Below are 70,635 nucleotides of genomic sequence, written 5' to 3'. Positions count from 1 at the left end.
GAGGCCGAGACTTCACGTCCACTGAGGGAGAAAAGAGGAGAGTGAGACCCCCCGCGGAGAAGAACAGGTGTGTTCAGGTACAGGTCCATCAGTCAGAAAACCTCCACTTGTTTATTCAGTTTACCGCCAATGTTTCTTTGTTCTGAATGAAAAATTCTATTAAAATTTGAATTACAAAAAGAAAAGAATGGACTAAACAAAGAAACGTTGATACAGGTGAACAATCCTCCTCCACGCCACACATCGAGCGGCGACGGGACTTCCTGTCGAGGGGGGATTAGTCCAGGAGGGAATGTGAGGCACACAGAGGCCGGCTGTGTTCACTGTAAGGAGCTCAAAACGCTTCTCAGAAAGAGAGAATAATGCACTCCTGCAGAGCAAATTACTGCATCTGAAGAAGGGGGGGGGGGCTAGTCTGGGGGCCACTTACACCGTGAGAGGCAGGGACACGTCACTAGGGCCTATAGAGGAACTTCAATTAAAGAAAACACAGGAAAACTATCAAGAACATTTCTGAGAAAATAAGAAAAACACAAAAAATAGGTTGAAAATACAAAAAAGATTCATTAAAAATACGACTTAATATTTCAAAGAAACATCCGTTATAGAGAGGAAGACGGATAAAAAACAGAAGGAAATTCAAGAATACTGTACAAATATTTAGAGGAAAACTAAATTCAATAAATATAAAAAGAAAAAAATATATATAAAAAAAATACGTTAAAAAACCCCATTATTTTTAGATTATTCGTGTATTTTTGTTTGTCTGCTTTGGTGCATAACTTAAATATATCAAGGGCAAATAACATAAATCAAGATGCATGAATATAGATACAATAAAGACAGAAAGACATGAAGGAAAATACTGTACAAAAAAGTGAAAAATAAATACAAAAATCCTATAAAATACTAAAATAAATACTTAAAAAAAAGCCCAGAGGTTCCATTAATATAGAATATGTATTAAATGATTTAAAAAATATTCTTGTATGTTTGCATTTTTTTTTAAACCCAGATCTGTGTGTGAAAATGTGTGGGTTTTAACTCCAGAATCCGGTAAATTAAAGCACCACGGACTCACCGGAGCTGTTTGGGTTTTTATGAGCGACTTCTGGAGCCGCGATCCGGCCGTCGCAGACCGAAGGAAGCAGAAAGAGGAGCAGCCACAGCATCCTACACACACACACACACACACACACACACACACACACACACACACACACACACACACACACACACACACACACACACACACACACACACACACACACACACACACACACACACACACACACACACACACACACACACACACACACACACACACACACACACACACACACACACACACACACACACACACACACACACACACACACACACACACACACACACACACACACACACACACACACACACACACACACACACACACACACACACACACACACACACACACACACACACACACACACACACACACACACGTCAGGTGACACATGTAGACAGACTGTATCTTGCAGAGGAAACATTGCAAACACTTCTACAAATCCATTCTCAAGGGACTAATATGATCACATGACAAAATAACAAGACGTCGCCACGTGAGAGCAGCTCTGTGCAGAAAAGGCTTTAAATATCAACACGATTTAGGTGTTTTTATAATAATAATAATACATTGGATTTTCCTGGTGCTCAAAGACGCTTTACATAAAATCAGTAACAGAAAACAGAAACAGTCGTTCTAATCCAAGTGCGAGTAAAGAGTGCTTCACTTTTGAGACTATTTATTTGACGGCCATGTGATCGCCCTGCAGCAGCGACGCTTCCTGCTGTCATGAGACACGTCACACCTTCATCATCATCACCATCAAATCCCTCCTCTGCTGCACCAACAACGAGCCTTTTCACCCAAAGAGAGCATGCATTCCTTCAATTACACCCCCCCCCCCCCCCCCCCCCCCCCCCGTTATCATCAAAGCAGTGGAGAGTTATTAAAGGTCTCATGCCTGTTGATTTGTGAGCAGCAGCAGCAGCAGTGAAAAAGTCCCTAAAATCTGCAGTTCTGAAAAGGCAATATGAACGCCAATTATAACATTTAAATCACATCCAATTCTGGAACACGAGGCGTGATTAAATACATATTAATATGAAAGCATTTAAACACAGGCATGTTAGATCCACGGTGAGGAAGAGGATGGGGCTAAAGCTGATTACTATAATGAGATTAGAGCAGTCAGACGGACTGAGCATGTGAGGTATGTGAGGGCGGGAGGTCAAGGAAAACTGGGAATACACACTGATTACAGGTTTAAAAAATATTGTAAAGACGTCACTGTAAGGCTTTCTTTAAAAAGGCGTCGTGAAGACACAACACACACACACACACACACACACACACACACACACACACACACACACACACACACACACACACACACACACACACACACACACACACACACACACACACACACACACACACACACACACACACACACACACACACACACACACACACACACACACACACACACACACACACACACACACACACACACACACACACACACAGCACTCAGTAGCAATGTGGGACATGTTCAGTTTGTTTTGTGTGTGTGTGTGTGTGTGTGTGTGTGTGTGTGAGGGGGAGAGAATGTGTGTGTGAGAGTGAGTGTGTGTGTGTGTGTGTGTGTGTGTGATAGCTTCCAAGTGGTGCTGCTCTGCATGAATGAGGTGTGAATGACTCGTATATGTAAAGAGCTTTGAGGGGTCCAAAACACCTGATAAAGAGATTTATAAGTACAGACCGTTCCCTCTCAAAGAATAAAGACATACTTTAAGATGTAAGCGATATTAAAGCGGGTCATGACTTGTCAAATCAAGCACCTTGTGCAACACACATATGGTTTTGGTTTTATGACTGCCTTTAAACCATTTCATCAGCTAGAAGGACCTCGCGGAGGAACCCAACGACCCTCGCTCTTTCTTGGTTTTCTGCAGAGCTTTTAATTTCCTGTCTGCTCTGAGATCCAGCATCTAAATGTCCATCTGGCATCTGGAGGAGTCTGCAGGGCGGGGCGGGGGGCATCTGGAGGAGTCTGCAGGGCGGGGCGGGGGGCATCTGGAGGAGTCTGCAGGGCGGGGCTTTGTGAGGAAGAACAGTCATATTTCCTGAGGACACGTCCACAGAAGGAGAAGCTTTCTGTAAATCTGCTCCATGGTATTATTCAGGGGGGAAGGAAGTCAATTAAAGGGGCTCTATTCTGCTCATTGTGTGATTGGGAAGCTGCTTAGAGATGTCCCGCCCCTTAGCCTATCATGTACGATGACTTCTTCCTGATAATAAAGTACATAAAGCATAAAATACTGTTGCATAAACGTCTTTGAAGCAACACGTGTCCCTCTCCTCGTCCACATGAAACAATAAAGCGCCCTGCTTAGCTTCTGTTATAGTCATGAAGTCATACAGGAGCTTAGAGTATTTAAAGTCTGCTCCTAAGAGGGGAAGCACGTCACAAACGACAGCAGACCCTCATCAACAATAATAACAATCCCTGAATGGATCCTACAGCAGATTAGAGACCAGGCTTTTATCAGCTGACCTCTCCACTTCATGACATCTGCAAACAAAGTACGAGAAAACCTTCTGATCCTCCCGTTCTGCAGGAGTAGAGAGTATATTCCTGTTAGAATCTGCAGAATGGTCAATACACTGCAGGATGTTTCTGGATCACACCCTGAAGGAGAAGCAGCATCACATGCTTCTGTTTACGTGGTATTTTAGAAACTACGACTAATGCTTCTCAATTCAATTCCTGCTTCTCTACTTCTTGTCAGGTGCTCTGTGTGTCTTCAGGGCGTTCTTCAAAGACACAAAGGGTTTATTGAAAACTCCAAACCAACGTGAGAGCTCCACAAAGACACACAACAACAAATACATTTAAGCTACATCCATATGAGCATTACTTTATAGAATACCGTTAAACAAGTGAACTGCAAATAGTTAGTTATAATACAGTATATAAACGGGTTAAGACACAAAGCACATGTTCACAGTTAACACTAACCTTGAGCCTCTTGCTAACACTTTAATGTAAACGTTATCTTTTGATATCGCCGTATTTAAATGTTGATATCTCCGTTAATATCTGTACTTTATCTCCGTCAAGTTGTTGCTTTGGGAACAGTAGCTTCCTGCTAACAGCGCAAAGCATGTCTATATAAAACAGGAAGTTAAGACGTGTATACGGTCACAATGAAAGTAACAAAAACATCTCCTTTTCAGGTTCAAAGAACACACATTGGGTTATTTACATAAACTATTCATATTACAAATACATGTTTTAACCAGGAAGGGAAGACGGACATGGATATGACTCATGGGATTTGCAATATCGCAATATATCGTATCGCAATACTATCGTATTGTGGCTTAAGTATGGCGATAGTATCGTATCATGGCTTAAGTATGGCGATAGTATGGTATCGTGGCTTAAGTATCGCGATAGTATGGTATTGTGGCTTAAGTAGCGTGATAGTATGGTATCGTGGCTTAAGTATCGCGATAGTATGGTATCGTGGCTTAAGTATGGCGATAGTATGGTATCGTGGCTTAAGTATGGCGATAGTATCGTATCGTGGCTTAAGTATCGCGATAGTATGGTATCGTGGCTTAAGTATCGCGATAGTATGGTATTGTGGCTTAAGTATCGTGATAGTATGGTATCGTGGCTTAAGTATCGCGATAGTATGGTATCGTGGCTTAAGTATGGCGATAGTATGGTATCGTGGCTTAAGTATGGCGATAGTATGGTATCGTGGCTTAAGTATCGCGATAGTATGGTATCGTGGCTTAAGTATCGCGATAGTATGGTATCGTGGCTTAAGTATGGCGATAGTATGGTATCGTGGCTTAAGTATGGCGATAGTATCGTATTGTGGCTTAAGTATCGTGATAGTATCGTATTGTGGCTTAAGTATTGCGATAGTATGGTATCGTGGCTTAAGTATGGCGATAGTATGGTATCGTGGGGAGCCTGGTGTTTCCCAGCCCTACTAGCTGCCATATAAGAAGAGGATATTGCAGGAATAATGTAAACAAACACAGCTGTAAAAACCCCAGCGTGACACAGTTCACGAGGAGCAGCTTCCACGACACCCAGCTGGTTCAGTGCTGACGCTGTGATTCCTGACTGTGTTTTATTGGACGCTCGCTCAGAGACACAGAGAGAGAAAGTCCATTTTGATTCCAGGTTAAAGTCGTGGGAGCATCATCACGTCTCAAAGTCCCCGAGCTGCAGCACGATGAATCACAGCTGGGAGAGATAAGGGACCTTGAGGGGAGTTTTATTTTATTTATATAATCATGTTATTATCTTTTTATAGCGTTTATTTTATTGGAGCAACTATTTCCCCCTGGCGTAACAAAAGCCAAATCGTAATCTTTCACTAATCCTAACAGAGTACTTTTACTGCTTTTTGTTCCTATGGTTGCAAATCACATCATATTTTAAAAACAGTCCAGTAATCCTTATTTTTGGGGGAGGGAACAGGGATTTCAGCCTCTGCAGACCATTGACATGCACTAAATAAACACACACTACAGGAGAGGAGAGCCTCTTTCATTATTACGTCTATGTAAAGTTGTTTTTTAAGTGAACAAAATACACCTTAAGATATTTATTCTTGCATTTCTTCTAAAGGTTATTGAGGTTTTATGAAATCATGACAGTAAAAAAAGGGATTTTCTAGCAGAGTTTCCAGAATCAATTAAATAACTTGATCCACTTATGGTTTCTGAATGTGATCATTGATCATGCAGGATTAGATGAACTGCGTACTTTCCCAAAAAACCATGTCTATTACATTAAATAATTTCCTAAAAACAGATTCAAACCGTGGATATTTTTGGATTTGATCACATGTACTACTTTATTTCCTCTGATCTGTTCTAATTTCTCAACAGGGCGGAGGTTATTTTAAGTTCTGATCCAGTTCTATGTTTCCGTCTACAGTTATTTAATTAGTTTAATTGCATTAAATGAAGCGGATTAAAACGATTACTTTAAGCTTTACACTTCGAGGAAAACTGGTGAAGGAAATGTACCTCCAGCCTTTTAAAACGTGGAGATCTGTTTCTTTTGATCAATTGTAGCTTAGTTTGTTGTCAAATCAAATCACAAATAGTGTTTATTCGTTAACGTTTTCTTTGCTTGTTTACCATGAAGCTGATTTACTGCACATATCAATAGACAAACAGCTCTTTGTGGAGCCAATAATGCAACGTTCAGGGTCGGACGCAGCTCCTCCCTGCAGCGATATACTGTATATAAATACATATATAAATACATATACATATACCTAACATGCTCAAGGCTAATGTGAAAGCATTCAAAGCCCCCTTAGCTTCAGAAACTGTGGAGGAGGGTCTTCTGGAGATATTTAATGTGTTAATGCTTTCCTCACGTAGACAGTCATTCATTTCAAATACCTGCACTTTATTCTCCATTACAGAAGCAGCATCCCTCTCCATCTGATCCCCACAGCAACAACACAGGGTTTCACCTGTTGCCGTGACGACTGGCTCTGTCTTCGTTACAGCCCGATCAATTATTCCCATGTATGACCCCCCCACCCCCCCTGCTGTTCTCCTGACAGGTAGATCTATAGATCTCAGCAGGAGGTCTCTGCACCAATCAGCTGTGAGATACCCTCACTTCAATATCGATACTTTCATAAAAACACTTTATTATATTCCAGTAGAGAGAATAAAGTAGAAGTACTCAGGTCTTGTACTTGAGTAAAAGTAGAAGTACTCAGATCTTGTACTTGAGTAAAAGTAGAAGTACTCAGATCTTGTACTTGAGTTAAAGTAGAAGTACTCAGATCTTGTACTTGAGTAAAAGTAGAAGTACTCAGATCTTGTACTTGAGTTAAAGTAGAAGTACTCAGATCTTGTACTTGAGTTAAAGTAGAAGTACTCAGGTCTTGTACTTGAGTTAAAGTAGAAGTACTCAGATCTTGTACTTGAGTAAAAGTAGAAGTACTCAGATCTTGTTCTTGAGTAAAAGTAGAAGTACTCAGATCTTGTACTTGAGTAAAAGTAGAAGTACTCAGATCTTGTACTTGAGTTAAAGTAGAAGTACTCAGATCTTGTACTTGAGTAAAAGTAGAAGTACTCAGATCTTGTACTTGAGTAAAAGTAGAAGTACTCAGATCTTGTACTTGAGTTAAAGTAGAAGTACTCAGATCTTGTACTTGAGTAAAAGTAGAAGTACTCAGATCTTGTTCTTGAGTAAAAGTAGAAGTACTCAGGTCTTGTACTTGAGTAAAAGTAGAAGTACTCAGATCTTGTACTTGAGTAAAAGTAGAAGTACTCAGATCTTGTACTTGAGTTAAAGTAGAAGTACTCAGATCTTGTACTTGAGTAAAAGTAGAAGTACTCAGATCTTGTTCTTGAGTAAAAGTAGAAGTACTCAGGTCTTGTACTTGAGTAAAAGTAGAAGTACCAGAGTGTAGGAATACTCTGTTACAGTAAAAGTCTAAAAGTAGTCATCGTGCGTACAGTATGGTCCATTTCAGAATAACAAACACATCATGTATGATGTGTTTAATAATGATTGATGTATTTAGTTACTTTACACCTCTGGTTGGTTTGTTGTTGGGAGAACAAGTATCAGAGAGACGGTAAATGATTACTAAAATTATGAAACCTTCACCTTCTGACCTTAAACCCTCGATAGGGACAAGCTCTTGTTTATAAGATACTGTAGTGACCACTAATGAACTGGGTTACATAATTCACTCATGGAACTACAGGTTGGGGATATTGTTTCCGCACGGACATTTGTGTTGCTAACTGTATATATTGTGTACCCTCCTTGCTTCTTCCTCTTCTCTTCCCGGGCTGCAAGCCAGCAACGTGTGCTTTGCACCTTCGATGCACCGCCTCCGACTCCCTTCTCTCGGCTCTACAATATAGACATTATCTTTAGAACATGACGCTCGTATACAAGATGGACGTCAACAACAACGTGACGTCGGAGCTCCGTAAAAACAAAGCTGTCTCTGCCGTCTGACGCTCTGTATGATTCTCAGATTTCTGGAGGAATTATACAGTTTTTGACGAACAGAAATATTGTTTTCTGGCATCACTTTAACATTTTACAGGGAAAATCTGCATTTGGTTAGAGGGCGGAGTGAACCCTGGGAGTTATATTTAAAGAGGCTCCACCAACACACTGATAACCACAGGAACACAGAGGCTTCTAGAAACATCCGACAGAATACAGAGTACTACAAGGCCACCAAATGTATCGTCAAAGTTCTGTTTCCATCTAATTACTGTTGATGACAGAAATGTCCTTAAATGAGCTAACGATGCTAAGATGCTTCCTGAACGTCAGACCTGATTATATTTATATATATGTATTTCTGTCCAAGACGTCTCCCTCACACACACTTCTGGACTTTGTGGCTCGAACGGTCATGTGCAGATGCAGCAGTGATAAGTGTTATCTGCAGGATGTTCCCCAGCATCAACACACACACACACACACACACACACACGAAACACTGATCTGAACAGACAGCAGATGTCCATCCACCGGGAGTCACATGCACTCAATCTCAATCTCTCACACACACACACACACACACACACACACACACACACACACACACACACACACACACACACACACACACACACACACACACACACACACACACACACACACACACACACACACACACACACACACACACCACACACACACACACACACACACACACACACACACACACACACACACACACACACACACACACACACACACACACACACACACACACACACACCACACACACACACACACACACACACACACACACACACACACACACACACACACACACAAGCCTTATATAACCTGGTGTGTTACTAATTAACAACAGCTTTCATATCATGTTCCTGATCCGCTTCCAGAATTCATATGCTTGCACATTTTTTACATGTTCTTCCTCTGCTCATACCACACCCTCACACCAAGTTTCATTAAAATCAAGTAAGCAGTTCTTCCGTAATCCTGCTCACAAATAATGTTTTTAAAGCGATTTAAAAGCCGCTGAAAGATAAACGCTTGCCCTTTAAACACTGAATGATCTCTGCAGTAAAACAAGTCGTCGGATAATGAACATATGATGAAAGGTCATATGTCACATGATGAGCCGTGCAGAACTAAATGCATGTGTTAAAAAGGATTTCACGCTCCAGTGTTGAGCAGACAGGAAGTATACGTAACGCTGATAGTGTTAACAGAGCAGTACTGTGCAGAGAGAAAGCCCCCGACGGCTGATTTCATACTTTAATAAACTGGATTCAGAAGTCATGAGAGTGACGTCAGGAAAGACCCTCAGATCATTCTGCAGCGGCATGACGCCTCTCTCCGTTAACCAGGAACTAAAACAGTGAAAATGTACGGTTTAGTTCGTGAAAGATTAGGATGATTGTCTTGTTTTGTCACTTTGATATGATAGAAAATAGAGAAAAGCAGCACATCTCCAGAGGCTGAGAACAGCTTTCATGACGTTTCTCCATTAAAAGTGACCTTTTCTTTGCAGATTATTTAAATTGAATTTTGAAGCCATGAATCTGTCCGCAGATACGTTGCCAGCCAATCCAAACCTTCATAGATGGAGAGTTTCAGGGCAGAAAGTAGAGCACATCTTCTCCTAAGATCTAGGCAAAATAGCCGGTTTAAAAGATTCAATAAAAAGGGAAACGTTTGGAAAGTCTCTCGTCAATAACGTCACAGAAAGATAGTCAGCGTTTAAAACAGAACACAACTTAAAGTAAAAACAGCCTGCCGCACACGGATCATTATTAAAGAAGCACAAGGTGTTCTCTCTCCTGTAGTGTGTTCTTTAGGTTTTAGTGCACGTAAATGGTCTCCAGAGGCTAAAATCCCTGTTCCCTCCCTAATAGAGCCGGCCAGCTGACCAATCAGAGCAGACTGGGCTTCAGAAAAGAGGTGCTGCAGCACAGAAAGTATGAGAAAAATAAAGAGCTTTTTGAACATTAAAGCATGGAGACATGTCCCAGTAGAGGACTCTTTAAAGTAGAGACACTACATACTGATATACACCTGAACATCAGCAGGAGAGGACTCTTTAAAGTAGAGACACTACATACTGATATACACCTGAACATCAGCAGGAGAGTACTCTTTAAAGTAGAGACACTACATACTGATATACACCTGAACATCAGCAGGAGAGGACTCTTTAAAGTAGAGACACTACATACTGATATACACCTGAACATCAGCAGGAGAGGACTCTTTAAAGTAGAGACACTACATACTGATATACACCTGAACATCAGCAGGAGAGGACTCTTTAAAGTAGAGACACTACATACTGATATACACCTGAACATCAGCAGGAGAGGACTCTTTAAAGTAGAGACACTACATACTGATATGAACCTGAAAGTGAGCAGGAGAGGACTCTTTAAAGTAGAGACACTACATACTGATATGAACCTGAAAGTGAGCAGGAGAGGACTCTTTAAAGTAGAGACACTACATACTGATATGAACCTGAAAGTGAGCAGGAGAGGACTCTTTAAAGTAGAGACACTACATACTGATATGAACCTAAAAGTGAGCAGGAGAGGACTCTTTAAAGTAGAGACACTACATACTGATATACACCTGAACATCATCAGGAGAGGACTCTTTAAAGTAGAGACACTACATACTGATATACACCTGAACATCAGCAGGAGAGGACTCTTAAAGTAAAGACACTACATACTGATATACACCTGAACATCAGCAGGAGAGGACTCTTTAAAGTAGAGACACTACATACTGATATACACCTGAACATCAGCAGGAGAGGACTCTTTAAAGTAGAGACACTACATACTGATATACACCTGAACATCAGCAGGAGAGGACTCTTTAAAGTAGAGACACTACATACTGATATACACCTGAACATCAGCAGGAGAGGACTCTTTAAAGTAGAGACACTACATACTGATATACACCTGAACATCAGCAGGAGAGGACTCTTTAAAGTAGAGACACTACATACTGATATACACCTGAACATCAGCAGGAGAGGACTCTTTAAAGTAGAGACACTACATACTGATATACACCTGAACATCAGCAGGAGAGGACTCTTTAAAGTAGAGACACTACATACTGATATACACCTGAACATCAGCAGGAAGAGACTCTTTAAAGTAGAGACACTACATACTGATATACACCTGAACATCAGCAGGAGAGGACTCTTTAAAGTAGAGACACTACATACTGATATACACCTGAACATCAGCAGGAGAGGACTCCTTATATAAGATTTCATGCTTTTTGAGCGCTGGAATTCTAATGTAATTACTGTAGCTTCTGCTAAACCTGCAGGATAACAGGAAACTGCCCACTGGATTATAATTATTCTGCACGGCCTGACTTCAAACGACCAACTGAGCTTTGAAAATTAGACCTGGTGCTGCATTAAATCTACAAAGTCCAGCTAGATGTGCACAACATGTACGTTTCTAGCTGAGCCTGTTCCTCTGATAGCTTCAGATCCAGATATCCGGTTAAACTATAGAGATAAGAAGCAATGTGATAGAAAGTCCGTTTATAACAGCTTCTGGCACACAACATATGCTCAAAGGAGATATGACGCCGTTACAGGAGACGAGATGATGGTGACAATCGTGAATATTATCTGAGATTCAAAGGGTACATGTGTATGAAAGCGATGCAGTATCTAGACGAAAAGACCCCACTCAATGCAGAACAACCCTCTTTATCTTCATCTACAGTTACAGATGTGAAGGAGGCACAGAAAGCGTGTTATCATGTTCGAGGCGAGGTCTGTTGTCCCAGCGCTCTTATCTGGTTTAACACATGTTAAACGAGGACGAAGGGGGTTCAAAAAATGAAGAATAATCAAACAGATATCACTCAATTATTTATTGTGATAATTGTGATTAAGTTTGGTATAATTTTTTTATGAGAACGTCAAGAAAAGTTCATTATTAAGATTCAACTTAGCTCTTTAATTTGTCAAATTTCAAAGTAAAAAGGGAGAAATGTGTAAGCTATATTTATTTATGACATTAGAAATATTTAAACCACCACCAAAACTGATTACAGTTTGATTTGATACATTTTTCTTAATTTTTTATAGTACTTTTACTGTTTAATACGAATATTTTAATCAGCATTAATCAACTACAGTTCCCAGAATGCTTTTCTGACAAACACTGGTTGTGGATATACATTAAAGCTAATATATGGAGTTTTTAAATGGTCAGTACGGAAGTATTTATGGTGGTTAAACTTTATTATGGCACTTAAGAGATAATGCTTTACAGTTGACAGAACAGCTGATTATCAGATCAGATAACAAATACAGTTTAACATATCTTTATGACGTCACTAAGTTCAACTATACCTTATTTTTCCATTTGTTTTTCTGTTTACATTTGTCAATATGCTTCAGCAATAATTGAGTCTTCTTACAGTCAAGAAAAGCAGTTTAACTTGTCCTTATTTTTCCCCTTTAAAACACCCTTTGTTCACAAACGCACTTAGTGAGTGCACTTAGTTAGTTGTGTGAATAAAAACCTCATCTAGTTAAAGTTCCCAAAGTGAGGATATGCTACCTGTAATCCTTTAAGAGACTAACATTATATATTGTTTTACTTTAAAAACACCTGAGGCTTGTTTTCGATTTTTAAAACCACTTAATTAACCCTTTAAAAAACAGTTATAATCTGTATAGTCCAAAGCCGAGTCTGCATATTACATCTCCTCTTGGTTTTAATGAAGAGTTGTTTATAGCATATACATTGGATTGTTATAGGTCACCCTGGACTAGATGGACATTTCTCACCATTGAACCTGTCCGCAGACACAGTGACAGCCAATCAAAACCTTCATGGAGAGAGATTTAGGGCAGAAAGTAGAGCGCATCTTCTCCTAAAATCTAGGCAAAATAGCCGGTTTGAAAGATTCAATAAAAGGGAAAAGTTTGGAAAGTATCTCGTCAATAACGCAACAGAAAGATAGTCAGCGTTTAGACAGAATACAACTTCATGTCGTTTTGTTAATTGAACTGAACTCATAAAAACACACACCTGTGCACGAGGGGTTACCGTCAGACTGAAATCCTTCTTACCTCGCGAGTCGCGTGCAGCTTCTTCAGAGTATCGTGCAGCAGAGAGATCCGGGACAAACACCGGGACAAACACCGGGAGATGATGCCGGTATTCCGGGTCGCTGCCTGAGATCAGCCGCTGTTCGTGGTGCGTTCAATGTCCTCTGTGTTTTTCTACCACCGCACCCTCCTCCTCTGCAGATTTTCCTCCACCTGGTCCCGAGTTTAACACCAGCTGGAGCTCAGGACCCCCCCCCCCCCCCCCCCCTGAAGACCCGCCTCCTGACGGCTCCCCTACTGGAGGAAGACCAGTACTGTCATTACATAAACACACACACACACACACACACACACACACACACACACACACACACACACACACACACACACACACACACCTCAGTATCAGAATCAGGTTTATTACCAGGTAGGTTGACACGCACGAGGAATTTGACTTGATGTCATGGTGCGCATAAAAGTAACACACACACACACACACACACACACACACACACACACACACACACACACACACACACACACACACACACACACACACACACACACACACACACACACACACACACACACACACAATACAGTGTTTATATATTATAAAAAATATATATAAAAAGGAATTATACTGTGTCTTTAAGAGAAAATGTAAGAAATAAACACAACATTAAATAAAGATAAAATATAACCACCTTTACATCAAGCAATGTGTGATAATAGAAATATATTTATATTTCATAAAAGTGTGTTTTGGGGAGTTCCAGCCTCCACATTGCTTGAAACCGGCTGAAAAAACCCCCCAAAGATATTTGATCATCATTTCATGCTGGTTAATGTTTTTAATTTATATAATCTGTATAATAACCCCGGGCCTGCAGCAGATCTGTCAGCATGTGTGAAAAGCGCTCCTAAAATAATCAGATGATGATCAGCAGCTCGGTGCCTGCAGCGTGTTGCCGTCTCCTCGCTAATGTTTAACCGACGAGAGCAGCATGACTCGAATTAGCTGCAGAGCATCGTCCTCTGCATGATTCATCCAGAGGTGACCAGGCTGCTAAAGTGTGTGTGTGTGTGTGTGTGTGTGTGTGTGTGTGTGTGTGTGTGTGTGTGTGTGTGTGAAAACACTACGGTTAACCTTTGCACACAACTGCCCGACACACTACGAAACGCACAAGTTAAAGTGCCTTTTTTTCCCACTAAAGCTGTCCAATAATGTAGCCCTAAAGTATAAAATATTTAAAGACACTACATGTCTACACGTTCTCTGTCACTATATCTCTGTGCACGACAAACTCTTCCTTATACAGCGAGTCTTTGCACATTTCTGCAAAAATGACCTCTGTAAAACTGCACTTTTTAAAATACATTTATCAGATTTTTCTTGTATTTTCAATTTTTCTGTATTTGTGTTTCATGCACACATTGTTCTTTATAGTACACTACATTTAAATCTCTCATACTGTGTTTACATTTGCACACAAAACCAAATAGTTATTATATAAAGTTGGAAAGATTCCCCTAAAATGTCACAAAAATAAAACACATACTTAAATATAATAACTTCTATGCACGGTCCTTGTTCAATAAAGACAACATATAATGAAATGAATATGAATTCTTATTATTACAATTTTAAAAAGCATGCTTGATCATAATTACTACTAAAAGTCAACAAATAGGCCCATCTCCCAGCTACCTTTTTTATCAAAAGCCCTGGAGCGAGTAGTCTACGCCCAGCTGCAGTCTTTTTAAACCATGCATGGAATCCATGAAAAGTTTCAGTCTGGCTTCAAACCCATGCACAGCACTGAAACAGCCCTTTGAAGAGTTTTTAATGATCTGCTCCTAGCCGCCGACTCAGGTAGCCCAGCTGTCTTGGTGCTGTTAGACCTAACAGCTGCCTTCGACACTGTGGACCATAGCATCCTGCTGTCACGGCTTGAACAGTCCGCTGGCATCACAGGCTCTGCCCTTGCATGGTTCAGGTCCTACCTGACAGACCGTAGCTTCTCGGTACAGCTAGGTGCCTTCTCCTCTGCCAAAGCCCCTCTTACCTGTGGGGTTCCCCAAGGCTCGATTCTGGGCCCCATCGTTTTTCTACTGTACATACTGCCCCTAGGTTCAATTCTCACAAAACATAATATTCCCTTCCACTGCTACGCCGACGATGTACAGATCTATCTGCCACTCAATTCAAATGTAAACTCATTACAGCTATTGATGGACTGCTTAGCAGAGATCAAATCCTGGCTGAGCCAACATTTCCTCAACCTCAATGACAGCAAGACTGAGGTTATCTTTTTTGGACCCCAACCTCCAGCCTCCCAGGTTGATATTCTGGGCTCCCTCAAAAATAATATCCTCCCCTCTGTCACGAACCTTGGAGTGACCTTCAATAGCGCTTTTAAATTCGATAAGCAGGTCAGCAGCGTAGTCAAAACCTGCTTTTTTTAAATACGACTATTGGCCAAGACCAAGTCGTTTTTATCGTTTGAGGACCTGGAAAGGGTTATTAACGCCTTTGTTACCTCGAGGTTGGATTACTGCAACGCTCTGTATGTGGGTATGGACCAGGCGTCAATTAAACGCCTGCAGCTAGTCCAGAACGCAGCTGCACGTCTACTCACTGGCCACAAAAAGCGTGACCACATCACCCCAATTCTGCCTCACTACACTGGCTTCCAATTCGGTTCAGAATTGATTTTAAAATCCTTTTATTTGTTTTTAAAGCCCTAAATGGGCTGGCTCCGGCCTATATAGCTGAACTCCTCCAGCGCTACACCCCAGCCAGAGCTTTAAGGTCTGCTGACCAGCTGCTGCTGGTAGTGCCCAAGACCAGGCTCAAAACCCGAGGGCACCGAGCCTTCGCAGCAGCTGGCCCTAGGCTCTGGAACACTCTGCCCCTCCATGTGAGGTCGGCCCTGACCCTAGGGGTTTTTAAATCTACTCTTAAGACACACTTCTTCTCCCTGGCCTTCTAGTCAGAGCGGAGCACGACTCCTGACTTTTCCCTGTGTTTTCTTTTTAAATATCTGTTGTAATTTATTGTCTTTTATTGTGCTTATAGAAATGTGTTTTTATGTGATTGTAGTTATTACATGTACAGCACTTTGGCCCGACCAAAAATCGCTTTTAAATGTGCTCTATAAATAAACCTTGATTTGATTTGATTTGAAATAATTTAAAAAACATGTACGTTTTTTGGGGTGAAAATGCCATAAAATGTGTACTTTTAGTGGCATTAGGGAGGATCCCTCGTGGGGAACATGACTCCAGAGCACCAAAAGGTCCAGATTGATGCACCTTTGCACTATTTCACGTCTGTTTTATCTCTCGTATGTTGCATGTTGAAGACGCCTGGAACACGCTGTGAGGTGTGTGTGAGGTGTGTGAGGTGTGTGTGAGGGGTGTGAGGTGTGTGAGGTGTGAGGTGTGTGAGGTGTGTGAGGTGTGTGAGGTGTGTGAGGTGTGTGTGAGGTGTGTGTGGTGTGTGAGGTGTGTGTGAGGTGTGTGAGGTGTGTGAGGTGTGTGAGGTGTGTGTGAGGTGTGTGAGGTGTGTGTGAGGTGTGTGTGAGGTGTGTGTGAGGTGTGTGTGAGGTGTGTGTGAGGTGTGTGTGAGGTGTGTGTGAGGTGTGTGTGAGGTGTGTGTGAGGTGTGTGAGGTGTGTGTGAGGTGTGTGTGAGGTGTGTGTGAGGTGTCCCCAGCGGCTCAGACACACACACACACACACACAGTCACACACACAGTAGAAAGCAGCACTTTGTTGTTATGAAATGTGCAGGAGGCGCTGTCACAGTGACCATGCAACAGCTTTAATCTAATCCCCTTCCTCAAGATTAGGAGAGAAAATCTCCATTCAGCCTTTCGTGTAAATTACAAAGCACGTGAGACTAACCCTTTGCACGCAGCACTCGTTTCATGGCTCACCAGAGAGGTTACCTTTCCTCTGTGTGATCACTGATGCGGCTTTCACACCAGCGCTTTTCCCTTTCTAGCTCCGAGCGAGAGCTTTTCTGGTTCAGCTCCGGTTTCCCTTTTCAGCTCCCGCTCTGTTCACACCGCCCAGAGCTGCCGCTGCTGCGTCATGACGTCACAGTTTACGTCGCTGATTTTCTCTCACAACAACAACGGGCCGGGGACTGCATCGGGTCGATGATCGTGTTGCTTTTAATCATACGAAGCCAGATTAAATTAAATAACGACTTCTCCAACCTTATACTTTTCTCCAGAGTGCCGTGGTTCATTGTTTATTAATGTGTTTCATTTACCGACCGCTGCAGTGCTGGCTGCTCTTCCACGGGAGTTTATTCTCCCGTTAGCTCCGGGTTAGCTCACACAGCTCTAAAGTATTCACTGTCTGACTGTCACACAAGCAGCTGATACATATCCCCAGTTCCCCTTAAGTGAATGTGTGTCAGTCTGAATTGACGCTGTTTGGCATCACAACGCTGTTATGAAAGTTTCTCTGGTATAACATGGGTGATGTTAGCATAGCAACCGAAGCTAAACTGACTACTTGCTAAGCCGTTTTCTACAGGCACATTTTACAGACGTATTTTTCATTATGATTCTACTTGTGATAGTCGGACATGATAACCTGTACAGCCCATGTATTAATTCCATCCGATAGCTGCTATAATAACAAACAAAACGTCTGCCTGCTGTCCACAATGATCAATAACAGCGAACGGATGGTCAAAGTAAGGTTTCCTGCACGCCTCGACGTAAGAGACGCCGCGTCATAGCTCCGAAGCTCTTGCCTCTGGACCGACAATTTTTTGGAGCTGGAAGTGAACCGCATTCTGGAGCTATGACGCGGCGCCGCTGCGGTGTGAACAGGAAAAACCGGTGCTTTTCAGGCTCTAGCTCCCAGCAGGAGCTGGAAAAGCGCCGGTGTGAAAGGGGCATGTGTGAGGATATTACCAGGAGCTCATCAGAGAGGTTACCTTCCTCTGTGTGATCACTGTGAGGATATTACCAGGAGCTCATCAGAGAGGTTACCTTTCCTCTGTGAGGATATTACCAGGAGCTCACCAGAGAGGTTACCTTTCCTCTGTGTGATCACTGTGACATTACCAGGAGCTCACCAGAGAGGTTACCTTTCCTCTGTGTGATCACTGTGAGGATATTACCAGGAGCTCATCAGAGAGGTTACTTTCCTCTGTGTGATCACTGTGAGGATATTACCAGGAGCTCATCAGAGAGGTTACTTTCCTCTGTGTGATCACTGTGAGGATATTACCAGGAGCTCACCAGAGAGGTTACCTTCCTCTGTGTGATCACTGTGAGGATATTACCAGGAGCTCACCAGAGAGGTTACCTTTCCTCTGTGTGATCACTGTGAGGATATTACCAGGAGCTCACCAGAGAGGTTACCTTTCCTCTGTGTGATCACTGTGAGGATATTACCAGGAGCTCATCCTGGGAAAGAGGAATGAAGCAGAGACTCTTAAGAGCTCCTTCAATCCTCCCCGACTGCTTAGTGACGCAAATCTGCACTAACTGGGTGTGAACATACTGCTGCAGGAATCCATACTGATCATCCTCACTTTCTGCACACGTCACTAAACGCTGCTCAGAAAAATATTAATAATATCACTCAATATGAAGTTTTGAAGTACTGGCAATTATAGTAAAAAAAACTGCATTTTATTTTAAGATTACACATAATTTAAGGGTTGTTAACCAAAAGCAACTGATTCAAACTGCACATACATTGTGTGTGTGTGTGTGTGTGTGTGTGCGTGTGTGTGTGTGTGTGTGTGTGTGTGTGTGTGTGTGTGTTCACAGTATTGGACTCATTCTGTCACATCTCGTGTGTGTCACTCTGCCATTAAACTTCAACCCTGTGTGTGTAGACTGAATAATGTATTTTCCCCAATCACACACGCACGCACACACACACACACACACACACACACACACGCACACACGCACACACCCACACACACACACACACACACACACACACACACACACACACACACACACACACACACACACACACACTCACCACAGTGTTAACATCCAATATTAATTGAATTTTTCTTGGAAAGCATCGTTAATTGGATCTTTGCAGACACGTTGTTTCTCTTGTTCAGGACTACTGTGACATTAAATAATAATAATCAGACCAAAGAGTCTCAACCGGGAAATAGATCAGAGGCCTTGAGATAAACTCCATGCATGCATCGAGTTCAGAGGAGCTGCTAGGTGGCAGTAACACACCGCGTCTCTCACGTGCAGAGCAACAACTCAGAGCCTCTATTGGCAGAAAGGCAAATATTCAGTATTCATGTCATGGTTTTAATGTGTAGTTTAGATAGTACTGTTAAATAAGTGCTTTTTACTCGTGTTTAAAGCAACCTGTAACTATAGTTGTCAAATGAAGTCACTAAGAAGTAGGAAAAGGTGGATTCAAATGGATTGATCCGGGTAAAGCACTGGAGTAGATGTTCTTATTTGTGTTATGTGACGTGTTGCCTGAGCAGATATGAATGATCTTGTCGTGATTTGACTTCTAAACGTATGAGTCCTGCAGTCAGAGACTTCCAGAAGAGCTCCAGGTAAACAATGCTCTGATGTAACGCAGCGTGAAACCTGCAGTGATCTGATGGACTTTAATCCAGAGTGAAAGTTGGATCATGTAATCGTGCTGAAAGCATAAGAGCCGCGGTGCAGCGGACATATTCTCATCATTTGCTCAACAGCCGCTTTTAAAAAAAAGTCAAATTAATCCCTGGAGATTTCTCTGGAGCAGCGATATGATCAAAACCCAAAGCAGAAACAAATGAATTTCTCTGATTAATCCTCCTAAATCTCCTGGAGGTTGGTCAAGGTTTTCTGACCCTTTCTAAGAACGGCTGGATTACTGGAAAGGAACAACTGGGCACAGACCCCAAGCTCAGGGCACAGACCCCAAGCTCAGGGCTCAGACCACAAGAAACAACTAAACAACTAAACAATCATTCATGATGCAAGAGAGACACAAAAGGACGAACAGTAGACGCAAAGACAACCAGAAAAATATAAGAAATGACCAAAATGTAGATGCAAAACAGAAAATAACCGTAGAAAGGTGGAAATAGGTTCAATTAGAGTCAAAATAACCATTGTAGTATGCAAAGCAATAACAGATGCTAAAAGATGCAAAATGATGATAAATAGATGCTTGGCAAACATAGAGATGCAAAAGACTATATACACGACACAAAATGACTACTACTTGAAATAAAACCTACAGAAATGAAAGTGAAACGAGTGCAAAGAGAAGCAAAGGGAACACAACGATATACATATATCTCAAAAGATGCAAAGACACTGATAAAAAATGACAATCAGACAGATCACATTGAATGATTCTGTTCTGAATGGATACAGTGTGTGTGTGTGTGTGTGTGTGTGCGTGTGTGTGTGTGTGTGTGTGTGTGTGTGCGCGTGTGTGTGTGTGTGTGTGTGTGTGTGTGTGTGTGTGCAGGTGTGTCCCTTTGTGTTCATCTTGAAATGGGAAGTGTGTAGAAATACATGTTCTGTCTTACTTCACATGTACAAATACGCCGCTTCCTCCTAAACGGCCACCTGGTTACACACACACACACACACACACACACACACACACACACACACACACACACACACACACACACACACACACACACACACACACACACACACACACACACACACACACACACACACACACACACACACACACACACACACACACACACACACACACACACACACACACACACACACACACACACCCTTTACTGTATAAATGACTAATCTGCCTAGATACAGTAAAGGTGGAGGAAGCAATTTAATTTTAGCAAGGTTCCTTATTGTTCTTTATTTACCTGCCTCTGATTAAGTTCTTCAGACTTTAGATATGAGCCTCTTAGCGTTATGAATAATTAGGGTTTGGAGGCACTTCCTTGTCTCACTTTATAAAAGCACTCTCTCTCTCCCATCTCACTCACTCCTGCTTCCCCTTTCTGAACTCAGTCGATCGCCCATCATGGGGAACTTCGCTGCCAATGAGGGACTCTCCATTTTTGTTATTGTGAGTAAATCTGTTTTTTATATATCATTTTTTCCCCCGGCATTATCTGCATTTATATCCTGTTAAATCAGTTTGTTCAAAGCATTGCTGTTTTTATATTCATGTGTTTATTAAAAACAACCATTTGTTGAATCGGATTTATATATAATCAGGTTTAAAGCTTATTCTTGGGGGCTTTTTATATGACTTTACTAATGTAGGGAATGACATTTAAATACATTATAAATAAATAAATATTACTATGAAATAACTCTTCAACTACCATTAATGAGGCAATAGAATAACTATTAAAATAAATGTTTATAAATAGATTAGGGTATTTCATATTAAGAAAAAGGTGTTTTGTTATTTTAGGTAATATTTATTTCATGGAAAATACTGTTTAATTAATTGAATTGAACTATATTGACTCATTTAGACATTTATTAATATTTAATATATTTATTTAGAATTTATTTTATTTTCTGTAAAATCTTCAAAATGTATTAAATGTATTATTTTAAATGAAAACGTGTTTCCTGTGTTTCCAGCTGGTGTGGCTGGGGATCAACGCCTTCCTGTTTGTGCATTTCTACATGGCCTTCCTGCTGGAGCGCTGGTTCTACACCCGAGTCCTGCTGGGGGTCAGTCCATCTTTTAGAGGGGTTTCTTTTCAAAAGTGCCATGAAGTCAAGTTCATTTAGGGAGCAGACGTCCATGTGATGCATTTACAGTCTGATATAAGGTGTACTTACAATCCAACTGTGATACAATAGGCAGAAACAATACACAGGTGTTTCCCAGGTGTATTTTAAGTTTCCTTACCGTTTACACCACAGTGTTTGCATGCTGTGTGTGTTTGACTATTGATTTTTATCAGGTGATTCATCTCTAAAACACGTCCACAGTAACTTCTCTTCCTCTCTTTCCACACCTGACCAGAGCCACAGCTGCCTGAGAGCAGAAGTGAAACAGCACATTCTTAAATGCCTTTCTATAAATATCAATGCATCTCTGCAGGAAGACAACGAGCATGTGTTCTTGTTACGGATCAGAGAGTGCTGTAAAGTAATCTGATTACCAGAGATGGGAAGTAGTGGAGTACAAATTCTTCGTTACTGTACTTAAGTATCTGGTATCAGTACTTTACTCCACTACTTATTTTTCTGATGACTTTTTACTTTGACTTCTTACATGTTGAACACAAATACCTGTACTTTCTACTTCTTACATGTTGAACACAAATACCTGTACTTTCTACTTCTTACATGTTGAACACAAATACCTGTACTTTCTACTTCTCACATGTTGAACACAAATACCTGTACTTTCTACTTCTCACATGTTGAACACAAATACCTGTACTTTCTACTTCTTACATGTTGAACACAAATACCTGTACTTTCTACTTCTTACATGTTGAACACAAATACCTGTACTTTCTACTTCTTACATTTTGAACTCAAATACCTGTACTTTCTACTTCTTACATTTTGAACACAAATACCTGTACTTTCTACTTCTTACATGTTGAACACAAATACCTGTACTTTCTACTTCTTACATGTTGAACACAAATACCTGTACTTTCTACTTCTTACATTTTGAACTCAAATACCTGTACTTTCTACTTCTTACATGTTGAACACAAATACCTGTACTTTCTACTTCTTACATGTTGAACACAAATACCTGTACTTTCTACTTCTTACATGTTGAACCCAAATACCTGTACTTTCTACTTCTTACATTTTGAACACAAATACCTGTACTTTCTACTTCTTACATGTTGAACACAAATACCTGTACTTTCTACTTCTTACATTTTGAACACAAATACCTGTACTTTCTACTTCTTACATGTTGAACACAAATACCTGTACTTTCTACTTCTTACATGTTGAACCCAAATACCTGTACTTTCTACTTCTTACATGTTGAACCCAAATACCTGTACTTTCTACTTCTCACATGTTGAACACAAATACCTGTACTTTCTACTTCTCTCATTTCCCAAACAGGCTGGTTCCTTTAGTTTGAATGTGTGTTTGGTGGCGTGATCATTATTATTTAGAGTCATTGCGTGCCTATTGATTTGAACACGATCCGTGTATCCATCATTTCCTGGTCTTCTCTAAAGAAGAGGGACCAATGAAAACGTTGTCATGTTGCCGTTGTTCAGCATGGAAACATTCATTAGCTAACAATGACATTATTGTTCTATTAATATAAAGGGAGGTCAGGTACTCTTTAAAACAGCTGCTAGTTATGGGTACTTTTTACTGAAGTACATTTCAAAGTTCTTTACTTTTACTTGAGTAAAGAAGTTTAGTCAGTACTTCTACTTTTACCAGAGTATTTTTAAACACGAGTATCTGTACTTCTACTTGAGTAAAGGATGTGTGTACTTTGCCCTCTCTGTGTAAAGTAATCTGATTACATGTTTCCCCTCAGCATGCTCTCTCGTGGGCTCGTGCTCCAGCTGCCTGTCTGAACTTTAACTGCATGCTCATCCTGCTGCCGGTGTGCAGGAACCTGCTGTCCTTCCTGAGAGGAACCATCCAGGTAAACAAGCATCTAGATAAATAAATCCAATGTGCAGCACGTGTTGTTATTATTTTAATATTGTTTCTCATTGTGGTTCTGTGTGTTTGTTCTCAGTGCTGCAGCCGCACCGCAGCTCGACAGCTGGATCGAAACATCACCTTCCACAAACTGGTGGCTTACATGATCGCCTTCCACACGGGTAATATATCAGTACTGGGAATCAGAAACACACACACTAGAGTTGGGGAGTCACATAGAGACGGCAAACAGCCCCAAAGAGTCACAAAACAGACCTAAAACTACCAAAGAGACCTAAAACTACCAAAGAGACACACACTGAGACCTAAAACTACCAAAGAGACCTAAAACGACCAAAGAGACACACACTGAGACCTAAAACGACCAAAGAGACACACACTGAGACCTAAAACTACTAAAGAGACACACACTGAGACCTAAAACTACTAAAGAGACACACACTGAGACCTAAAACTACTAAAGAGACACACACTGAGACCTAAAACTACCAAAGAGACCTAAAACTACTAAAGAGACACACACTGAGACCTAAAACTACTAAAGAGACCTAAAACTACCAAAGAGACCTAAAACTACCAAAGAGACACACACTGAGACCTAAAACTACCAAAGAGACCTAAAACTACTAAAGAGACACACACTGAGACCTAAAACTACCAAAGAGACCTAAAACTACCAAAGAGACCTAAAACTACCAAAGAGACACACACTGAGACCTAAAACTACTAAAGAGACACACACTGAGACCTAAAACTACCAAAGAGACCTAAAACGACCAAAGAGACACACACTGAGACCTAAAACTACTAAAGAGACACACACTGAGACCTAAAACGACCAAAGAGACACACACTGAGACCTAAAACTACCAAAGAGACACACACTGAGACCTAAAACTACTAAAGAGACACACACTGAGACCTAAAACTACCAAAGAGACCTAAAACTACCAAAGAGACACACACTGAGACCTAAAACTACTAAAGAGACACACACTGAGACCTAAAAGTACCAAAGAGACGCCAAATCACCAAATAGACATATCTGAAAAGCCAGCATCTAGAAAGACGTCTCTTAGGATCTGTGGCTCTTGTTCAGGGGGGAAAGGGCCCTTTGAACCCTTTAACTCTAAAACACACCCCCAGCAGCTCCTCAGCCCCATGACACCTGGATCACTGAACCTGGGGTACATTCAGACTAAAGTCTCTCTCCTCCTGCAGCCGTGCACATCATCGCCCACCTGTTCAACTTTGAGTACTTCATGGACGCTCAGCTGAACAGGAACAGCAGCTTCCTGCCCTTCGTCCTATCAGAGATCGGCTCAGGAGACAACGCCTCCTTCCTGAACCCCATCAGGACCAACGACACGGTGAGAAGACACACAGGAAGAAGTCTTTTTGCTTCCTCCTCTCCTCCCTTGTTCCCTATCGGTTTGCTCCTTAGTTTCTCCCCTTGCTTCCTCACTAATGGATGCACTTGTGTGTGTATTATCAGGTGTCAGGGTTCATCGAAGGACAGCCCTAATGAGATAATAATCACTATAATAAAAGACAGTTAGGTCTCTGCAGACTCAGATCTCTCCGATGGGATTCCTCCTCTGGTTTTCCGACCTCTTGTCTTTTATTTCTGAAAACCAGCAGCCCAAACCCAGTCACCTGATGCTTCGACTATTATTACCCATCGTTTGTCTCCGAGCCAGAATCAAAAGTCCTCTGTTGCTCAAATCTGTGAAACCCCTGCTGCTCTATCACCACAACAAATAGTATGACTTCATCCAACACACTTCCTCTGTGTCCTCAGATCTGTGGTCAGCCACTTCCTCTTTGCAAGTACTCTATTCATCTCCCATGCAGTTGAAAAGCACAAAGAAGGAGGCGTTGGGTCTTCTGTGTCACCAAAACATTAAATATGAAGCTGGCCGTCTCAATATTATTGTTTAAAATCAGTATGTAGTGTCTCTACTTTAAAGAGTCCTCTCCTGCTGATGTTCAGGTGTATATCAGTATGTAGTGTCTCTACTTTAAAGAGTCCTCTCCTGCTGATGTTCAGGTGTATATCAGTATGTAGTGTCTCTACTTTAAAGAGTCCTCTCCTGCTGATGTTCAGGTGTATATCAGTATGTAGTGTCTCTACTTTAAAGAGTCCTCTCCTGCTGATGTTCAGGTGTATATCAGTATGTAGTGTCTCTACTTTAAAGAGTCCTCTCCTGCTGATGTTCAGGTGTATATCAGTATGTAGTGTCTCTACTTTAAAGAGTCCTCTCCTGCTGATGTTCAGGTGTATATCAGTATGTAGTGTCTCTACTTTAAAGAGTCCTCTCCTACTGATGTTCAGGTGTATATCAGTATGTAGTGTCTCTACTTTAAAGAGTCCTCTCCTGCTGATGTTCAGGTGTATATCAGTATGTAGTGTCTCTACTTTAAAGAGTTCTCTCCTGCTGATGTTCAGGTGTATATCAGTATGTAGTGTCTCTACTTTAAAGAGTCCTCTCCTGCTGATGTTCAGGTGTATATCAGTATGTAGTGTCTCTACTTTAAAACAGCTGCTAGTTATGGGTACTTTTTACTTAAGTACATTTCAAAGCCCTCTTTACTTTTACTTGAGTAAAGAAGTTTAGTCAGTACTTCTACTTTTACCAGAGTATTTTTAAACATGAGTATGTGTACTTCTACTTGAGTACAGGATGTGTGTACTTCTACTTGAGTAAAGGATGTGTGTACTTCTACCTGAGTAAAGGATGTGTGTACTTCTACTTGAGTAAAGGATGTGTGTACTTCTACTTGAGTACAGGATGTGTGTACTTCTACTTGAGTACAGGATGTGTGTACTTCTACTTGAGTACAGGATGTGTGTACTTCTACTTGAGTACATGTGTGTACTCTCTGTAAAATGATGTGTTTCTGCAGAACCCCACCTTCGTGTTGTTCACCACCATCGCTGGAGTGACGGGCGTCGCCATCACGCTGGCTCTCATCCTCATCATCACGTCCTCCATGGAGGTGATCCGCCGCTCCTACTTCGAGGTGTTCTGGTACACACACCACCTCTTCATCATCTTCTTCATCGGGCTGGCGTTCCACGGCGCTGGGTAGGAGAACACCTGTTGATCCTCACCTGGGAAGATTGTCGTATACATTTAGATGTACATTTAGTTAATAAGTTCATAATTGAGTTTTTGGGAGAAAGGGTGGGATTAAATAAGTGTAAACTTCTCCCCCCCCCCTTTTCAGATGTAATTAGGTAGATCATTTGATTATATATCATTTGTAAGTCAATAATATTTTTGCTTACCAATTTAAGATAAGATAAGATAGGACTTTATTCATCCTGAAGGAAATAGTTGTGTCAGAGTTACAAAGACACAACAAACACAGCAGCACAATAATAAAACTGTACACTAACAGTAAAAAGAGCAATTCAATAACTCCAGGAAACACACGGTCACATCATTCATGTAAATATTAACAGTATTTAGGAGTGCAAAAGAACGTAGTGGCAGATACGTAATTGCACGTTATCAATTTGATACTGCTTAAGTTTGCACAGTATCAGAATTCTCTTGTTTCATTTTTTTGTATTATTGTTTTACACGTTTGAAATAAATGAAATGAGAATGTGTGTGCAGGCGCATCGTGCGGGGACAGACCTTCGACAGCCTGATCACCAACAAGCCGGAGGGGTGCTCCTCCAAGTTCGAGGAGTGGGGGAACGACAACGGATCCACCTGTGCTGTTCCCAGGTTTGCAGGAAACCCCCCGCAGGTGAGCTGCAAGGGCTCATGGGAAATACTCTGTTTTATTTGTAACCCACTCAAAGAATGCAGTGACTTTGTGTAAGTAGATAGCGGCTGAAAGACATTGGGTTTCACTGGGCTGGGTGTTGGTTTGTTGAAAGTGTTGTTATTTAGAAGGAACAATATGTTAACTTAAGATTGTGTTCTTTCTATTTATTTATTTTATTCTACTCCTCATTGAAAATAACCTTTTACATCAATCATTTTATTGGGTATGATTGACTGTTACTTAGCAATGTTACATATCGTTAAAATACTCACATGTTTCCATCTGTCTCCAGACGTGGAAGTGGGTCCTGGGCCCGATGATCCTGTACGTGTGTGAGAGGATCGTTCGCTTCTACCGCTCCAACCAGAAGGTCGTCATCACCAAGGTGTGTGTGTGTGTGTGTGTGTGTGTGTGTGTGTGTGTGTGTGTGTGTGTGTGTGTGTGTGTGTGTGTGTGTGTGTGTGTTGCAATAAAAGTGAATTGTTTTACACAAAAGCCTGTAAAGCAACAGAAACAACTCTATAAAACACTAAAAGTTGGCTTTATGAATTGACGAACCCTTAATGATACCAGCAGGTTGTCATCACCAAGGTGTGTGTGTGTGAGTGTTTGCTGCAATAAAAGTTGTTTTCACAAATGCCTGAGCAATGCAAGATAATGTTTTGAGATGTGCAAGTTATATAAGGCTGCTATGTTGATGCCAAAGTGTGTGTGTGTGTGTGTGTGTGTGTGTGTGTGTGTGTGTGTGTGTGTGTTTTACATGAATGCCTGTAAAGCAACAGAGAAAAAACTCTATAAAACACTTGAGTTGCCTTTTAGAATTGACGAATCCTTAATCCCCCCCCCCCAGGTGGTGATGCACCCCTCGAAGACCCTGGAGCTGCAGATGAAGAGGAAGGGCTTCCACATGGAGGTGGGGCAGTACGTGTTCATCCAGTGCCCCTCCGTCTCCAGGCTGGAGTGGCACCCCTTCACCCTGACCTCCGCCCCCGAGGAGGACTACTTCAGCGCCCACATCCGCATCGTGGGGGACTGGACGGAGGCGCTGCACGAGGCCTGCGCCGGGGACAAGACGCAGCCGCAGGACGCCTGGAAGCTGCCCAAGTACGACCAGCAGGGGGGGGGGAGCATAGAAAGGGGAGAGCGGGAGGAAAGTGCTGCTTTTAGCTCTGATTGCAGCCTCTGAGGAGCTGCTCTTAACAGCCTGGGGTTCATTGTGAGGCTGGAAGCGCACAGAAAATCTTAAATATCATCTCAATTACAATCAGATTCTCAGCAGGCTGCAAAAAGCCATGCGATATGGCCGAGTGCAACATCCAGTTGAGTTGAAAGGTCTACAGTAGACTTTGATTACAGGACTTTTAGCAGCATTTAAACACAGGTGACGTTATCTAAAAGGGTCTCGGGTCATTGTGATGATGGAAGTGAAGCTCTTACACATAGAGAATACTGGATCTTTATATATATATATATTCTGTCCTGTTTCTCTGTGTTTCTCAGGCTGGTTTTGAAGCCTCTGAGGAGCTGCTCTTAACAGCCTGGGGTTCATTGTGAGGCTGAAAGTGCACAGAAAGTCTTACAATATCATTTAAAATACAATCAGATTCTCAACAGGCTGCAAAAAGGCTGCTTTCTCACCCTAAATATGGTTGAGTGCAAAGTTGAAACGTCTACAGTTTGATTGCAGGACTTTTACCTGCATGTTTACACAGATTACCGTTATCTAAAAGGGTCTCGGGTCACTGTGATGATGGAAAGCTCGTACACTCTGAGAATCCTGAATATTGATATGTTTCTGTGTTTCCCAGGCTGGCGATAGACGGGCCGTTCGGCACGGCCAGCGAGGACGTGTTTGGGTACGAGGTGGTGATGCTGGTGGGAGCGGGCATCGGAGTGACTCCTTTCGCCTCCATCCTGAAGTCTGTGTGGTACAAACGCAACCAGAACAACCAGGACGTCTTCACCAAGAAGGTGGGAGGAGGACAAATACTTCCTTACTGTACTTAAGTACATCTTTCTGGTATCAGTACTTTACTCCACTACTTATTACTTCTTACATGTTGAACCCAAATACCTGTACTTTCTACTTCTTACATTTTGAACACAAATACCTGTACTTTCTACTTCTTACATTTTGAACACTAATACCTGTACTTTCTACTTCTCACATTTTGAACACAAATACCTGTACTTTCTACTTCTTACATGTTGAACCCAAATACCTGTACTTTCTACTTCTTACATGTTGAACCCAAATACCTGTACTTTCTACTTCTTACATTTTGAACCCAAATACCTGTACTTTCTACTTCTTACATGTTGAACACAAATACCTGTACTTTCTACTTCTTACATTTTGAACCCAAATACCTGTACTTTCTACTTCTTACATGTTGAACACAAATACCTGTACTTTCTACTTCTTACATGTTGAACTCAAATACCTGTACTTTCTACTTCTCACATTTCCCAAACAGGCTGGTTCCTTTAGTTTGAATGTGTGTTTGGTGGCGTGATCATTATTATTTAGAGTCATTGCGTGCCTATTGATTTGAACACGATCCGTGTATCCATCATTTCCTGGTCTTCTCTAAAGAAGAGGGACCAATGAAAACGTTGTCATGTTGCCGTTGTTCAGCATGGAAACATTCATTAGCTAACAATGACATTATTGTTCTATTAATATAAAGGGAGGTCAGGTACTCTTTAAAACAGCTGCTAGTTATGGGTACTTTTTACTGAAGTACATTTCAAAGTTCTTTACTTTTACTTGAGTAAAGAAGTTTAGTCAGTACTTCTACTTTCACCAGAGTATTTTTAAACACGAGTATCTGTACTTCTACTTGAGTAAAGGATGTGTGTACTTTGCCCTCTCTGGGGGTCAGGGAAGAAGTTTCACGTTATAAAAATCAGTGTTTTTCTGGTCGTCTGATAGAATGAATAACATCTTTCATCCGGTGGAAAGTTAGAGTGAAAAGGGAGCAAGTTCTCAGAAGTGTTTGGTAAAAATGTGTCTTAAAACGGGATAAAAAACAACTTCCGAAAGCTTCTGGTAAACATGTGTAAAGGGGAACCGTTGTGAGAAAGCGCTGTAGGACTTTCACCGTTTCTTAGGAGAGGACTTCCGTCTGAGTTCCTCGTAAGCGTGTTGATGTTTCTCGTGAATGCTCCCCTTTGTTCTCTTACATTTTACAAGTATTCTTTCCAGGAATATAACGTCCCTCTGGCGTTGCAATTGTATTTGTGTCCCCTCTTCAATGGCCCTATTATGCCTTGTTATGAAACGCACCAATCACAGTCCAAGGTGTAGTCATAGACCTTTTAATTCATCACTTTAAACTCAATGTGTGGAAAGCATCTCCTCTCTTTCTGTACTTTGGAAACAGTCCTATTTTAGTTTTTCGGGTGGTGCAACCATTAGCCAATCACAACCAAGGTAACCCCCCCTCCACCTTATCACCTGAATCTCCTCCTAGAGCACCATTGTGTTTTTTTAAACCAATCATCTCTCAGAGGGGCGTGGCCAGCAGCAGCTCATTAGCATTTAAAGCTACAGACAGAGAATCAGCACTTTTGGAACAGGGCTGAAACAGAGGGGATTATGGGATGCTGCAATGATCTGTTGGGTGTTTCAGCCAATCAGAGACAGGTTCTGGATATATCTGTCTATGTTTCCACATTAAATGAGACCCCCTGCCCCCCCTCAGATCTACTTCTACTGGCTGTGTCCGGAGACCCAGGCCTTCGAGTGGTTTGCTGACCTGCTGCAGTCTCTGGAGGCTCAGATGACGGAGAAGGGCGTGACGGACTTCCTGAGTTACAACATCTACCTGACGCGCTGGAAGGAGACTGAGGTGACGTCTACATCCTTTACTCAAGTAGAAGTACACATACTCGTGTTTACAAACACTCTGGTGAAAGTAGAAGTACTGACTAAACTTCTTTACTCAAGTAGAAGTACAGATACTCTTGTTTAAAAATACTCTGGTAAAAGTAGAAGTACTGACTAAACTTCTTTACTCAAGTAAAAGTAAAGAACTTTGAAATGTACTTCAGTAAAAAGTACCCATAACTAGCAGCTGTTTTAAAGAGTACCTGACCTCCCTTTATATTAATAGAACAATAATGTCATTGTGCTATATAAATAAAGCTTTAATATTATTATTATTATTGGTGTTTTCTCCCGTCAGGCGGCTCACTTCCGCGTTCACCACGAGGCGGAGAACGATCCAATCACAGGCCTCAAACAGAAGACTCTCTACGGGAAACCCAACTGGGACAATGAGTTCGGCAACGTGGCAGCAAAGCACCCTGGGTAAGGCTCTTTGTCACCTTATCACACTGTACACACACTCTGGACACACACAAAAACAATAGGCCCCTGGGCACAGACACACAAAAGGGCCCAACGCCTCTCCTGTTGTTTTGCCTGTGGTCATTTCCTGTCTCTTTCTGGTTGTTTTACGTCTCTTCGTAGTTGTTTTGACTCTCTTTGTGGTTATGTTTTGACCTATCGTAGACCTTGTGCATGTTTTCTGTCTCTTTTTGTTGTTTTGGGGTTTTTCGCTGCTTATTTTCTATCGTTTTATGTCTCCGTGTAGTTTTTGTGTGTCTCTGTAATCATCCTGCTCATTTTGTCTCTGTTATACTTATATGTCTCGGTGGTTGTATTGATCTTCAACATCAGGATCCATGTATCTCTGATGCTCTCCAGAATGGAAGGAGTCATCACATACAGAGCATCAACTAGTTCCTGAACAGTGTCCTTCACATGCTGATATCCAAGAGAGGGAGTTACACAGTCACAAGATGGAGGAATAGAAAGCAGTATTCAATGTTTACTTCAGATTAGCTCCACGTCAGAAATGAGCATGCTTGTCATATGTCTATCTCCATAGAGGCTGAATCATCATGTTAATCACATAGCTATCATATGCCTCAAACAGTGAGTCACGGTGCTCTTTAATCACACATCCTTCCACACACACTTGGTCTTGAAAGAGCACATTCATTACTTTCCCAACAGCGGTTCATTTGCTTCTTTTCATAAAGTTCTATTTGAATCTCTGAGCAAATTGAGTCATGACTTCTCTCCCCATGACTGCTGCATTAAACTGAATAACTCTGTGTCCTCAGGACTAAAGTGGGGGTGTTTCTGTGCGGCCCCCCCCAGCTGGGGAAGTCTCTGGAGAAACAGAGTCTGTCTCACACCGAGGGCGACGTAAAGTTCATCTTCAACAAGGAGAACTTCTAACTTCTCCTCGTTCATGTGAGGAGTCAAAGTGTCGCCACAGACGTTTGGCAAAGACGCCGCTGTTGCTCAAACCGTGGAGGAAATACCCCGAGGCGTTTTCCACATTACATTCTTCTCCTTTTGCTACTTCAACATTTCAAACCACTGCTAGTTTCAAAACCTGCCTTCTCTTTTGCATTTGGTTTCCTGTTTGCTGCGAGGAGGAGCAGGTCTATCGTTTCTGAAAGAACTTGAGAGGAAAGGAAATGCTAAATGGCCCTGGAGCAAGGCATTAAAGCAGCTTCAGTGTGAGGCATACAAACAACCAGGAAGTGAAGCAGCATCACGTACCACTTGTTACATCTTCTTGCTTGTGTGTTGCTTTTCTTTATTTAAACAAGTTTCAACTCAACTGTATCTACTGGACAGAGACTCTTCAAATGGATAACTAGCCTCCTTCTGTGTGATCGTGTCTGAATAATAACAGAGACTGAAGTTTTAACTAAATGAAATGGCTGTAATTTATTTTATGTATCAAATATATTCAGACCAAAAAGTGTGTACTGTGTGTCCAGTCTGTTTCACATCATCGCACACTGAATGTATTCGTTTCTTTATCAGACAGAACATTTGAAGGTGTCGCCTTGGACTCAGTGTGCACCCCGGGGTTTGGGGAATTTCCTTTTTTGGTAATAAACCTGAACTCTCGGAGCGGTTTGGTTTGGTTGCGTTAAAGGATTTTGTAACTTGTGTAAACAGAAATGGGAACCGTCGTCTCAGACAGAGGACTTTCTCTCACTTCAGTACACATTTGAGATACTTGCAGAACATACAAGTAACTTCATATTGCACTGAAGTAGAGTATCTGAGTATTTACTGTACATTTACAAACACAAGTGAATCTGAAAAATGGCACAAAACTGAGGAACAACAATGGATGAATAAAATAATGGAATAAATAAGCAGTTTCTCTTGAAGTGTGTGTGACTTTATTCATTTCAGATAAATGACTGAACACTGTAATGCGCTCATAAACGTCTTCATGTTTATTTTCGTGCAGCAGAACCCGAGTACAAAATCTCTCTCTTGTTGACATGATAACAAACATCAGAAAACACAGAAGAAGAAGAATGCTAACAGCTGCTGCTAACTCCTAAAGCGCCGCAGTGACATGAGAGGATAAATATTTTGAGTGCATACATCTGGAGGACACAGCTGGGTTTCTGCAGATGGACACATGGCACTCCGTCGCCCCCTGCTGTTCACAGGAACACACTGCACTCTCTGGTGGTGCTTGTTTATATGTGTGTGTGAGTAATGTGTGTGTGTGTGTGTGTGTCCTATGCGATAGCCACAGCAAACACACTGACCACGCAGTACATGGTGCGGTTCTCCCATCTCACCGTGCTGCTTCCTGAAGAGACAAACAAGGACATGAAGGAAAACAGACTGTTAGCCAGTGTTTGGTTTTTAGAAGAAAGGCCACCTAATCTGTAGTCAGAGTATAAAAGACTACAATTCCCACGGCAGTGATGGGCAACCTGTCAGAGAGACGCTGGTTCAATTACCCTTTGAGTTATAGAAGCCTTAACAAGACAGAAAGAATACCTAAGAGTTTTGACTATTGTAAAGGACTCTTTTCTTTGTGTGTGTAAAAGTTTGTTATTTTATTTTGAGCACACACATCATGTAACATCTTCCAAACCATCGGAGGTCGAGCAACTCTTCAACTGTAAGTACCACAAAGATAAAGGAAAGAAAACTAGTTAAAAAGGCGTCTTGATCGAAACACAAGGCCACGACACAGACCTTAGAAATACATTTATATAGATAAACAAATGACGTTCATGAGGCTACAGATGTCAAAGTGAGGGGCTTTAGAGGGGCTTTAGAGGGGCTTTAGAGGGGAAACTCTGCCTGCCGCAGTGTTCATTTTGATAATAAAAACTATGACGAAATGTATATTTTGTTTTCGTTGACGAGACGGGACTAAGGTGTTAATGGTGGACTATCGGACATTCAAAATGCAGGATATTTCCCCCCAATTGTCCGTCTTGTCTGTCAAAATGCATCCCTGTGATTGGTTGAATTAGTTGGGATTCTGGGAATCTGCACACGTCACTCTATTACACAAGTAAAGTGTCAAGAATTTCAACACTACTGTCACCTTGATTCCCATTTCAGATCCTTGTATTTAACTGAATTAGTTTAAAGAGAGGAAACATTTTGACTGAAATGTAATGATTTTTCATCGACTAAAACTGGACTAAAGCTATGAAGGATAAAAAGGACTAAAATGTGACTAAAACTAATAACCATTTTCGTCTAAAGACTAAGACTAAATCTAAAATAGCTGCCAAAATGAACACTGGCCTACCGTCCATGGTGGTGTCCCAGTAGCAGGAGTTGGCTGTGTGGAGCCCGGCGCCTGTTTTCTGCATCACTGCACACGTCACTGTGAGAAGACACAAAGACAGATATATACAGAAAGAATAATCCATCTTCTGTCGGACAAGAGGAGAGGAAACATCCCACATCGAGGAGTTTATTCCCCTAATGTTGTCTATGTTTCATCGTGATAAGATAAGATAAGATAAGATGGACCTTTATTAATATCGTGGGGAAATTCAGGCGTTGAAACGAATGAAAAACAGCACAGATTCACACAGATTAAAGATTAATACAATTAAAGATCAAATCTAAATTATATACAGTTAAGTAACTTTTCAAATAAGAAATGAATGAAATGAACATATATACATATTTGGGTCATATATATATATATTAAATATATCTACATGTTTGACCCTGCAGCGTACGATACGATACGATACGATGATACTTTAATGGTCAGATGAAGTCTGAGATGCTCCTTGCATCACAGCAGCTCCATGTGTGACATCAAGATACATGAGAAACAAACATGTGACATAACATCAGGATCAGTGAGAGATGCTCAAAGAGCCTTCAGCGTGCATCTGATCTGTAGCTCTGTGTTCACTGACTGGAGCACAAAGGATGCTTCAGGCTGACTTTAGTGAACCGTGGGACCCTGTATCTCCCATTAGATAATTGTCTAAGTGTTATGGTGATATCTACATGTTTGACCGTGCAGTGTGAACACAGACATGCTCAACGTACCGATGTACTTGTAGGGCTTCCCCTGTTTCACCAGCTGTGTGAGGCAGCGCTCCACGATGCCCGCCGTCCATTTGTTCACCAAACTCTGGCTGTAGTCGTCATTTCCCACCACCCCCTCGATACACTGAGACACACACACACACACCACACACACACACACACACACACACACACACACACACACACACACACACACACACACACACACACACACACACCACACACACACACACACACACCACACACACACACACACACCACACACACACACACACACACACACACACACACACACACACACACACACACACACACACACACACCACACACACACACACACACACACACACACACACACACACACACACACACACACACACACACACACACACACACACACACACACACGAGAGATAACAGTCATGAGGAAGTCACCGGGTGCTGTTTCAGCCCGAGGAAACTGGGAAACAATACAGCGTAGGAGCCTATTTAAACATAAGAATAGTTGATGTTAGAAGGGTAATCGTTACCTCTTTCACAATGTTATCCGCCTCTTCAGAGTGGAAAGAGCTCTGAAAACGACAGACAATGCAGGTTATCATTTATATCAGATGGTTTTTCAGCATTCTCATTAAAAACCACTGAAAAATAACATTCAATCACCACTGTAGCCTGATTTATAGTATGCCATTATGATCTAAGGACATCTTACATATGGGTATAAAGCATTTTCTAATTGTATTAATGAAACTGTATTTCCCTGATTATACAAACATACTGTTTCTGAAGTAACACTTTCACTGCATGACTTTTAGTTAAACAAAGCAGTGTTTTATTATATATATTATTGAAGTTAAGGGATCACTGACAAACATATTACAACAGCTAGCTATCATTTAAAACAGAATTAGTACAGTTAGGTATAATCTCACTTTCAGCACCCTGCTACCTAACATTATTACCAAGTCTTAGCTTATTCTGGATATTCTATACAGTGTTTTAAAATGATTTTAAACCGAAATACTTCAAAAATCATCTTTAGGAGTGGCTAGCTCAGGCTGCTAGCTCAGGCTGCTAGCTCGCTCCAAGCTAGATAATGTCCACAGAAATGTATACAAATACGCAGATAATTGGCATACAACGGGACAAACCTCGCTGCCGCTGTGGTATTCCTCCATTGCTGTCATGTAGAGCGGGTTAAGTCGTAGCAGAGTAGTTTTTTTAGTCAGAAAAAGACGAATAAATGAGATTGAAGTGAATCACAGCTTCCTGCGGGCTGTCAACAAAGACCGGAATAAAAAGCCACGAAGAAGAACTAGCAGAGCGTGACGCCTGGTGGTGGAAACACGGAACTGCTTTACAACGTTAAATCACTACTGGCGCTGCTCGAGGTTATTCGATTTAAACTTACCCCAAAAGGTAGAAAGAAAGACATATTAAAACATAACCTATGTAATGTTTTCTTTGATAGTACTTCATAAATATAGGTTTTAGACTTACATCTGAGACGAACATGTGACCGTCAGCAACTGCTTCTTCTTCTTCTACGTTTATTTAATGGTCTTTTGTTGACATTCTAGTACTTTAGTAAGAGTAGAAGTACTCAGATATTGTAGTAAAAGTGGAAGTACTCAGATCTTGTACTTGAGTAAAAGTAGAAGTACTCAGGCCTTGTACTTGAGTAAAAGTAGAAGTACTCAGATCTTGTACTTGAGTAAAAGTAGAAGTACTCAGGTCTTGTACTTGAGTAAAAGTAGAAGTACTCAGGTCTTGTACTTGAGTAAAAGTAGAAGTACTCAGATCTTGTACTTGAGTAAAAGTAGAAGTACTCAGGTCTTGTACTTGAGTAAAAGTAGAAGTACTCAGATCTTGTTCTTGAGTAAAAGTAGAAGTACTCAGATCTTGTACTTGAGTAAAAGTAGAAGTACTCAGGCCTTGTACTTGAGTAAAAGTAGAAGTACTCAGATCTTGTTCTTGAGTAAAAGTAGAAGTACCAGAGTGTAGGAATACTCTGTTACAGTAAAAGCCCTGCATTCAAAATGTTCCTCAAGTAAAAGTAGAAAAGTATTATCATCAAAATATAGTGAAAGTAGCGACAGTAAAAGTAGTCATTGTGCAGATTGGTCCATTTCAGAATAATATATATGATATGTTTTATAATGATTGATCATGAAAGTGTTCTCAAAGCTGGTAAAGGTGCAGCTAGTTTGAATGACTTTGTATACTGCAGGGTAGCTTGTGGATTTACTCCAGGTGGAACTAAAGTCTGATTTAACACTTGATTATATTTCACATCATTCATCCACATCTGTGAAGTAACTAAAGGTATTCAATACATGTAGTGGAGGAAAAGTACACCATGTACCTCTGAACTGTAGTGGAGTAGAAGTGTGAAGTAAAGTACCTCAACATTGTACTTAAGAACAGTACTTGAGTAAATGTACTTAGTTACTTTACAACTCTGCTATTAGTAAACAAATAGGCTTTTTATGTTCAGCTCCGTATCAAAAGGTTTTATTGATATCACAAAAATCCAACAGGTAAAAAAAACAGTTGAAATGAGATGATCATATCAGGATATAAAACCGATGCATCTCTCTTTCAAACAGATCACATCAAAAAGTGCAAATGTGCTCATGGACCACGTCAAAATAAATACGATTATATACATCTTTAAAAACATCACACACACACACACACTGGAGGCTCAGGTAGGAAGTATGTGCCACACGATAGTTGAACAACGCCCAGCTGTAGGTCACTTGTGAAGAGATAGTGGTTGATTAAAATATCTAATATAAAGCTTTCTTCGTAAATAAGATCCTTAAAGGAGTAATCCACGTAACATAATATAATAAAGTCACACACGCATCATCTGCAGGAGGCTTTTATGCAGGTTTGTACGTGTGTTTCGTGCTTTTTCAGTGGAGGTTCCCTTTAGACACCGTGCAGTGTTTTACCGCCCTCTGATCCTGAAGATGGAATAAAGTGGTATTTTGCGTCCTCACAGTCTCTGTTGTGTTTTCAGACTGGGACGACGACTATAATCTCAGAGGATGTCCATCGCTTGTTCTAGTAGTATTGAGGAGTGCAGAAGACCGTAGTGGCAGATACGTAATTGCACGTTAATAATATTGCACATGTTATATAGCAGTGTGTTTTTTTACCATCATTACAAAACACTCTCTGCTATATAACATGTGCAATAATGTTCTATGATAACGTGCAATTACGTATCTGCCACTACGGTTTTCTGCACTACTCAATACTGCTAATATTTACATTCATTGTGTGACCGTCTTTGTTTCCTGTAGTTATTGAATTGCTCTTGTTAGTGCACAGTTGTATTATTATGCTGCTGTGTTTATTGTATCTTTGTAACTCTGGCACACCAATTTCCTTCGGGTTAAATAAAGTCCTATCTTATCTTATCTCTTAAAACAATGTCATTATAGTTAAATGTGCATTTTATTTAACCGTCCTGTCGTAGAAAATCTGATGAGGATGGATGAGTACTTGTCCACCATGTACAGCGACCTTGGGTCCTGTGAAAGGCGCTTTATAAATTCCATTTATTATTATTATTATTATTATAACATCCATCTGTTTGCACCTATTGATCTAATATATCATATTCCAATGACTTGTATAGACTCTCCTTGCACTATTTCTCTCTAGTTCTTCTAAATAGTGCGTTGTTTATGGTCTTTTGTCATGAGGTGACTTTGCAAACTGGCCGGTGAGCCCTCGTCTTTATTTTGGATTCATTAAAACATCATCTTGTGGCTTCACAAATCAGTTTCCTCTCTCTCGGTTATTTGTATATTTTGTTACTTCCCTTTGAACCCCTAGTTTAGGAGGGAACAATTGACTTGCACTATTTGATCTGTTTTATTGTGTTGCACTGTTGGAGGAGGAGCCTAAGATCTTCATTGACATAACTACACTGTAGCTCTGTGCAAATGACAATAAAAGCCTTGAACTTGAATCTTGTTAGACATCAGGGTGAGTTTGGGGACCCCTGAGAGTTGTTTCTCGGGGTCACAGCAGGGTGCAGGCTCCAGAGCGAGGGCTTCTGGAGGGAACAGACTTCTGACTTCTCGTTGTTTCCTCTGGTTCTTCAGGAGCTCCAGAGGGAGGCTCTCCTTTGACCCCGGCCTCCCCGCTGACGGTGCTCCCTGCTGGGGTCGGGTCTCTGTCGATGCTCTGCTTCGACCTGGAGAAGGAGAGCCGTCTGAAGAGAGAGAGCTGAGAGAAGGAGGACATTAGTCTGTCATTTAATCTGCTAAATACTTTATCCATTTAGCATCTCAGAAAATAGTGAATCCATTACAGTTTCTAAAGTCCAAGGTGACGGTTTTAAATGGTTACATTTCACTTAACGCAGCACCTAGTGTGTCTAAAAACAACCTGCTGTTCTTTAGTTAATAGGATCTCATACTGTACCTTTTTGCTGGTTGCTGATTGGCTGTTGGAGTTGCTTTCCGTCGTCCCATTGGCCGGTTTTTCTTCACTTGTGCTGTCGGGCTTCTCTGTGATTTCAGCTGTTGTGGAAATCAGACAGTTATTAAGTCTGTTATTATTGTATCTAAACATTTATTAATTTTCAGTTATATAATCCATGACCTGTGTATTCTGGATTCACACTTTATTTCTGACTATATATACGAGTTATTGAAAATATGTGTTGTTTATAATGTCTTTAGTGAGGAACAACGGGTTAAGTGTTATATATATATAATGTTCTCTAGCAGCGCTCACCTGTCTGCTCAGGTGTGGATTCTTTCGGCAGCTCTTCAGGCTTCTGGAAAGATCCGATCACGTCAACACGATAATAATAAAGAAATATTGGACATTTGAAGTGTCTCTGCAGACTTACATCACTCTGAGTGTCCTCTATCCGCCCCTCTGTGGACTCAAAACTCGACGACGCTCCCTCTGTCTCCGCGGATGTATCTTCATCCTCTTCTACTTCCTCCTCTACTTCCTCTTCACCTTTGCTCCACGTCTGAGCAAATCCTTTGATCAAATCCTGACAGAAAGAGTGAATTAGAGACATTCAATGATCAGTATAATCAAACAACTCATAGTTAAAGAACAGGGAGAGACACTACAGGCTAAATATATATTTTTTAAAGCAGTTTTGGAAACTTTTAGGTGTTTTTCTGCCATAGATGTCTTAAAAAATCCACATTTAGGAGATTATTTGAGTAGCTTTGGGTCTTTAGATGTCTCCTTAACTCACCAGGAGCGAGCATTACGCCTCATTGGCAAAGGTACATTTTGTATTTACCTGTAGTGTCTTCCCAATACTTCAGTTCAACTATAACTAATCAATTACTGTAGGGAAGGGTCAATAGGGGAAAGGAGGAACAGGATGCAGGGAAGGACACACAGAGGGATTCAAACACCAAGATGTGACGGGAGAATGAAAAAGAAGCCCACCTGAAACACTCAACACAACTGGATGGAAAATAGAAAAGCAACAGACATGATGACGGTGCATTTGCATTTCCTTTGATTGGATTTACTGATATATCAGGGATCTAAACCTATGTCTTAATTCAAAACAACACAAAAAAGATCATTGAAATAAAACACAGTTATTTATTACAAACAGAAATGAGTAAAAACAGACAATGGGAATTCCACATATATAGAATAATAAATAAAGAGTATAAAATAAACAATGTGATGACATAGGAAGAGGGTTCGAGCCACATTTAAATAAAAACAAACATGAGATGAGTTTTAGTGAAAGCAGATAGTGGATAAGAGAGAGAGCTATAAGGCTGTGATAACGGCTCCCGGAGTGGGTAGGTCTGCGGACGAAACGCTTGCGGCTCCGTGTGTACGCCCTATACGATCATTTCCTGATAACGATGACGCCATAGCCCCGCCTCTCCCCACCTCTGCTGCTCACCCCTGCGTCACCTGCGTCATTGCTGATGTGTTTCGCCAACAACAACAACAACAATGGCGGATCACAGGGTTGCGTTCGTGCTCCAGACGCTACGGACCATCATACAGATGTTAGTGCAAAATCTACAGCTCCTCGACCACAACCATCAGCAACAAGTGGACATGGAGAACTACATGAACTCCATGTTGCTAAATCTACCAAGGAGAATAAACAGAAGGGTAACCAGGCAACCATGCTCTGGGGTCTTCTTCGCTGCTTTTGGAGTATTTTGTGGCGGAAGTACAGCGCCACTTACAGGCCCAGCATATGTACTACAGCGTCTCCAGCGGGTCGAGCGGTCTCGTGTGGACGGAAGACTTTTTTGCAAACGACTACGGTTCGTCTCCGTGTGGACGGGGCCTAATACAACTTCATGATTGGATTTAAAACATTTTAAATGCAGCTTAATATTTGTTTAAAGGGGACCTATCATGCAAAATGCACTTTTGTACGTCTTTTCTACATGAATATGTGTCCCCGGTGTTCCAGGGAACTCACCAAGTGTCAGAAAACACAACCCTCTCTATTTTCCTCCATACCCAAATCTCTAAAAAAGGGGCTGCAACGGATCTGATAAAAACTGATCCAGATTTGAACACTGTCCTGACGTCAGGACGGTGGCGCTACGGCTATTGGGCCAACTCCACCAATCAGGAGGAGACAGCCACGGCCATTGCCGTTCGAAAGCGCTGGAGACGCTGTAGTACATATGCCAGGCCTGTAGGTGGTGCTGTTCTCACAGAATCTGCCCTTGCTAAAACAGAGCTAACATTTTTCAAATTGAGCGAAATGAGGCATGGCTAAAATGCATAAAAGTATAAATATGCCTTATATAGGTATGGTCCTACACTATATTATTACAATATAGCATGATAGGTCCACTTTAAGTTTGTTGTTTGGTGAATCCAACTGTGATGGTGCAGCGCTCGATGGTGCAGCGCTCGATGGTGCAGCGCTCGATGGTGCATGGTTGTTTGCTCATACTGCCTGTTACGCAGCACACACTCTGTTCTGATTGGTCGACCTGCTTAGAGATGTCCCGCCCCCTTAGCCTATCACGCACAATGTGTTGGAGCGCTAGCCAATAGGAGTGTTCCATCTATGGATCAGTGATCGATGGCTGGATGAAGATCACAGTCTTCCTCAGAGTTACTTCAGGTTGAGGTACTGTGGCAGCACGTCGTCCCAGAACTCCTCTTCCTCGTCTGCCGCCTGACCTTTGACCCCCGACCTCTGTCTGCTCCTGGGTTTACCTCTCTGGACTTCAGCTGACTTTGTCTTTTTGACAACCTCTTCCTCCTCTTCATCCTCCTCTTCCTCCTCTTCCTTCTCATCTTTTTCTCCCTCCTCCTCCTCTTCCTCTCCTCCCTCTGTCTCACTTTCTTCATCACTCCCTTCTCCCTCCTCTTCCTCTCCTCCCTCTCTCTCACTTTCTTCATCACTCCCTTCTCCCTCCTCTTCCTCTCCTCCCTCTGTCTCACTTTCTTCATCACTCCCTTCTCCCTCCTCTTCCTCCTCCTCCCTCTTCTCACTTTCTCATCACTCCCTTCTCCTCCTCTTCCTCTCCTCTCCTCCCTCTCTCTCACTTTCTTCATCACTCCCTTCTCCCTCCTCTTCCTCTCTCCCTCTCTCTCCCTTTCTTCATCACTCCTTCTCCCTCCTCTTCCTCTCTCTCCCTTTCTTTTCTTCATCTCCCTTCTCCCTCCTCTTCCTCCTCCCTCCCTCGTCTCCTTTCTCCCTTTCTCTCCTCTCCTTCTCCCTCCTCTCCTCTCCTCCCTCTCTCTCACTTTCTTCACTCCTCTCCCTTCTCTCTCCTTCTTCCTCTCCTCCCTCTCCTCTCCCTTTCTTCCTCCCTATCCCCTTCTCCCTCCTCTTCTCCCCTCTTCTCACTTCTCCTTCTCCCTCCTCTTCTCTCCTCCCTCTGTCTCACTTCCTTCTCCCTCCTCCTCTGAAGACTTCAAGGTCTCACTTTCTCCCTCCTTCCTCTCCCTCCCTTGTCTCAACTTTCTTCTCATTCATCACTCCCTTCTCCCTCCTCTTCTCCCTCTGTCTCACTTCCTTCTCCCTCCTCCTCATCTTCCTCTCCTCCCTCTGTCTCACTTCCTTCTCCCTCCTCTTGCTCCTCTTCTGAAGACTTCAAGGTCTCACTTTCTCCCTCCTCTTCCTCACTCTCACTCTCCCAAATCCCCCTCCTCTTCCTCCTCACTTTCAGACTCTCTTCCTGCGCTCTCTGTCTCATTACTCGACCCTTCCTCTTCCTCAGCACTGCTCTTATCTTCGTCTTCATCATCCTCTGTTTGAAGTGTGTTGCCGTCTTCTTCTTCTTCTTGATCCACGCTGTGACTGACTTCCTCTTCCTCATCCTTACTCACCTCCTCTCCTTCATCAGTCTCCTCCTCTGGTTGAAGAGTGTTGCTGTCCTCTTCATCATCTTCTGTCACCTTCTCCACGCTGTGACTGACTTCCTCTCCTTCCTCCTCTCCCTCTTCCTCTCTCTCCTCCTGACTTGTTTCCTTGCCTCCTTCAGGACTCTGAGGGATGATGTTGATGCTCACGGCTGATTTGTTTCTATAATCTTCATCGTGAGACTCAGACCGTGTCCTCTGCTCCGTCAGCACGCCGCTGACGCTCTCTGATAAAGATGGCCATGGTGAATTCAAACCTCTGGACGCCACCTGGTGCATTATCAGCGCCCCCGCTGCGATGGAGGCGGCTCCAGCGACGAGGCCCAGCTTTGACGCCTTTTTCGGAGTTCCCTCCCCAACTTCCGCCTTCGCCTCCTTTTGGTTTTTCTCGTTCTTAGATTTCTTCGATAAGTCTTTACCCTCTTTAGATTTGGACCTGACCTCCGATAGACTCTCCTGCTCATTCAGATGAAACACCTGTGTGTGTGGAGAGCTAACACTTTGCACCGCGATGGGTTTTCTTTGGACAGCTTTAATCTCCCTGGCGACCTCCATCAGCGTGTTTTCCCCCGGAGTCGGTCGGAGTCGCTGTTTGGACGCCGCCTTCCTAATGTCCGCGATGTTCTTGTTTTTACCGGGTCTCTGCAGCTCCTCCATGGCCAGGACCAGGTTCTCCTTGTTCTGACTGAGAGTAGTCCCCGGGTTCCTCAGCAGCTCCGTGGGTAACGCCCGGCGAGGAGAAACCGCTTTGCTCTCACGAGAAGAGAAACGACTGATCTTAATCTGATCTTTAGAGCTCTTACCCTTCCGCTATCCGTCAGAAAGCAGCGTGAGAAAGAGGCATGCGTTAGAGAGGAAGAGAGACATGCAGGACAAACAGAGAGGACAAGAGTACACACCTTTACTCAAGTAGAAGTACACACATCCTTTACTCAAGTAGAAGTACACATACTCGTGTTTAAAAAATACTCTGGTGAAAGTAGAAGTACTGACTAAACTTCTTTACTCAAGTAAAAGTAAAGAACTTTGAAATGTACTTCAGTAAAAAGTACCCATAACTAGCAGCTGTTTGAAAGAGTACCTGACCTCCCTTTATATTAATAGAACAATAATGTCATTGTTAGCTAATGAATGTTTCCATGCTGAACAACGGCAACATGACAACGTTTTCATTGGTCCCTCTTCTTTAGAGAAGACCAGGAAATGATGGATACACGGATCGTGTTCAAATCAATAGGCACGCAATGACTCTAAATAATAATGATCACGCCACCAAACACACATTCAAACTAAAGGAACCAGCCTGTTTGGGAAATGTGAGAAGTAGAAAGTACAGGTATTTGGGTTCAACATGTAAGAAGTAGAAAGTTCAGGTATTTGTGTTCAACATGTAAGAAGTAGAAAGTTCAGGTATTTGTGTTCAACATGTAAGAAGTAGAAAGTACAGGTATTTGTGTTCAACATGTAAGAAGTAGAAAGTACAGGTATTTGTGTTCAACATGTAAGAAGTAGAAAGTACAGGTATTTGTGTTCAACATGTAAGAAGTAGAAAGTTCAGGTGTTTGAAAAATAAGTTTTGGAGTAAAGTACTGATACCAGAAACATGAAAGCTGCTCCATAAATAATAATTCTGCTGTGGCTAAAAACACCTCAGATATCCACCAGGTGAAGGAGAACCTCTCCGTGTTTGAGCCAATGAGAGGAGAGAGATTGAAAAGATTTACCTTCTGAACCGGAGACAGAGTGAGGGATTTATCACCGGCGTCCATCTTCATCACGTGAGTCTGTCAGGAGGGAAAAGGAGGAACATTAGCATCCTCAGATCCTCAGGGTGCGTTCACTGACACTCTTTCTTGTTAAAAAATAATTCATTTGATTCGTTAAAAACATTTCTAATGAAATCTATATAATGACATTTGCTGAGATGTTAAAAGAGCTTGGGTCTAGAGACTGATTTCATGTTTAAAATGAATATTTCTGTGCCAGTTTAATTCGGAGAATACAAATAGTTCAAGTCCCTCTCAAGTGGAGAAGACTTGAGACATGATGGTGCGTTCACTGACACTCACCATGTTCAGGAAATCTGAGGTTTCCCCGAGGCCTCTAACGCTGTCGGTGTCCGTCAGATTCTCCACCACCTCGTCTGTGAGAGGAAACAGAACGGCAGGTTGGAACGGTTTCCTCTCTTTGACAAGAAACAAACAATCCCAGGAAACAAGTCGATCTTTTAAATTAAATCTGAGCAACAAGGGATGGCCTTCGGGGAGGAAAGGAGGGAAGGAGGGAAGGAGGGAAGGAGGAAAGGAGGTGGAGGTGGAGGTAGGTACCCTGCTGCATTGACCCTGCGCTCCTGTGTTGGTGCGAGCCGTTCAGCACCTGTCTGTTGCTGGCTGTGTGGTTGCAGACGGGGGGTGGAGGCTGCAGGAAGCCAGGTGTGAACATGGAGCCGAACTGCTCCGGAGATCGCTCCTGGGGGGGGGGGGGGGGAGATATCACAGAATAGCAATGTTGTTAATGTATAATCAAATGTATTAGCATCTAAATATCCTAAATAGTAGATTGCAAACAGATGAATGTTTGTCGGGGCACAGAGCTCAGGTGTTTAATAGTCTTATTGCCTCTGTCTTTACCAGGTGAGGAACAGAATATGAAGTTAAATAATGTACATTAAGATACACAAACAAAAATTCTATTGACATGTATATAGACTTTTACTGTAGCACTACTTTTTATTTTGTATTTCTGTATTTTAGCAGAAGAATTTCATTGCCATTTCTACACTGTAGCTTTGAGCATATGACATTAAAACCTTTGAATCTTGAATCTTGAAAATGAAATACGGTTTGAATACGTTTAAGTGCAGTACCAGTGTGTGTGAGTACCCACCCTCTCCCTCCTGCGGACCCGAGCAGAGAGGCTCCTCTGGAGGGTGGAGGAGTCCATGGAGTCCCCCAGCAGCTCCACGTAGGGCTTCAACAGGAAGTCCTCTGTCACGTCCTCCTCCTCCAGAGTCACGGTGCTGCTCGGGTCCCTGGGACGGGCCAAAACCACCATGTGACACCCGCCGCACGTCACCTGGTAACGACAGGGTGCACATTTGGATAAGTCAATTAAAAACGTCTAAATGTACCTTTGAACTTATTTTAAGGTCTCCTATTATATAATTTGTAGGCATATAATAGTTCTCAGATATATAGCTTTAAAAATATCATGTTCCAAACCACATGAAGGATTCTCTCTGAAACAGTATGGAGCTCAAACTCTTTCTCTCTCTCAGGTTTACCACAAGGTGACTTCCTTTTGATGTCCTGCTTCTTCACACATACTCTCTCCAGTACAGGTTAGCTCTGGGTGTTAGCATGCTAATGTAAACACAGACCATATTACTTCCAGAACACGTCTCATTGTTTCTGAAAAGCCCGCCCACATTTGAGTAATGTCGTCATGACGCAGATAATCTGGATCAGCTCCGTTGTTCCCCCGTTTTTAGAGATGTGGGTACGGAGGAAAAGAGAGAGGGGTTTATTTCCTGACACTTTGTGAGTCTCCTGACCAGAGGTCGCGTTAACCGAATATTTTCCGTCTATGACGTAATTTTTCCAAGTATGACGGAAAACTCTGAAAGCAGTCCGTCATTTTGACAGATTAGAGCACAACTCGGAACAGCGCCAAAATGTCCACCAGCGGCCCACATTATATTACATCCTTAGTGGCCAGGTCGACTGAGGGCGATCTACTGTACTCTACTGTAACTATTATTTAGTAATTCACACCCCTGTCCAGTTGGTAGCGAGTGTGTGGATATTAAGTAGCTATTGTCTCGTCTTGTATTTGACCTCGTTGATTTCCTCGTTGTTTAACCGGCTTTAGCAATCGCAAAATGTCACGGCAGCTGAGTGTCCGAAGCTTTTTTAATAAGCCCAGTAATTGTGATGGTGTGGATAAACGAGGTGAAAAAAGAGGGATTGATGCAGTGGAGGATGAAGGACAAGCCAGTAAGACTACAACTGACAACGTTCAGCCAGCAGCAGAGGGACAAGCAAGTGGCAAGGAAAAATAAATCATTCATATTCGTTTTGACATGAAAAGTGACCGCACAGTCGGTGTCTCTGTTCATCTTCTTTTTCTCCATGCCCTTAAAGGTTCTGTATGAATCATAAAAAAAAGGAATGATTGAACATTTGCTGCTTAGTACCCAAACATAAATATTAAATATGTCTCATCATTAAAACATGAAAAATAAAATGACGGGTAATAATGGATTATGACGGAAATGTTACGATCCTGTCCGTCAAAATGACAGACAACGAAAAAGTCTAACGCAACCACTGCTCCTGACACACCGGACACACACCGGACACACACCGGGGACACATGGTGATGTAGAGAAGACATCACAAAGTGCATTCTGCATGATAGGAGACCTTTAAATTATTATGAACATCATTTCGAACACGTACCGCCTGCACGTTGTATTTGAGGAAGCGCGGACACAGCGTGGGTTTGAACTGGTTTGTGAAGTTCTCGTCTCCGAGGCCCAGTTTACCGTGACGACCGTCTCCAAACGTGTACAGCAACCCTCCGTCTGAACATTAAAACACAACAAGAGGTATTCACATCCATCTGAGACTCTGCATCGCACTGTGCCATACCTACATTAAGATAGATCAGAAGTACTTTATTGATCCTCATCTGAGAAGATATACATGTTGAAATACAAATGTACAGTAACAACATATAAACAGGATATGATATAAGTATGTGAGCAATGGAATATTAAATATTAGAATGTAAAATGAACAGCGTGAGTTCAAGTCCAGAGAGTTCTCTTCCAGCCAGAGGAGATGTGTTATTAAAGTTATAGCAGGAGTAACTTTGGAGTTAATCCGTTGGTACCTGTGATGACAGCCGTGTGGTTTTCTCCGCAGGTCACATGACACACTCGTCCTTTCTTGAAGTGTTCGATGCGTCGAGGCAGCCGCGACTCGAAGATGAACGTCCCGTGACCGAGCTGTCCGAACTGACCGAGGCCGAACGTGAACACGTCGTCCTCTGAGAGACGAAACATCCAGCATTATTTTAATAGAAAATTAAATATATAATAATTTGATTTAAATAGTTAAAAAATACAAAAAACTTTAGATTTATAAATGAACAATATTCTTTGAAAATAAAATAAAGCACTTTTATTTCATTTCATTCAGATTATTTAGCTTTTTTTTTTTTTAAACGATGCAAATAAAGCCGTACAAAAATAGTAAAATATTGAATTAAAACAGAAATGTGTATAGTGTACCTGTGAGAGCCACGGTGTGCCCCCCCCCACAGGAGACCTGGGTCACCGGCTGCCTCAGCCCCCCCACCAGCTGGGGGACGCGGTGCCGCTGCAGCTGCTCCGTGTTCAGACCCAGCTTCCCACTGTCACACTCCCCAAACGTGTACAGCCCTCCGTCCTCTGACACACACACAATTATTATATTAATACCATACGGTAAAACTTCAATGGTCAGATCAGGTCTGAAATGCTCCTTGCATCCCAGCAGCTCCATGTGGAACATCAACAGACAAACATCAAGACACAATCCATGAGAAACAAACAACAAACATGGAACATCACATCAGGATCAATGAGAGCTGCTCAAAGAGCCTTCAGCGTGCATCTGATCTGCAGCTCTGTGTTTACTGAGAGGACTGGAGCACAAAGGATGCTTCAGTCTGACTTTATTGATCTCCATCAGATGGTAGCAGTTCAGATTCTCTGTCAGAGCATGCTTTGGGTCCCAGAGGATGTTGTTGCCTCTCCGGTTATTATGGTCTGTGAGTCAGGAAGTCTCTGACAGGGTGACCAACAGTCTTTGAGCAGATTTCTAACAGGTGGAGCAGGTTAGATTTGAAAGCTGTTGACAAACACTTGTACCAGGTAGTGTTGCAGTACTGTAGAACAGACACAATCACTGATGTAAAGAACAACAGAAGAGTTTCTCTGCTCGCCCCAAAAGACCCCTAATGGACTTCCCTTTAGTCAGAAGATCTCTGCACAATAACCCCTCCCCCGGAGCTCACCTGTGATGAAGGCGGAGTGGTAGTACCCGCAGGACACCCAGCTGATGGAGCGCCCCACGCTGACTTCCTGTGGCGTCGAGGCGTGGCTCTCCTTCCCCAGACCGATCTGCCCCTCCGTGTTGTCGCCCCACATGAACAGGTCCCCCCCCTCTGTGAACACATCCTTTACTCAAGTAGAAGTACACATACACGTGTTTAAAAATACTCTGGTGAAAGTAGAAGTACTGACTAAACTTCTTTACTCAAGTAGAAGTAAAGAACTTTGAAATGTACTTCAGTAAAAAGTACCCATAGCTAGCATCTGTTTTAAAGAGTACCTGACCTCCCTTTATATTAATAAACAATAATGTCATTGTTAGACCCCAGAGCTCCCAGCTGCTGTGCATAATGACAATCTGAAGTTCACCTGTGAGCACGGCCGAGGTGTTGGAGCCGGCAGCGAGCATTTTGATTGGTCCCCGCGAGTCGAAGAAGGCGATCCTCTGGAAGGACGTCCTCTCCTCACAGTCCCCGAGGCCCAGCTGACCCTCACTGTTCCCCCCCGAGGAGAACACCCCGCCCTGGGCTGCACGGAGGAAGACACACCTCACATTATCTCTCTTGATATGACCTGTTTATAAAGCCAACTCACCAGGTAGACCCTCACCTGTGTAGAGCAGAGTGTGGTTCCTCCCACAGGCCACAGTCTGCACTCTCTCACATTTCAGAGCTGGAATTAGAAGAAGTGAATCTTTATTAAAGCACATTTGAGCTGGAAATAACAAGTGACAGGAGACGATATTACTCAAGTGAAGTAGAAGTACCTTGAATACTCAATACTCAAGTGAATGTACTTAGTCATGCCAACTCCCCCCTTTGCAAACTGAAGACCCAGCTGTTTCTCTTATACCGTGATGCAGCAGCTCTTACTATGGTCGGGATTATTTGGAGTAAACATGTCAGCACTGTTCTTGTTGTCCTTAGTTTGACTCTTTATGGTTTATTGCACTTATTGTAAGTCGCTTTGGATAAAAGCCTCAGCTAAATGCTATGATGTAATGCAGTCTACTTACTTACATTCGACCGGCAACCTTGAGTTGAGAGGAGTTAGGATTGTTAGATTGCTTGTTTTAATAAAGTCTCTAAATGTATTTTGGAACATACCTAAATACCTAAATAAAAGATAACATGCTAGGAATGTGTTTTACTTGATTACCTCAGTACATCTAATCGTAGCATGAGTGCACAGAGATGTGATCGCAGCCTCTCTGCAGATTACAGCAGATTACAGACCCTCCAGATTGGGATTATAACAGAAACAAATCTCTGGGTTTCCTCCAGCAGGGCTCTCACACACGAAGAGCATGCACACGGAGAGACACAACTATACAACTATTTCTCTATATCCTAAAAGAGTCCCTCTCAGGTCCCTCTCAGGTCCCTCTGAGGTCCCTCTGAGGTCCCTCTCAGGTCCCTCTCAGGTCCCTCTCAGGTCCCTCTGAGGTCCCTCTCAGGTCCCTCTGAGGTCCCTCTGAGGTCCCTCTCAGGTCCCTCTCAGGTCCCTCTCAGGTCCCTCTCAGGTCCCTCTCAGGTCCCTCTGAGGTCCCTCTCGGGTCCCTCTCAGGTCCCTCTCAGGTCCCTCTCAGGTCCCTCTCAGGTCCCTCTCAGGTCCCTCTCAGGTCCCTCTGAGGTCCCTCTCGGGTCCCTCTCAGGTCCCTCTCAGGTCCCTCTGAGGTCCCTCTCAGGTCCCTCTCAGGTCCCTCTCAGGTCCCTCTCAGGTCCCTCTCAGGTCCCTCTGAGGTCCCTCTGAGGTCCCTCTGAGGTCCCTCTCAGGTCCCTCTCAGGTCCCTCTCAGGTCCCTCTCAGGTCCCTCTCAGGTCCCTCTGAGGTCCCTCTCAGGTCCCTCTCAGGTCCCTCTCAGGTCCCTCTGAGGTCCCTCTCAGGTCCCTCTCAGGTCGCTCTGAGGTCGCTCTGAGGTCCCTCTCAGGTCCCTCTCAGGTCCCTCTCAGGTCCCTCTCAGGTCCCTCTGAGGTCCCTCTCAGGTCCCTCTCAGGTCCCTCTCAGGTCCCTCTGAGGTCCCTCTCAGGTCCCTCTCAGGTCGCTCTGAGGTCGCTCTGAGGTCCCTCTGAAGAGTCAGCAGCAGGTGTCGGAGGCAGCATTTTGCACCCAGCGCTCTCCCACCTGTTTGGGAGTAAACTGGGGAAAAGAGCTCTTTTAAAGACACACCTTTGACACACGTCGGCTTGCTCACGGTCGCTTTGGAGCCCAGACCCAGCTGGCCCCAGTTGTTGCTCCCAAACATGAAGAGTTTCCCATTTTCTGTGGAGAGAAAGGAACATTTCTGAGGTGTTTGAGGTGCATTTTGAGGTTTAGCGTGATTAAATACAGAAGTAGGAGGCACACATGTATTTCATTGTGGGCAAAATAACATTTTCCTTGCAGGGAAATCAGAATGAGAAAGACTTTACTTGTTGTCTTCATAGATACATCTGTAAACTCTGATATTTTAAAGATTTTAAACGTTTCCAAGTCCAGTCAAAGACGTGTGAAATGTGTCTTACCTGTGATCAAGGCGGTGTGCTCGTCCCCGCAGGCGATCTTTAAGGGGACGTCGTTTTTAAGCCAGAATTTACTCGGGACGTTTTCCGCAAATTTGCTCTTTCCAAAAGTAAAAACTGCCCCTGATTCTGACAGAGAAGAAGAGGAATAACATCTCAATTACAGAAAGTATTCAATGAATTAATTATCAGTGAAGTGTATGGGTCTTCAACTAAAGCTGAGGTTACTTTGTATTTATAGATTATTTATACTAAATCAACAAACAAACACACGAGGATGCAAACTGCAAAATTGTAGTAACAGCTTCTGCATTTAAATTATGAACATGTGAATGAATCAATAATTAAAATGCAATGCGATACTATAAATTATTCAGAGATACATTCTTCATAATGAGTACTTTTGGTATATTTTAATGGTAATATCAATCAATCAAAACTTTATTACAGACTCAGGGTCCAGATAAAAGACAAGACATTACACATAATAAATTACATACAACAAATTCATAGTTTAAGAATAATTTAAATCAGTGTCCTACAAAGAGACAACTATAGCAATGTCTCCACAGCTGTGATTGGTAGCGTGTAGTACTAAACCTTATGTTTGATAAGGCCAAGAGGATTTCATTATCAGAGTCATTAAGCCGGCAAATATATTTATACATGAGATTTCTTAAGACAGCTTGTAGAGTATTGACTCCTGCAGCCACACACATTTCACTTGCACTAGACCATCGAGGTCTCTTCAGCAATATCCTCATGGCATCCTTATAAGCTACTTGAAGTTTCCGTAAACTTGCTTTTCTGTAGTTTGACCACAAATGTGCAAAGTGGTGTGCAATATGCTCTGAACAGAGACATCTGCACTCCATCTGTACACACACTCAACTTAGGTAAGAGAATGTTTGTTGTGCATACATCATGCGGCATTGCCTATAAATATCTTCATCATCTGTCATTTGTTCTGAAATAAAGTGTCCAAGATTAACTTATTACAGACACTAAGATTAATATCAGACCATTTAAAATCAGGATATGTTAGACTTCATTCAAGATTTAATGCAAGATATTACAGATAATTGTTTACACCTCGGTATTAGTACTTTTACTTAAATAAAACAACTTCTTCGATCAGTGACTTTAACTGTGGGGTAAATATACTGCAATACAAATGTATAATTCCCCTTTAAAAGACATTTAAAGTAGCATAACATGGAAATACTCATGTAGAAGTACCTCTAAACTGTAGTTCAGTAATGAAGTGTGTGCATTATGTAAAGACTAACTGAATGAAGGCAGATCAGAAACTAGCTTCTCAGTTACAGATATTAGGTTTCTAACAATAGAAAACACATTAAAAACCAACTTTGTTTTAGTTATTCCAGCTAAGAAAAGAGGAAAGAAAACACTTACAGCCGATAACCTGAAATACTTCACCAACTTGTGAGTAATAACGTGTATAATAAATACTTAAATATATGATTAAAGCAGGGAAAGTGAAGCTAAAACTGTTTATTTTCCGTTAGCCAGCGAGCTAAAGCAGAAGCTAAACTGCACTTTAAATGCACGCTAACGGCTCATTCAACACTTTAGATATAATTCACTTAGTTTTAAGGGTAAATATGCTATTTAGCTATAGTTATTTACCTGGAATCTCGTCCTCGGTCTCTCCTGCCATCTCTGCGGGACTTTAATCCGCTTTTCTCGGCGTCGTGGGCGTGTTGCTGCCCCTCTTGTTTACGACTCTGACAACCCGGAAGTAAACAAAACTTCTCCTAGGTTACGACGCCGACAACGTGACCCTTAAAGGGACAGTACCTTATTTTAACGTGAGGAGGAAGAATAACACAACTAGTGTACAAATACTCACTTAAAGTACACAGAGTAGGATGTTGTACTTGAGTAAAACTAAAAGTACTCACATTTTGTACTTGAGTAAAAGTAGAAGTTCTTCTACTTGAGTAAAAGTAGAAGTACTCAGATCTTGTACTTGAGTAAAAGTAGAAGTACCAGAGTGTAGGAATACTCTGTTACAGTAAAAGTCCTGCATTCAAAATGTTCCTCAAGTAAAAGTAGAAAAGTATCATCATCAAAATATAGTTAAAGTAGCGACAGTAAAAGTAGTCAATGTGCAGATTGGTCCATTTCAGAATAATATATATGATATGTTTTATAATGATTGATCATGAAAGTGTTCTCAAAGCTGGTAAAGGTGCAGCTAGTTTGAATGACTTTGTATACTGCAGGGTAGCTTGTGGATTTACTCCAGGTGGAACTGAAGTCTGATTTAACACTTGATTATATTTCACATCATTCATCTGTAAAGTAACTAAAGGTATTAAATACATGTATTGGAGTAGAAGTACACAGTAGCATAACATGGAAATACTCAAGTGCAAGTACCTCTAAATTGTACTTCCCAGTACATCCATGCCATCATCAGATACTGAGGTATAAATGAAACAACACACAGCTCATTTCCATATAATTTAATTTAAAAAATAAATCTTCTTTTAATATCTCTTCAACCAAAATAACTTCATAAACAATATTGGATTTTTGTAAACAAATAACACTTAAATACACTATAACGCTTTCTAACATCTCTGTATTAAACAGTAATGGTACATATAACACAGACTTGGACTATGAAACTAATTTCCTTTATTCTTTACCTTAATATTCCACTTCTTCACCTTTAAATTGACACATTTAACATATTTGACAGATCAAATAATAAACACATTTAAGGTGTTGTTATTATTGCACACAGTGAAACTCGTAGGATTTCTTACACAGTGTTCAGGTATTTATAATGTTTACTATACATTAAAAGGTAAATAATTGATTAATGATTGGATTCTATTATATTAAGGGATTTGTAAAAGGTTTTCTGCACATTAAGGGGTTTTCAGGGGGAAACGTTGACCAAAACAATATACAAACACCCCTTAACTTACAGTGTGCCATAAAAGTGCCTTTATTTTTTATTTAAGTTGCAGGGAAACCCATTAAAACACCCTTTGAATGTTACAATCTGTTAATTGATCCAATATATCACATTAAATACCTGAATGCTGAATATTAATCCTGTTACTTCTCTGCACCTAGAGATCTTAATACCAACATTACTAACCCGATGATAACTAAAGTGTGTTTGGTGTTTAAGGGTCGATTCAAGGAGCAGTTTGAAGTGTGGTTAAATAAGGTCCTACTTTTTAATAGCTTCCTGTCAGTAATCTTATCTTCTTCTATATATAACTATAAGGAAATACACTGACTATGGAAAGGTACCTCACACAACCACACTTTAAAACTGTAAGGGCTTTGTTAAGGGATTGTTGTTTCATAGCTTTAAAGGACGCAAAAAGTCTTTTTTTGAGCTCATTCTGAATCCGAGTGCTCCTATATTTATGATCTGTGTCAGGTCACAGCTTCCTCGTCCCAGCATGCATCAGGAGGAACCCTTTTTGCACTGTTTTGGAAGCACGTGAAGTCTTTGCGACACAGTGTATGACGTACATTATGACTTGGTGGGACAGAATATCAGAAACCCTCGTGGGCATTGCGTCTGGGTTCGGCATGTCGATGATTCTGGGCATGATTTTCTCATTAGTCCTGCTCTGTCAAATGAGTGCTGGAAAGAAAAGCTTCATTTAAAATGTTCATCACGAGGCCTGAACTGTACCTGTGTGTTTATCAAAGGACAAGGCATCAAGTTCATGTTGAGCGCCTCTTTATTGGGCTCTGCCTCATTGTACTTTCTGTTGATAAAAGCGTCCTCCATGTGACCTTTCTTTGCCCTTCAGCCCTGATCCAGGCCCAATGGATGAAAGCTCTCCGGGTCCAACACCTTCCTGCCAAGCCAGTGTAAGAGCAGCGAGTACCAGTGGACCCCCTCATGGTTCTGATGGGAACCAGTGAATCCAGTCCAGCTGTGGAGGATCCTCAGAGGAGAGAAAGCCCAGTGAGCGAGGGCGTGCTGCTCCACCACCGCGTAGCAGGAAACCAACACGCCGTTCACCACCAGCGTCCCCTGCTGGGTGAGCGGAGCAAACGCACCCCTGCTGGCCCTCAATGTGACCCGTTTGACCCGAGAAAGACGCCCTTCTCCACCCGTTTGCACCACCACACACTGTCCTATTTGAGCGTCACTAGCATACACCGATCTGAGGCTACGTGGCAACATCCCCTCGGTGCAGTTCCCCTCCGACACGAAAACGAGGTGCGCGGCGGTGAGAGAAATGTGGGCGCCGGACTCAGTGTGCAGCGTGTAGAAAAGCGTCCGGGTCACGAGGTCGCGGTCCAGGAAGAGCAGGACTTCGCTGTAGATTAACTCCCCGGTGCCGTTTCCCACCGTTAGGACGCGCTCCCCGGGTCGAAGGTCGCTCAGAGACTTCTGCTCGCCGCTCGATAACGTCACCGAGGCCTCGCCGGGGAAACACCCGCCAGATTTAGCCGCCACGGAGTGATCTGAAAGAGATGCCACGAGGTTAGAAAGGAAGTCACAAATGTTATTTCCTGCCATGAAAACAACACTAAATATATATATTTTTAAAGCTGATCATCAAGTAAGCAGCCTTGGGTCCCTTTGAAAGGCACTATACAAATGTAATCTATTACTATTATTATTAAGTAACATGCAGTTTTAACATCTCATTTATTGATCTGAATGAGTCCTGACCTGAAGGAGCTCCATACAAAGAGACCTGAGGACACAATAAACCTTTATCGACTCCCTTTGGATAAATATTGACTTTCCTTTCTCTCCTGGACACAAAAGAATGTGTCACGGTGTGTGTGTGTGTGCGTGTGCGTGTGCGTGTGCGTGTGCGTGTGCGTGTGCGTGTGCGTGTGCGTGTGTGTGTGTGTGTGTGTGTGTGTGTGTGTGTGTGTGTGTGTGTGTGTGTGTGTGTTGGCACTTTGGGGATAAATATTTGGGGAAGGTATGAAAAGTTAAGGCCAGGTGATAAGATAAGTGAGGAGGAAGCAGCCGAGGGTTATTCATCTAAAAAACACAGTTTGGAAACGTGTCTTCAACATTCACATGTCTGCATATATCTGAAACAACTTAAATATATATATATATATATATTGTGAAGTAATGGAAATATGTCTCATCTTGTCGTAACGCTGCAAAGGTCAGAGGTTAACAGAGCTGCTCTCTAGTGGTTGTTTCCCCTCACTTGAAGCATTTTAAATGAAACTTTGAGGAGAACCAGGAGAGTCAAAAACATGAACGAATACCAACTTGATTGGTTGCCCTTCTGATCAAGTCAAGGACTGGGACCTCGCTACCCGATCTGGGAGGAGAGAAGAAGAAGAAGTAGGAAACAGGAGAGAGACAGAAAGGAGATCTCAGTTACCACTCGGTGTAAAATGTGTGAGGCGGGTGTTTAAACTGTGACGACTGTGTGACTTTCAGCTCTTCTCATGGCACACACGTGTTACTTTTCATACAAGACGACGGAAAGGAGACACTTTCAGCATCGTACACTCTTATCTTTTTTATATCAAATCAAAATTGTTATTTAAAAGCAACCTGTGACGAAATAACTACTAAGTCCATCAAAAAAAATAGAGCTTTACATGTTAATTTTTGGCTTTAAAACACTACACTACCCATGAGCCTCAGCTGTACATGCAAATGAGAAGAAGCTAGGTAAAAAAATGTAGGTCTTGGATCTTAAGCGACACACATGTCTTATGTATGCTAATGAACCGTTTCCCATTCTTAAAATCAATCACTTGAGTCATTTCTAAGCTTCATTGTCCTCAAGTGCAAATAAAGTGCTGCAAAAAAAAAGCCATAAAAAGCTCCCAGAAGCAAATGTTTAGATGTGATGTGGAACGTGGGTGAGTGGGAGGTGAGACAGAGAGAAAGAATGAAATATAAGAGCTGGATATAGTTATGGAGCGAGCAAGAGGAAAGTTCGGGATGGAAGAGGGAAACAGGAAAGGTTAGGAAAAAGGAAAAACGCAGCGCGGCAGTTTTTAAATCGATTGCACTGTTCTGCATTTGGGTTTGAGAGTCCCTGTGCAACACAAGTCCTCTGATCATACTATTGTCAGGCTGCAGGAAGCATGTTCAGATTGCAATTTGTTGGATTAGCAATGCAGGATGCAATATGCACCGGCAAAGAACATGTGCCTACAACATTTCATAGGTAGTCCTGAGACATAGGATGAAACTCAAGTCTGAAGGCTATGGACTTTACGGGGAAATAAATTGCTTCTAAAGGAATTAAACAATCGCTTGAATCCATTTCCACGATGTCTATAATCAAAACGACCATTTTCAGGTGAGTTTAATTAATGAAAATGTGCACAAAATCCAATGAAAAGCCCAGTTAAAGCATCACTAAGAGATTTTCATACGAAGCCCCCCCTCCCCTGACTTGACGCTGCAGTGGATGTGGGCTTTGGACTCGTAGTTTAAATAAGTTTGCACATATTGCATGTTCAGTAAGGCCCAGTAAACTTGTCTCTGAACGTGAATAAAATACTTCTTATCTTATCCTATGGTAGATCAAACCCTCCCTCCAGTGTTTGGATGCCTCGCCCCTCTCACCTGACTTGACGCTGCAGTGGATGTGGGCTTTGGACTCGTAGTTTAAATACATTTGAACATATGGCTCCTACAATAGATGAAACCCCCCCCTCACCTGACTTGACGCTGCAGTGGATGTGGGCTTTGGACTCGTAGTAGACCCAGTCGAAGCCGGCCTCCACGGCCAGGCGGGCCAACATGGCGTACTTGTTTCTGTCCCGGTCGGAGGTGGTGATGTCCACGGATCTCCCCTCGTAGTGAAGAGATTCCTCCGAGTGATGGCCGTCCTCGTCCCAGCCCTCCGTGACCCTCAGACGGACCCCATGCCACAGGTTCATCACCGAGATGGCCAGAGAGTTCAGCTTGTCTTTGCAGCGCTGCGGGAACACACACACAATTATTAATGAGACTTGTAGGAGCCAAAAGAAAACACATTAAAAAACAACTTTGTTAGTTATGCAAGCTAAGAAAAGGGGAAAGAAAACACTTACGGCCAATAACCTGAAATACTTCAGTTGTGAGTATAATACATAATACATACATAAATATATCATTAAAGCAGGGAAAGTGAATCTAAAACTACATTTTCCGTTAGCCAGCGAGCTAAAGCAGAAGCTAAACTGCACTTTGAATATATGCTAACGGCTCATTCAACACTTAAATGTCCTTGAATTGAAACAGAGGGCAAATTAGGTTACAAAAATGCAATTCAAAACTGCAAATAAAAAAATTAAATGACTTTGAAACAATGTATTATTGATGAGACTTCTGAACCCTCTGTATGGACACCGTGTTGATGTGGATGTTCTCCTAAATACAGATGTGAAACGTCACCCCTCTCCCCCCTTGTCTGTGGCTGCAGCCGTCCCACAATGCACCTCTGCTGTCCCTGCTGATGTTTGCTCTCTGTGGTGAGGTTCTAGATGGGGGGGGGGGGGTCCCTCTAAACCTGGAGTCTGGTCAGGGTGAGCAAACAGGAGGTGAGAGGGCCGATTGAGGGACTCATTTAACTCCCCTCTGCTCCCCCAATAAATCCTGCAGGCAGTTAGCGTGACCCCCAACATTAGCCCAACATTAGCCACCTTTAGCTTAGCGGTGGTGACGTGAAGTCATGTGACCGTGCTGTAGTTCCTTTATAGCCCAACATTAGCCACCTTTAGCTTAGCGGTGGTGACGTGAAGTCATGTGACCGTGCTGTAGTTCTTTTATAGCCCAACATTAGCCACCTTTAGCTTAGCGGTGGTGACGTGAAGTCATGTGACCGTGCTGTAGTTCCTTTATAGCCCAACATTAGCCTCCTTTAGTTTAGCGGTGGTGACGTGAAGTCATGTGACCGTGCTGTAGTTCCTTTATAGCCCAACATTAGCCTCCTTTAGTTTAGCGGTGGTGACGTGAAGTCATGTGACCGTGCTGTAGTTCCTTTATAGCCCAACATTAGCCGCCTTTAGCTTAGCGGTGGTGACGTGAAGTCATGTGACCGTGCTGTAGTTCCTTTATAGCCCAACATTAGCCTCCTTTAGCTTAGCGGTGGTGACGTGAAGTCATGTGACCGTGCTGTAGTTCCTTATAGCCCAACATTTTGTCTAAAATAAATAGATATTAAGATCTGAAATTTGGGACAAAAAAAGAGCTACGGTGCTAATTGTTTTAAAGAGGAAGCAAAACATTTCTAAATGTGTGAAATGCAACTTTACGGCTCAGCTGACCTCGTTTCAAAATGGCATTTATTATCCCTGAGAGAGCTCTTTTTAAGTCCATAAATGAACCAATTAAGCTGAAATCCTGAGGGAAGTTCTACCTGTAGGTTTTATCAATAGAGGTGTTTTTCCCTTGACTGACAGTTTAAATGAAATACATCAACATTAAAGTGGTATTAAATCAAGTTTGCATGACTATAGGAGTCTTGTGTTTCCCCGCAGTCCCTGAAGGCGTCTGGCTTCATGAATCCGAGCCTATTTCAGAGTGGGATTAAACCCCATAAATGTCCTTTTCCACGGCGGCTGTGATAAGAATAGATGCCTTTTCACGGTGTCCACTGTGGATTTTAACGTCCTATGTTTTCTCTGCGGTCACAGCAACGAGCTGGACTTCATAAATCAGACGATACACGTTGTTGGTTTTCCTTTCAAGGTATCCAGATGGACGGGGGGTGCAGCGCACTAAACCGCTGGCTGCACAAACATATGCACACCTTCACGCTGCAAGAAATGTCATTTAGTCTCATGTGGCGCCTCCAAGTCGTGTTTGCATGAGACGAGGGGACACAATCTGCAGAAAGAAAGACCCTTCTTTATATTCCGATGCATTAAGGAGGTTGCATTGGATGGTTTTAAATCAAACACCACGGGTTGCTTAAAGGCTGCACTCTTTGGAGCAAGCTTTAGCTTTTAGCTTTAGAAAATAGAGCAAATTAAGGTGGAACAAATCCTGTGGGCTTCAGTTAAATAAATACCTATATTTGGATCAACATCTACATATAAAGTACCAAATGTTCTCATTTTTGTTAATCTCTTTAATGCAATATTTAACAATGTGTCTTTCTGTAGGCTATTTCTTGATTTATACAGAAATCTCAAGCAACTCAGTTATGAAATAAAACCTTCTAAATAATACATTAGTTAAATGTACAACAATTATACAGTTAACAATTCTGTCAATCGACTCATTGACTTATCTTGTACATTTTGAATGCAAAAAAATAATTTGTAAAGTAATTTAAGCTCTCCAAAAACTAGTAAATGTACAGATAGCAGAAGATGAAAATACTCGAGTCAAGTATACTTTAAGTGCAGCACATGAGTAAAAGTACTTTTGATCACTGTAAATAAGTGAATTAAAGCTCCACTTCTTGCATTTCTCAATGACTCGCCCATGAACCTGATAAAACAGCCTAAGTGCTGACACTTCTTGCAGCGTGCCCTCGCCCCTGAACAGTCGCGTCTGTATGCAGCGCCCAGGAAAAAGCGAATAAAAAATAAAGAGGCAAAAAAAAAAAGCCGTATAATTAAGGCTTCAACACAAGTGAAGTGGGCTATTTCTGCACATGTGCGCTGCGAAAACAAACAAAAAAGTAACACGGAATAGTAAAAGACAAACAGGAGGCTGTCTCTGCGGCTTGGAGCCATAAATTGTGTGCAGGTCTGCGGCGCTGGGAGAAGTGTTTGGAGACGCTTCACATCTCTTTAGGGTCTTTAAAATCCCTGGATAGCTATGATTTAACAGAGTTCAGGTCGGCTGATGTGATGTCGTCTCTCCTGTGGTTGACATTTTAGGAGACTTTTTCCAGGGAAAGTACCAGCATCTTTGATTAAAATAAATCAATTTGGGTCAGTTTTGGGGGGGGGATTTAAACATTTAAATCTGGCGTTTTTGCACCAAAAAAAATAAGCAAACTCATCCCTATGTGCTGTTTCGCCCCCCCCCCCCCGGATTTTAAGACGTTATCTTGTACTTTTCTTCACTTTAAACTCATCTGAAGTGACTTTTTTAGGCTGATATTTCTTGCAGTGCACGCACTGAGGTGACAGCTCGGGGCAGCAGTGCGCGCTCTCCCTCCCCACGTGGGTCTGTGGACATAAGGCTGCCGCGCGGAGAGGAAGCCAGCGGTCACCAGAGCCAGATATAAATACTTTATTCCCGGGGAAATTGGGAGTCAAATAAATTCCACCCGGGGCCACATCAATGACGGAGTCGTAAAAGATTCTGACAGTCCAAACTCGGGCTAAAAACGGTAAACATCAGTGCAGCTTGACCAAACCAAATACGACTTTTGGCAGTTTTTCCATCCAAAAACATGATGTAAAACAGAGGGCATAGTGTTTTAATTAAGAGAGACCGCTTTTCCATACATTTTTAGACGGGGTTACCCTCTTTTACGCACGACCTGCCCACAGTGGAGCTCTGAAAGTCCCTCAGATCCAAAGTGGTCACCTTCACAGCCCAGCAAACAGCAGCAGGGTTTCAGCCATCGACCAGAGAGTTGTGCAAATCAGTTTCCCAACCATGACATCCACCATACTTATTTCAACATATACTGTAGTTGGAATAATCTTCCACTGAGGCTGCTGTGATTTAAACCGTGTTGTTAAATGGATGTGTTGGTTTTAAAAAACACTAAAACAAAAGCAAATATAGATTTTAAAAAGGCCAAGACGTGTAAGTTAAACACCCTTTTGTATGTTAAGACAGATTCTCCTCACATTATTGGCGAGCCTTGAGTCAACATGACATGCGGAAAAAGATAACAGTGTCCACGCGTTTAAAGACTGGCCAAAGTGCGAAACACCTCCTTAAAGAGCAGATTTCATGGGGGAAATGGACCTACAGTGTCCGGGAGGGTTACCTGTGTCATCATGCGGTCTGCACCTGTGTTCTCCTCATCCTTGAAGATGATGTCCGGGTTGTAGTTGGGGGTGAGCTCCTTGAAGCGCTCGGAGTTCCGGGTGATTTTCCCCTCGTACCTCCCGCTGGCTCCTAGCGTCTTCTCCGCCACATTAGGGCTGAACTGCTTGTAGGAAAGAGGGGCAAGTTTCCGTGGAGACCGTCTCTTACCGTGACCTCTGCCCGGTCCGCAGCCCTCGCTCCCCGGCGCGAGGAGGAAGGCGCACCCCGCGAGGCACGTCACGAGCCTGGGGAGCAGCATCGCCCCCCCTTTAAATCCCCTTTATAATATAAGCGGAGGCACCAGAGCAGGACTCACTCCCGCGCCCCACAAAGTGTCCATTCCCGGCGCGTAAAAGTGCCCATTCCCGGCGCGTAAAAGTGCCCAGTGCGCCGCTGGAGACCCGGACCGGTGCTGTCCCGAGTGCACGCGGAGGCAGGGGCATAAATAGGGCGAGGTGAGTTTATCTTGGCACGCGGCTTCAAAGCTCCATAGGCTGTGAGAAGAAGCTGCAGACAGACACGGAGGCGCGCGGTGCGTAATGGGCACGCGGTCAGAGGGTGTCCCGAAGCGCGCGCGGAGACCGACTACAGGACAGATGAGGTGCCGCGAGACAAGAAGGAGACCGCGCCCTCGCGCCCTCCTCCCCCCCCCCACCTCTCTCTCCACAGGCTGTTTACTGTCACCGAGACACGAGACTTTGGACCCTCGTCTTCTCGTTAAAACGTTCTCACCCCTCCTATGCGAGAGTTCAGACTCCTCAGAAAATGACATAAGAGTCAGAGCTGAGGGAATAAGGAACAGTTTCCTCATTATATTTCATTCACCTGCCACTTGTAGTACAATAAGTGCAGTCAACAAAGAGGACCAGCTCAAATCCCGCAGCCAAAAACATGTTCAGATATTACACGTATTTTTAAAGTCATTTTACACTTGTATTGGCGAAGGTGCAGACATCATGCCCTCCTAAATACTTCACTGATTATTTGCTGTTGAGTTCACTTCACCTGAACTTGCCCTTCAATCTAAAGGACTCTTCACATGAATACATTTCCCAGAATCCCCAGAGATACAATAGATAGTTTGATCATCGAATTGATTAATTGCAGCTGTGCTTCTGCAGTATTAGGCACTAATTGTATATCTTAGAACAGAAGTAATCAACATGTCCTTTCTCTAATTAATGCATCTTTTGGAGCCAAGAATTGGAGGTTTTATCGCAGCATCTTTCCAGGAAAAAGAAAACAATTATTTATATCTTCTGCATTTCCCAGTTAACATGACGGCATTTTTCGGCAGCGTTTGTCAGAAACTCTTGAAGTCATGCGGGCAAACAGAGCCTTTCCATCTGAAACTTCAAGAGCATTCCCCAGATGCTGCAACACCTTGAGTCAACATCTCACCACGCTCACAAAAGGCTGCATCGACCGCGCTCTGCTCATTATTCTCCGTCTGAATCACCTCAGAGTCAATAGGCACAAACACAGAGGATTTCAGAGTTTAAACACCAAAGAAAAATCTATTCAAAGATTACAATTTGAAAGAAATCCCGTTAAAAAAAGTCTTCTGACGCTTCAACAACTTTTCTGTATTCATATTTAATAACAAACTGCAATCATTATAATATTTACATACGTATTCAACAGGTTGACTTCTATAAAACCCCAAAATCCATCAATAAAAATGATTTATTACTAAAAAAAAACAATTAAAATCAGCCTAAAAATAAGAACCATCTTTTAAGATTTTTCCTATTTTTCATCAAATGGATAAAAACACTTTTTCCTTATTAAAAAACATCTGAATTGTTGTGTGTGTGTCCCTACTGCTCATCTGAAGAGTCCCACTTTCTTCCTCTTTGGTTTCGCAGACGGTCGCTCTGCAGGGGCGGACGGTAGAGACTGTGGAGGACACAAAAAAGTGGAAGTTTAGTTTTAACTAATCCTCCTACTTTAATTCTTTATTGGTAGTGGAAATACTTGATATTTGTTCACGTTTACCGTGTCTTTGCATGCACATACACCGAAGCAAACTCCTCGTATGTGGAAACCCATTTTGTAATAAAACCAGCTGTTTAAAAACCTCTCCTGTCACATTGTTGGAGTTAGAAGCCGTTAAGTGTATCTCTGGAGTCAGGGAATAATGTAATTAAGGAGTTCATTGATAAACAGAGGAATTTGTGAATCTCACCTTTCTTTCTGTGGCTTTGTCGGCCATTTTGGCTCCAGCTGCTTCCAGTTGCACTTCCTCGGCTGCTCCACTGTCCACCTTAGATCCACCTGCAGAGACACAAAGACACTCAGAAAACAATTCATCACATTGTTCATTTCTTCTTGTATTCGTGGCTGCAATATGTATGTTTTAATGATATCTCTTTTTTTCTACGTGTGAAGCACTGTAGAGGAGCAACGATCTAGAAATGGAGTGTCAATGGAATGCTCAGCTATGTGGAAATAGTCGTCTCAGGTGTGGCCAAAAACCCCACAATGTACCTCTCTGAATCATATTTGATCTGGATATTAAATGCAAAATAGGGCCTGATAATATGGGAAAGATGGAGACTAAGAAGTGGATGTTTCTTTGAACTTTGTAGCTTTGTTCCAGACCTAAAGAGGAGGTGATGTCCGGTTCGTCGGTGGGCGTCTCCTCCACAGGCGGCTCCTCGGACAGTTTGCGTTTCCGGGAGTTTCCGTGGCTCGCGACGGCGGCGTAAAGCTGCTGGAGGCCGCCGTCAAACTGCAGAGAATCAGACTGATCTGAGACCAGCAGAGGAAGAGCCTGAGGGGGGAGAAACAGGAAGATGAGCGACCGTTACCTTCAAACTAAAAGATTTGTGTTTGTGATGAAAAGCACGGTTTAATAAGTGGGTTTAGATTCATTACAAATAAGAGCAGTCCCAACAAAGTCCTGTGTTTTTCTGCATGAGCATTGCCTGTTCTCACACCGTATAGTTCCCATTTTCAGATGTCTCTCTATCTCCGTCTGTAGCTTTGAAGCCAATAAATCCATAAAGATTCAAAAGGAATAATCAGCTGCATGAAAGTGTCCTTTTGACGCGGCCCGGGGCTTTGGGTGCGTTTGTTTTACGGCCCTGCAGTGGGAGTCACATGCTGGAGGTGTGACGGCCCGCGATAAGCTGCGTTATTGGCACAGCTGACCACAGGTGGAGCAGGAACAACTGACACACACACACACACACACACACACACACACACACACACACACACACACACACACACACACACACACACACACACACACACACACACACACACACACACACACCACACACACACACACACACACACACACACACACACACACACACACACACACACACACACACACACACACACACACACACACACAGAGATAAGGGTGCGTGTAAACTCCTGCGACATTATGCAAACGCACGTAGAAAAACACACGCTATTCACGAGCCCCTGCTTTCTCCCCAGATGCAGAGAGGACAAACTCTCCAAATTAGCTCCTCAAATATTGACCGGCAGAAATTGGTGGTCTCGCGCTCGCTGTCAGGAGAGAGGGGCTCCTAAACACACTTTGGTCAGGTTTCGAGGTTTTGCATTGATTTATTTTTGTTATTTGTTTGTTTAAATATCGTAAAAATAAATGTAAATGCTCTGGTGAGGCTTAGTTCTGCTTTGGGCACAGAGAAAGCAATGTGCTGCAGAAAGCCCACCTTAGTCTCTCCTGTTTTCAGCCCCCTGCTCGCCCCCCCCGCTGCCAACTCACTTTGCATTATTTGATCTGAAATGTGGACTTTTAATTGGTTGGATCCGGCTCTTATTTCAGCGTTTAAAGACCCTTCCTTTCTATGGAAGCTAGTATCTGCCAGGGGAAGAAACACATGCATGATCACAAAGAGATAGTGGGCACTTTTTAAAATAGGAATTGCTCTGAAACAACACATATGTTTTCCAATTCTGCATTATTGCTGCCGTGCAATTCCTGCGAGTTTCCCTTCTTTGTCTCTAAAGTTGTGCCAGAAAACAGACCCTTTTTATAAATGTATAAGATACCATGTCAACTGATAAGATAAGACCCTGAAGGAAAGAGAAACAGGAAGCTGAGCGCGGGGCTTCCTTGGTGTAAAAGACATGGCTGTAAATTAAATAAAAAATACGAGACACGTCAGAAACGAAAAGGGAGTGATATTTAGAGGAAGAATTTAACCGTAACCTTTTAAGTAAAGTGTTTTTAAAGAAAGTAAACTGAATTGTTCATTAAATATTTGTTAAAATAAAGGGAAAACTCTTCTAAATAATGTACAAAAAGTAAGTTTTGAAAAAATTAATGTCATTTAGGGAATTCAAATGTTGACTATGGAATAGAAGAAGTGATTACAGAAGGTCAGTAACCTCTACAAGGGTCTCTCTGGACGAGGAGGAGGAACTCCCCTCAGAGGAGCATCATGTGTGGGGAAGGTGATGAGAGGAAGTCGGTGTTCCTCTATTCTTAGCAGGTAAACACCTTCTGTTTTTCAGACGGGGGTCTTGGTGCCGAGGAGTCTCTCTCTCTCTCTCCCTCTCCCTCTCTCTCCCTCTCTCTCTCTCCTCCTGTTTACTCTTCACCTCCCTTTCTCCTTGCTGTGACCTCAGCTTCCCGTCCTCCAAACTGAACGTCGAGGTCACACAGCTTCAGTTGCTCTAATAAACTTCCCCATTATGAATCCAGACATTCCACCATAGCAGAATATCTGCATTTATTATTATAGGGTTATAAATGCATTATCTCACTTAAAGAGTTATTCTTTTGGGGGTTTTCCCTTTTCCTGTCATGTGTTTCATGAATGGCTGGAACACAGTGACATCACTATGTAACACTCGCTCCAACACATTGTGTGTGATAGGCTAAGGGGGCGGGACATCTATAAGCAGTCGACCAATAAATAGTTTGATTGATTTTACTTTTTATTCTAGTGTATTTTTGATTTAATTTTTGATTGTATTATTTTTAACGTTATACTGGAGCACCTATTTAAAAAGAAATCTAAATTCTATAGGTTTTCCTGTTAATGATGAATGGCCCGAACACATCACTACGGAAAACCTAAATGGTTTCATTGACTTTACTCATTTTAAATTGTATTTTTTTATTCTAGGGCATTTTTTACTTAACAAATTGGATTACATTTTAAAATGTATTTGATTTACTACTAAGCTGGAGCACCGATCAATTTCCCCCGGTGATAAATAACGTGTCTCTGGTTTTGAATCGTTGCCCGGCGTGTCCCCCGTGCTGCTGTTTTGTGTTCCTGCTCTCATGTTGCTCACCGTCTCTTGATGTTTCCGCGGGCTGCCGCACGCCGCTGGTCCTGGCCGGGACTCGAACCGACAGCTGCGTTGGCCACAGAGGGATAATTACAGACGAGGGCAAGCCGGTGGAAACTGTGTGCAACGGACAGAGGAGGAGGATCTGCTGGAGACTCTTTAGAAACAAGGCCTGAAGCTCATGGTTGTTGCCATTATTTGTTTAGCCTGTAAAATGTCAGAGAGCAGTAAAAATATCCAGAGTGACGTCTCTGATATAATCCCACTGACGGGAGGGAAACACAGATGTTCAGCGTTGAACACGAGAAACACAGCAATGACGTTTCAGTAAACGACTAGTTCAAATGATATATTGTGGAGATCAAATCAAGTAGAAAACACACATTTGAGAGGAAAGGTTTTGTCTATATTGACTATTAAAACATCGTTAGGAACAAACCAATCACAGGGATGGTTTCTACCAACTTATAATTACTTTTTATAAGTTTCAAAATCAGACAGGAACTCGTTTTTCTAACAAATCAAACATTCTGACTGTTTACGTGCAGATCACTACGTAACACTCACACTCCTATTGGCTAGCGCTCCAACACATCGTACGTGATAGGCTAAGGGGCGGGACATCTCTAAGCTGGTAGACCAATCGCAACAGAGCCGGCCAGCTAACCAATCAGAGCAGCTCTGGTTTCAGTCAGAGGGTGAAAAGAGGTGCTGCAGCACAGGCAGTATGAGAGAAATAAAGAGCTTTTTGAACATTAAAGCGTGGAGACATGTCCCAGAGGAGACTCAAACAATGATACATTTTTGTTTCCTGGCGTAGCACTATTTTACATTTCTAGCCAGGAATCTTTCATGCCACCCCCCCCCCCGAGCCTCTCCTTCCACGCAGACCCCTGAATTCCTCAGGTCTGTGAGATAAAGCTGCTCGCTGCCGTTTATGAGAACAGCAGTCAATTATTTACTGAGGAGGAAAACCTTCGTTCCCTTTCCTCCTTCCCTTTCCTCCTTCCTTTCTCCCTTCTCCCTTCCCTTGCCTCCTTCCCTTTCCTCCCTAACTCTCTTACCGACTGTTCCCTCACACGATCCAAAGAGGAGTTATGAAAAAGCAAAGCCTTCATAATCATAACTCTAATGACCTAAAAGCTCGATTCTGTGAGTGAATCAGGTGTGAAAGGTCGCGTAACCCTGACCCGTTGAGTATGCTCAAATCATTTTGCACAAGGTAAATACATATTACACACAGAAACAAATGCTTGGTGTAGATTTGTTGCCCAGGGTTCAACACTTCTTCGGGCTGCATTTTGTTCTGAAAGAGGTTTTAAACTGAAGACTCAAAGTAGGAGAGGAAACGGTTTTTCAGGCGCAGAGAAACAGTTGTTTTTGACGCACTGAAAGCTCAAAAACTGATATTAAAGCTGAATATTTAGTTGGATAAAATGATGAAAATGTGG

The 70,635-nt window shown here is 42.3% G+C and overlaps 7 protein-coding genes and 1 long non-coding RNA gene across 12 annotated transcripts in view; 1 reads left to right on the top strand and 7 right to left on the bottom strand.

Annotated features, from left to right (window-relative positions):
• Window positions 1-13,393, bottom strand: part of LOC117486801 (prolactin receptor-like) — a 23,267-nt gene extending 9,874 nt beyond the window's left edge. For both annotated transcript variants that reach the window (XM_034135353.1, XM_034135354.1), the window contains exons 1-3: window positions 13,213-13,393; window positions 1,082-1,173; window positions 1-21 (exon numbers count right to left, since the gene is read on the bottom strand). The exon at window positions 1-21 is cut by the window's left edge and continues 106 nt beyond it. In XM_034135353.1, coding sequence (XP_033991244.1) covers window positions 1-21; window positions 1,082-1,172 — 112 coding nt within the window. In that variant the 5' untranslated portion in view covers window position 1,173; window positions 13,213-13,393. The remainder of the gene's footprint in view (window positions 22-1,081; window positions 1,174-13,212) is intronic.
• Window positions 13,394-21,027: 7,634 nt separating this feature from the next.
• LOC117486803 (cytochrome b-245 heavy chain) lies at window positions 21,028-33,828 on the top strand. The gene is made up of 13 exons (XM_034135357.1): window positions 21,028-21,271; window positions 21,802-21,894; window positions 23,705-23,815; window positions 23,912-23,996; window positions 25,057-25,205; window positions 26,743-26,924; window positions 27,462-27,597; window positions 27,911-28,003; window positions 28,469-28,722; window positions 29,427-29,589; window positions 31,326-31,472; window positions 31,809-31,933; window positions 32,755-33,828. Exons 1-13 carry the CDS (start codon window positions 21,227-21,229, stop codon window positions 32,870-32,872), a joined length of 1,701 nt encoding a protein of 566 aa, XP_033991248.1. The 5' UTR covers window positions 21,028-21,226; the 3' UTR covers window positions 32,873-33,828.
• On the bottom strand, window positions 24,004-24,838 carry LOC117486805. Of its 4 annotated transcripts, none has more exons than XR_004556325.1 (4): window positions 24,827-24,838; window positions 24,572-24,602; window positions 24,334-24,521; window positions 24,240-24,283 (listed from the first exon to the last, which is right to left on the bottom strand). It is a non-coding gene; the product is annotated as an uncharacterized LOC117486805 (long non-coding RNA). The 4 variants fall into 4 exon arrangements; XR_004556324.1 differs by lacking the exon at window positions 24,827-24,838 and having other exon boundaries at window positions 24,265-24,283; window positions 24,334-24,364; window positions 24,403-24,521; window positions 24,572-24,640; XR_004556323.1 differs by lacking the exons at window positions 24,240-24,283; window positions 24,827-24,838 and adding an exon at window positions 24,004-24,159 and having other exon boundaries at window positions 24,353-24,521; window positions 24,572-24,640.
• Window positions 33,818-37,306, bottom strand: LOC117486804 (dynein light chain Tctex-type 3-like). The gene is made up of 5 exons (XM_034135358.1): window positions 37,144-37,306; window positions 36,523-36,564; window positions 35,993-36,116; window positions 35,229-35,306; window positions 33,818-34,265 (listed from the first exon to the last, which is right to left on the bottom strand). Exons 1-5 carry the CDS (start codon window positions 37,177-37,179, stop codon window positions 34,192-34,194), a joined length of 354 nt encoding a protein of 117 aa, XP_033991249.1. The 5' UTR covers window positions 37,180-37,306; the 3' UTR covers window positions 33,818-34,191.
• A 1,184-nt stretch (window positions 37,307-38,490) lies between these two features.
• rpgrb (retinitis pigmentosa GTPase regulator b) lies at window positions 38,491-54,698 on the bottom strand. The gene is made up of 17 exons (XM_034135393.1): window positions 54,610-54,698; window positions 52,963-53,088; window positions 52,628-52,720; window positions 51,069-51,131; window positions 50,829-50,987; window positions 50,423-50,572; window positions 49,656-49,814; window positions 49,256-49,411; window positions 48,820-48,944; window positions 47,246-47,434; window positions 46,687-46,828; window positions 46,429-46,502; window positions 46,084-46,143; window positions 40,872-41,024; window positions 40,754-40,796; window positions 40,439-40,536; window positions 38,491-40,240 (listed from the first exon to the last, which is right to left on the bottom strand). The coding sequence occupies exons 1-17, from the start codon at window positions 54,638-54,640 to the stop codon at window positions 40,034-40,036; spliced, it is 2,028 nt and encodes a 675-aa protein (XP_033991284.1). The 5' UTR covers window positions 54,641-54,698; the 3' UTR covers window positions 38,491-40,033.
• LOC117486821 (glutamic acid-rich protein-like) lies at window positions 44,105-45,273 on the bottom strand. Its single transcript, XM_034135394.1, has one exon. The coding sequence runs from the start codon at window positions 45,014-45,016 to the stop codon at window positions 44,126-44,128; it is 891 nt and encodes a 296-aa protein (XP_033991285.1). The 5' UTR covers window positions 45,017-45,273; the 3' UTR covers window positions 44,105-44,125.
• A 751-nt stretch (window positions 54,699-55,449) lies between the features above and the next one.
• Window positions 55,450-64,461, bottom strand: LOC117486799 (indian hedgehog B protein-like). Its single transcript, XM_034135350.1, has 3 exons — window positions 63,855-64,461; window positions 59,628-59,889; window positions 55,450-57,435 (listed from the first exon to the last, which is right to left on the bottom strand). The coding sequence occupies exons 1-3, from the start codon at window positions 64,152-64,154 to the stop codon at window positions 56,768-56,770; spliced, it is 1,230 nt and encodes a 409-aa protein (XP_033991241.1). The 5' UTR covers window positions 64,155-64,461; the 3' UTR covers window positions 55,450-56,767.
• A 1,023-nt stretch (window positions 64,462-65,484) lies between these two features.
• On the bottom strand, window positions 65,485-66,671 carry nhej1 (nonhomologous end-joining factor 1; the record flags this gene model as incomplete). The annotated part of the gene is given in 3 exon segments (XM_034135373.1): window positions 65,485-65,794; window positions 66,084-66,172; window positions 66,500-66,671. Coding segments are annotated over 3 exon segments (333 nt in total), but the record flags the coding sequence as incomplete, so codon positions are not given.
• Window positions 66,672-70,635: the final 3,964 nt, after the last annotated feature.

This window comes from Trematomus bernacchii, unplaced genomic scaffold, assembly GCF_902827165.1.
Source record: "Trematomus bernacchii unplaced genomic scaffold, fTreBer1.1, whole genome shotgun sequence".
NCBI lineage: Eukaryota > Metazoa > Chordata > Actinopteri > Perciformes > Nototheniidae > Trematomus > Trematomus bernacchii.
Note: the sequence above shows the minus strand (reverse complement) of the source record. Positions and strands in the feature narration are given on the sequence as shown.

Excerpts from the sequence above, each read along its gene's own strand:
- LOC117486803 (XM_034135357.1), top strand. The coding sequence starts at position 21,227 with ATGGGGAACTTCGCTGCCAATGAGGGACTCTCCATTTTTGTTATT. Across the intron at positions 21,272-21,801 it reads GACTCTCCATTTTTGTTATT|CTGGTGTGGCTGGGGATCAA; the intron begins GTGAGTAAATCT and ends CTGTGTTTCCAG. Across the intron at positions 25,206-26,742 it reads CCATCAGGACCAACGACACG|AACCCCACCTTCGTGTTGTT; the intron begins GTGAGAAGACAC and ends GTGTTTCTGCAG.
- LOC117486804 (XM_034135358.1), bottom strand. The coding sequence starts at position 37,179 with ATGACAGCAATGGAGGAATACCACAGCGGCAGCGAG. Across the intron at positions 36,565-37,143 it reads AATACCACAGCGGCAGCGAG|AGCTCTTTCCACTCTGAAGA; the intron begins GTTTGTCCCGTT and ends TGTCGTTTTCAG. Across the intron at positions 34,266-35,228 it reads CTGGGACACCACCATGGACG|GAAGCAGCACGGTGAGATGG; the intron begins GTAGGCCAGTGT and ends TTGTCTCTTCAG.
- LOC117486821 (XM_034135394.1), bottom strand. The coding sequence starts at position 45,016 with ATGGAGGAGCTGCAGAGACCCGGTAAAAACAAGAACATCGCGGACATT.
- rpgrb (XM_034135393.1), bottom strand. The coding sequence starts at position 54,640 with ATGGCAGGAGAGACCGAGGACGAGATTCCAG. Across the intron at positions 46,829-47,245 it reads GGGTCCGCAGGAGGGAGAGG|GAGCGATCTCCGGAGCAGTT; the intron begins GTGGGTACTCAC and ends CCCCCCCCCCAG. Across the intron at positions 40,797-40,871 it reads TAGAGGACACTCAGAGTGAT|AAGCCTGAAGAGCTGCCGAA; the intron begins GTAAGTCTGCAG and ends GGATCTTTCCAG.
- LOC117486799 (XM_034135350.1), bottom strand. The coding sequence starts at position 64,154 with ATGCTGCTCCCCAGGCTCGTGACGTGCCTCGCGGGGTGCGCCTTCCTC. Across the intron at positions 59,890-63,854 it reads CAGACCGCATGATGACACAG|CGCTGCAAAGACAAGCTGAA; the intron begins GTAACCCTCCCG and ends GTGTTCCCGCAG. Across the intron at positions 57,436-59,627 it reads CCACTGCAGCGTCAAGTCAG|ATCACTCCGTGGCGGCTAAA; the intron begins GTGAGGGGGGGG and ends CATCTCTTTCAG.